This window comes from Megalobrama amblycephala, linkage group LG12 (genome assembly GCF_018812025.1).
Source record: "Megalobrama amblycephala isolate DHTTF-2021 linkage group LG12, ASM1881202v1, whole genome shotgun sequence".
Taxonomy (NCBI): domain Eukaryota; kingdom Metazoa; phylum Chordata; class Actinopteri; order Cypriniformes; family Xenocyprididae; genus Megalobrama; species Megalobrama amblycephala.
Genome location: NC_063055.1, coordinates 29,124,959 through 29,197,047, shown reverse-complemented (window position 1 = coordinate 29,197,047; position 72,089 = coordinate 29,124,959).

Below are 72,089 nucleotides of genomic sequence, written 5' to 3'. Positions count from 1 at the left end.
TCTTTTCTTCTCTGATGATGCATTTACTGGCGTGAGGGCGGACCTATATTTTTTATTGTTTGAAAAGCAGTTTAATTTGGTAATACAGTATGTCACAATAAGGGGAGAAAAGATTATCACAACTTCAGTTTCATGCCGACTTAAGGACAGAAAATGCAATAGCATTTTTAGCTATATTTTAGCAAATTTTATATTTATTTATATTAGAAAATGAAAACAAAGAACTCTAATAATCTGAAAATCTTCAGTACTCCAATAGCAACATTAGGTCTTATGGATAAAATGAACCATAATCTTACATGTGTAAAGATGCCGCTGCCCTCCGCTGATGTTAATTTCTACTGTGATTTTACTGTAATTAAGTAAATTACACTATTCAGTGAGAGCAAATGATTTTACTTTTTAAACTTAATTTATAAGTACATTATAACTCTATGGTTTTACTGAAAATATCCCAATCGGCTCTGAATGTTCTGGTCAAGTTTTAGTAATCACACATAACAGAATGAAACTATTAAATTGTCAAAATGAATACATTTGTTAACTGTGTTAACAAAAGTATTACACATAATTAATTGCATGCTCTATTTTTTATTTTATTTTTAGCTAAATTTCTGTAACACGGAAACACTACAAATCTCACAGAGTAATGGGCTTAATTCACTGCAAACATCACAAAAACACATAAGATAAACACAAACAAACACACATAGACAGCTATTGGCAAGACTAGAGCCTAAAAAGGGCCAAAAACCAAACCGAAGCATGACGGATGTCCGTCTGCCTGAGCAAAACATCAGCCCCAGAGTGCAGTCGTGCATAAAATTAAACAAAAGCCATGAGAAACGGAATAATCAACACGTACACAATCGGAAGAAAAACCAACAGCGCTCAAATACAAAAGCCTGTTACGTGCCACATTTACACATGGTAAACTAAAACATACAAACACTTTCTCTCTCTTCCACAAGCTGATAAGCCAATCAGAAGCGAGTATTCCTGGTTGTGAGCTTTGATGGATGGCCATTAGTAACATGCCAGGACCATCACAGGGGGAAACTGCTCTGATTAATGTTCAGGGAGTTCAGAGCACACACACAAACAAGCATGAAAACATAAATGCACTAACAAATACTTTCTAATTCAAATGTGTACACAAAAACATAAATATTAAAAAAGGTCCTCAAACAATTCACACACAGAACCATACCAGAAAACACATATGAACAAATATGCACGTATTTGAAAGGCATCACATTATCACGTTAGTGCAATGTCTGACCAGGGGAAGGGAAGTCTTCCCTTCAGTGATATTTATAGAGGGACCAGTTCCCCAGAGAGAGTGTGCAAACACACAGACTCTACACACCAGGAAAATACAGTCATATGCATGACCACATGGGTATTTGTTGAAGACACGTTGACAAAACAGGAAAGCACACAACATATTGCTATTTGTGCAGTGACTCATCGAAACAGTCACCCAGCGAAATGCATTGAGGAATGCTAATGTTTGCCGTCCACTAATTATTACTCTCTCGAAATCAGTGTCTTCATACACATGAACATACGCACGTATGCTTGTAATAATGGATGACAAATTTCATCAGAAACAGAGGGCTATACCAAGAATGGGGTCGACACACCTGAGGCAAAGCCATGTTGTAATGTAATGATTTTATGATCCAACCATACATCAGGTTTTCTAACCTGGCTTCATCAAACTTTCAGGTCGCTGAATAAAACACAAGCCAAATGTGATTTTTTTTGTGGGGGTCACGCTTGGGTCCATGAATTAAAGGGATAGTTCACCCAAAAATGAAAATTTGATGTTTATCTGCTTACCCCCAGCGCATCCAAGATGTAGGTGACTTTGTTTCTTCAGTAGAACACAAATGATGATTTTGAACTCCAACCGTTGCCGTCTGTCAGTCAAATAATGGGAGTGAATGGGAACTTGGATCAATAAGAGTCGAAAAACCTTGCATAGACAAATCCAAATTAAACCCTGCGGCTCGTAATGACACATTGATGTCCTAAGACACGAAACGATCGGTTTGTGCGAGAAACGGAACAGTATTTATATCATTTTTTACCTCTAAAACACCACTGTGTCCAACTGCGTTCAGCACTCGCTTAGTGAGGTCTGATCGCGCTCTGACAGCGGCAGTGATGTCTAGCACTCATTGAAGTATATGCGCGAGACATCACTTCCGTTGTCAGAGCGCGATCAGACCTCACTAAGCGAGTGCTGAACGCAGTTGGACATAGTGGTGTTTTAGAGGTAAAAAATGATATAAATACTCTTCCATTTCTTGCACAAACCGATCGTTTCGTGTCGCAGGGTTTAATTTGGATTTGTCTATGCAAGGTTTTTTGACTCTTATTGAACCAAGTTCCCATTCACTCCCATTATTTGACTGACAGACGGCAACGGTTGGAGTTCAAAATCATTATTTGTGTTCTACTGAAGAAACAAAGTCACCTACATCTTGGATGCGCTGGGGGTAAGCAGATAAACATCAAATTTTCATTTTTGGGTGAACTATCCCTTTAACACATGCCAGGTGCCAAAAAAGTGCAGAACTCGCCAGATGGTTGGGAGCAGCTACATAATATATGGTTTAAATCAAATTATATAACGATAGTCAGACCCCCGCTGATGGAAGTGACAAGAGTGACTCAAATCAAAAACACACGAAACATCCATTAAAGAAAATGTCACAACTTGCACTTTAAGAACTTTAAGCTTTTTAGTGGGATATTAACTGTTTTTTTTCCTCATATACTTAGATGGCAGTTATGATATTCACAGACACTAGTTCATGTCGTGATTTGATTAGGCATCCAGCCCTACTTTTGCTGTATTCATCCAAATTTTGCCAAATTCCGTGCCATTCTGCATTATACAGTGAGTTCCATTTTTATGGCTGCATTCCATGATTTTGACCTCTTTTCTGCATTATATAAATCATAGGGGCCTTGAAATATTCCTAACATTAAGAAACTGAAAAATTAAATGTATTAAAATGTTAATTCTAAAATAATTCTATTAACATATAGAAGCCATATACCAACCATGTACTTTGTTCTTTGATAAAAGAATATTTATAAAAACTGGGGGAAAATGCAGTTTTTATGGCTAGTAAGGAATGAGGCTTGTAAATTAATGTGCCATTGGCAACTTTTTTCCAATAAATAAATAAAAAACTGTTTTATGACCGTCTGGACTGTTAATAGAAAATGAGTGTGTGAAGTTGTTATGGATCCTCCCTATCCAGCAGCTCTCTCATTTTTCAGTTTAGTCTGAAATGACAGCAATCATTTCAGTAGCAGTGGTTCAGCATTACCATGTCTTGCCCTGATGAATAATATCTTGTAAATGAATAATGTGTATGAAATGCCTTCATACATCACATTGTCTTGTCAGTGTCAAATGCCATGTTTAACTCCTAAAGGCAATCATTAATGAACTGTGAAATAAAAAGCCGAACTTTACTCTCTCCAGAAAAGTCGCTGTGTTAATATCATTCACATAAAGAGATATATTGTGTTAGAGATGTTCAGAGATGCTCATTCAGCTTGTATAGTACATTGTCATTCTGTCTTTATACTGAACATGTCATTTATACATTCTACTAACTAACTTTGCAACTACGTCAGCTACAAGTCATTTGAATATTAGTAGACTGTCTGCTTATCTGCTAACTAGAGGTGGGTGATATACTGGTAGACGCTAACTGGTAGAAATTTGTCTGCCGCTAGAGATTTTGGACTATCGTCTCTATCGTGGTTACGCTCACGTGACATTGCTGTGCTGCGTCGTCATGAAAGCTTATCACTTGAATGCATTTTTAAGCATTGCTGTTTAAAAAAAAGTTTCTATTTTAAACCATTGAACCATTGAATGCGTGCGCTAGCTTATAGTTTCTGAGATCTGTCTGAGAGAGACGCGCACATAAAGCCGCTGCTCATAAAACATGCGAGTACTGAACTGGGTTCTTTTTGCCGCCTTACCTCAAGCAAGATGGCGTTGCGGATGGCCGCCTCGATTTGTAGCATCTTGGTACGTATGTCATTTTTGTTTGTTTGTCCTGTTTTGAATAACTTTTTTCTGATCAGCTTTACTAGGGACGAACTCCTAGATATCAGAAATAACACACCAAATAACTTTTTGCCGACTTTTGAACATTCAGACGCTTTACTGGACATTCTAGTTGGAGGAGTTGAGATCATATACAAGCGCTCCAAGCAACGCAAAAGAAGGAAGCACGCGTTCGTGAAATTCTGACAACGTGGGTTTAGGACTCCGATGCCGAGTATTCATCTAGTGAATCTCTGCTCCCTAGCAAAGAAGACAGACGAGCTACTTCTCCTCACCTGCACAAACAAAGACTTTTCAAACTTTGCTGCACTTTGCTTCACGGACACCTGGCTGAACGGAGCCATCTCATACAGCGCGCTTCATCTGCCGGGCTTCCAGCTGTTCAGAGCGGATTGCGTCACCAAATCGTCGGGGGACAACGAGAGGTGGTGGATTATGTTTTTATATCAATGAAGGCTGGTGTACAGACGTGACAGTGTTAAAGGAGAATATGTCTTCATTAACTTTAAGCCTTTTTATTCACCGCAGGAGTTTCCCTCGTTTATTCTGGTGAGTGTTTACATTCCTCCTGATGCGTGTGTGAGCGTGGTGCTAGAACAGCTGGCTGATCAGATAGCACATCACATGCCCCAGGGACAGGGACAGGAACACACTGGACCATTGCTACACTGCTTTAAAGGATGCATACCACTCTGTCCCCAGAGCGGCTTTGGGACTCTCTGATCACTGTTTGGTTCATCTTCTACCAGCCTACAAGCAGAAACTTAAAGGTGCCCTAGAATTAAAAATTGAATTTATCTTGGCATAGTTAAATAACAAGAGTTCAGTACATGGAAATGACATACAGTGAGTCTCAAACTCCATTGTTTCCTCCTTCTTATGTAAATCTCATTTGTTTAAAAGACCTCCAAAGAACAGGCGAATCTCAACATAACACCGACTGTTACGTAACAGTTGGGATCATTGATATGTACGCCCCCAATATTTGCATATGCCAGCCCATGATCAAGGCATTAGACAAGCCAGTATTAACATCTGGATCTGTGCACAGCTGAATCATCAGACTAGGTAAGCAAGCAAGAACAACAGCGAAAAATGGCAGATGGAGCAATAATAATTGACATGATCCATGATATCATGTTATTTTTAGTGATATTTGTAAATTGTCTTTCTAAATGTTTCGTTAGCATGTTGCTAATGTACTGTTAAATGTGGTTAAAGTTACCATTGTTTATTACTATATTCACGGAGACAAGAGCCGTTGCTATTTTCATTTTTAAACAATTGCAGTCTGTATAATTCATAAACACAACTTCATTCTTTATAAATCTCTCCAACAGTGTGTAATGTTAGCTTTAGCCACGGAGCTCTATCAAACTCGTTCAGAATGAAATGTAAACATCCAATATACCATAGATACCATACTTACGCGATTAGACATGTTGCATGACGAACACTTTGTAAAGATCCATTTTGAGGGTTATATTAGCTGGGTGAACTTTATGCTGTTTATGCTGTTTAAGGCAAGCGCGAGGTCCGTGGGCAGGGAGCGTGAGGAATTAAAGGGGCCGCAGCATGAATCGGTGCATAGTTAATAATGCCCCAAAATAGGCAGTTAAAAAAAATTTATCAAAAAAATCTATGGGGTATTTTGAGCTAAAACTTCACAGACACATTCAGGGGACACCTTAGACTTATATTACATCTTGTAAAAAAACGTTCGATGGCACCTTTAAATCTGCTAAGCCTGTGGTAAGAACTGTAAAGAAATGGACCAGCGAAACAGAGCGGGCTCTACAAGCCTGTTTCGAATGCTCTGATTGGAGTGATTTTGAGGCTGCAGGCACTGATCTGGATGAGCTCACTGACATTGTGACATCCTACATCAGTTTCTGTGAGGACATGTGTGTTCCCACCAGGACTTACTTAATCTCAAACCTTGGTTTACTGCAAAACTCAGACAGCTTTGTCAGGCCAAATATGTTGCCTACAGGAGGGGGGACAAAGCCTTGTACAAACAGTGTAGCAAAGAGAAGCTATGCTAAGAACACCAGTTTTCAGCTACTGACCCAGCATCAGTGTGGAAGGGCCTGAAAACCATCACCAGCTACAAGACCCTATCCCCAGCACTGTGGAGAACCAACATTTGGCCAACGATCTGAATACATTTTACTGCAGGTTTGAAAGGCCTGATCTCTCACCCCACACCCACTCTGACCGGCTCACCACACAGCCATCAACACTGTCTCAAAATAGCACAGTTGAGTACACTTAGATGTTCTTAAGATGATCTTAATAAGTACTAAAGAAGAAGTTTTAATATATTAAGTACAAAATGAGTGCACAAAAATAGAGCACTTTAAGTATATTATAGAAATGTACTTTTTTTTCACCTGGGTGGTGCTGGCCTACCTGAAGGACATCACTGGACCCCTGCTGGACTCCCTGCAGTTTGCTTATCGAGCAAACAGGTCTGTGGATGATGCAGTTAATATGGGTCTGCATTATATCCTACAACATCTAGACAAACCATGGACTTATGCAAGGATCCTGTTTGTGGACTTCAGCTCGGCTTTCAACGCCATAATCCTGGATACCCTCCTGAATAAACCGACCCAGCTCTCTGTACCAACTCCATCTGTCAGTGGATCACCAGCTTCCTGACAGACAGGCAACAGCTAGTGAGGCTAGGAAAACTCACATCCAGGACCCTCACCATCAGCACTGGAGCTCCTTAGGGTTGTGTGCTCTCCCCACTGCTCTTCTCCCTCTACACCAACAACTGCACCTCTAATGACCCACCACTAATGACCCTCTAATGAGCTCCTGAAGTTCGCAGACAACAGCACAGTCATCGGCCTCATCCGGGACAGAGACGAGTCTGCTTACAGACTGGTGGTTGAACAGCTGGCTGTCTGGTGCAGTCACAACAACCTGGAGCTGAACACACTCAAAACAGTGGAGATGATAGTGGACTTCAGGAGAAACCTCCCTGCACTCCCCCCATTCAGCATCATGAACAGCACTGTGGAGGGGAGGCAGTGGAGGCATTCAGGTTCCTGGGCACCACCATCTCTCAGGACCTGAAGTGGGACAATCACATTGACTCCAGTGTGAAAAAGGCTCAGCAGAGACTGTTCTTCTTTCGCCAGCTGAGGAAGTTCAACCTGCCACAGGTGCTGCTGACACAGTTTTACTCTGCTGTTATTGAGTCGGTTCTGTGCACTTCTATACTGGTTTGGGTCAGCTAGCAAATCAGATATAAAAGGTTGCAAAGGATAATTGGTGTGCATCTGCCCAACCTTCAGGACTTGTTCAACTCTAGAGTGAAGAAACATCACAGACAGACTCCTCTCACCCAAGACACAACCTGTTTGCACTTCTGCCCTCAGGCAGAAGTTACAGATCGCTGTGCACTAAGATCTGGTCAAGGTGCAGGTCCTTGGTCTCACCTGGATACGGCCTGGATCCGGTTGATCCGGTTGACTGTAGCAAGGAACAAGGATTAAGGAGAATACGTTGAGAAGTCTTTAATAACAAAACAGGCAGGATCACACTAAACATAGCAACATTAACGAGAACGGACAAGGAGTGGAGGAAAACACAGGGTATATATACACGTAACAAACAGAGAGAACTTAACAAGGTAATTAACTAGACACCGGTGAAAGCAATGACTAATTAAACAGAATGGGGAAAACTAGGTCAAATTAAAGGAATATAACAGTGAACATGTAACATATCGCCCCCAGGATATAACACGAGGGACGCTGGAGAAACAGGCGCTGGAGAAACAGGAGACTCTGGAGATACAGGGGGCACTGGAGATACTGGGTAGTTGGGAAACACCTCTCCAAAAAAAGTCTATTAGAACAGCCTCAAACAAACCCTTCAATTCTTCTAAAGAATGGCCTGAGCTCAACAAACTCACATCTACAACGGTGGTGGTGTGGGCGGGGCTTTCCTCCCAGCCCTCGAGCTCCACAATCACTCCCTCAGCGATGGCTGGTGTTGCCGGCTCGCGCACCTGATCAGACACTGTCAGTGGTCTGGGCTCCAAGGCGATGAAAGGCTCAGTCCTTATCCTCGGTACCGGCTCGTCTCACACAGGTGGCCAGTCTCCACAGTCTGCGGTGGGCTCTAACAACATCTCCGTTGCGTCGCTCGCTGGTGGTGGTTGGTTGGTCTCTGGCAGTGGAGTGGGGCTGGTGGCGAAGTCCTCCTCTGCAGGGCCGATGGTGAATAGCGAGTTGTTATTCACCAGCACCCACTCCACGAATGCGGCGAAATCCTTGCGAGGACCGCTCCCTGGGAGGCGTGCCCGAGACCACTCTCTTAGGCTGGAATGGTAAAACACGCAGAGCAAGCGGTCGGGAAAGTGTGTTTGGCACGCCAACTGCAAAAAATCCCTTGTGTGTGCTTCCAGGGAGCGGTCCCTCTGCTCCAGGCATAGGAGGTTTACTGCTGGGTCCATAGTGACAGGAAAGGAAAACAAAAAACAAAAAGAAAAGAAAACGCCACAAAACTGTATTGGTCTGTTCTCCTGTTATGTTATGCCAGTGTAGCAAGGAACAAGGACGAGGAGAATATGTTGAGAAGTCTTTAATGACAAAACAGGCAGGATCACACTAAACACAGCAAATTTAACGAGAACAGACAAGGAGTGGAGGAAAACACAGGGTATATATACACGTGACAAACAAAGAGAATTAACAAGGTAATTAACTAGACACAGGTGAAAGCAATGACTAATTAAACAGAATGGGGAAAACTAGGTCAAACTAAAGGAAGATAGCAGTGAACATGTAACAATATATATGTAATGTATATATTATTCATCCTGCTGTAGATGTATACCACATACATGCTATTCCAGATGTATACCACATTATTATTACTATTTATTTTATTTTACTTATTTATTATTATTTTCTTAGTTTTACTTATTCAAATGTTCTTTCTATTCTCATGTCATATGTATGTGTATATGTATGTACCAAGAGCTCCTGAAGAAAACCACAACAAATTCCTTGTGTGTTTGTGCAAACCTGGCAAAAAAAAGCTCATTCAGATTCTGATTCTTATTGGCCTTGAACAGTTAAATTCACACACTTATTTGCCGCCATTGCAAGTATCCTCATAAACACAGTCATTTATGTCTTAAATGAGCGTACACAGTTGAGAAAGAAAATGCATGTATAACTGTAGGGCCTACATTGGATCTGTGCATTCACTCTTAAAGTGACAGCAGCCTACTGACTGTCTGTCATTAATGTTATTCAAACAACAAAAGTGAGAAAATCTCTCAATCTTCTGGAATCACTTTTGTGACTTAAATAAGAATAAATGTATTTTTAATTTACATAAAGACTATGCAAGGTTTTAAAATTATGATTACTTTATAAAATTTATGTAGTATTTCTTATTTCTAGTGCTTGAAGTTTTTCAGGTAGGTCTATTTCATTTGTGTATTTGTTCTATTGTAGTTTGTTGTCCTATTGCTTGTAATACATTTCTTTTCTTTTCTCTAGTATTAGTTTTTGTGATATTGAAATTGGTGATAAGAATTATAAAATTTAAATGGTATCAAAAACTGTTATATCAGTACCTTATTCAAAGTAAATAAACTGTATTGTGATATATATTATTATCGTGAAATAAAATAACTCATATTGTGATATAAGATTTTGGTCATATTGCCCACCCCTATTTCAAATAAATGTTGTTATTCTGAACTTTCTATTAAGAACTAAATATTTCCACAAAAATATTAAGCTGCTTACAACACTGATAATAAGGAATGTTTCTTGAGCAGCAAATCAGCATATTAGATTGATTTCTGAAGGATCATGTGACACTGAAGACTGGAGTAATGATGCTGAAAAAAAGCAGCTTTGCTATCACAGGAATAAATTAGATTTAAAAATACATAAAAAAAAATAAATAAAAAAAATTTGCAATGACCATAAACTTTTGAAAGAAACGCATATTCTCAAATAAATAAATAATTGAACAAACAAGTCAATCAATCAATCAATCAACAAATCAATAAATAAAAACTTTTCATCATACACATTTGTAAATTTAATTTGGTCTATAGATGCAAAAATCAATATCAGTTTTATCCACAATCTCAAAACTCTAACTGTTTTTTTTTTTTCGTTCTGCAGATCAGAACGCACAAGGGACAAAAAGTTTAAATAAACTGTCTACAATAATGCTTTTAGCTTGCACTTAACAGAAGAACTGACATACACCCTGACTCTACTGTGCCATTTCAACATGAATATATAACGCAACTGGTTAACACATACACTACTTTTATTCTTTTCTATAGGCAAATTACCAGGAGATTCAACAAAATACAGATGACTGAGAGAGTCTCATATATGTGTGTAAAATTCCCAGAAGTACTCTGTGTTGATGCAATCATATCTCCACAACTGGAAACCAATTTACTGGACAACAAGAAAGAGAGAGAGGGAGAGGAAGAAAGAAGGGGTAAGAGTGCTGATAGATTTATAGTCAAAAAGAGGCAGAGAATTAAACAGAGGAAGTCACTTGGAAAAAGCAGCACTAATTCCAGAAGTGGCTCTCTGGGATACAGAACATGACATGAGAAAAAAAAGGGAGAGCATGACATACAAAAAAAAAAAATAAAAAAAATTAAATAATCTACTAAAAGATGCATTTAGATATGGTGGTATGAAGCTAGCAAGGAACCACTTAAGAGGCACGTTTCTAATTTTCACAAAAAGAAATGAACAAACACTCAGAGAGGCTCTTCACCATGTGTTATAATGAGTAGTGCATTAGAAACAGTGTGCCCAGGGACGAAACAAAATCAAGCTCTAGGGAAGCTATATCGTCAGAGGAAGTGTGTCAGTACTGCTTATTATAAAAGTGATCCATTTTTTTATTATTATTATTATTATTAACACAAATAATTCAAATCCTTCTGTAATTGTAGTGTTAACACTAAAGCAATGTGGAAAGAAGGGTGGGGCCGAGATCCATGGGAACGGAGCGAGGTCAGTGTGCACGACTGCTAATGAGCATCACCTGCATTCCACATTGGTTTCAAGTCTTACAGAGGGAGCTCCAGAAGGAAAAAAGGAGAAGTGATGGCAGTGCGAGACGCGAGAGGACTAGGCCTGGACTTTATGTTGTGTTTTATTATATTTATATGCACCAGTCATCCGTGAGGACATTTACTCACGTAACCATGGATCCCTAAGATAATGGGAATGAGCCGACTGATGACCTGCGGGAGCATGGTTATAGGAGAAAAGGCATAAAGGTGCCAACATGGCCATTTCAGAGCCAGTGTATCCATGTCCTTAATAAGAGAAATAAATTTGGAAGTGGGATTTCTCTTTCGTTGCAAAGAGGTCCACATTCCATCTGACCGAAGGTCACACAGGGAAGGTCTACCACGTGACAGCATGTCCGTTCCAACGTTTAAGGAGCCTGGCACATGAACCACCCTCACTGAGCAGAGGTTCCTCTGTGCCCACTGGAGAAGACAGCTCGCCAGTCTGTATAGAGGGCGAGACCTGAGACCTCCTTCATGGTTTATGAAGGCAACCACCATCCTGTTGTCCTACAGGACATGATGATCTCTGAGTTCCAGCTGGAACTCCTTGAAGGCCAGAATTAACATCATTTCCAGGTGGTTGATGTGCCAATTTGACATAGGAGTCGTCCATGAGCTGAAGGCTATCTTGCTGTTGCTCAGGGCGCCCCAGCTTATCTTGAAGGCATCTGTCATGACTACTTTCCTACTGGCAACTGAACCTAGCAGCACCCCGTTTTGGTAAAAGTGGGGCAATTTCCAAGGGACCAGGGCACTGACACAGCTCCTAATTCTTTTCTATACAGAGGAGTAATATTTATTCAGGATTTATTGTCATCACTATGAGCACTGGATACTGTGTTTTCAATTCATACTTGCAGCCGGAGGGCGCTCTGTGCACCTTTAGTCCACAAATGCCTGCTAAAGAAGAATAGGCAATCCAGGAACTAACCGAACTAACAGAGGCCAGAGATCGCTAACTATGGCTATTCAAAACACTTTTCAAGACAATAAATACACGATTGTGACGATGTATGCATGTATTGACTCAGAATTTGCCTCAGAATAGCGCTGGCTCCGCGGGTGTGTCCGCATTAGTGGATAATGAGCTGAATCACGGACTTCTGACATGGCTCTCTTTTCATACAGATTACATAAACAGAGAATATTTGTTTTCGATTTAACTTGACACGATTTAAAACCTGACATTTCAAAGTTTTTTTAGACATAAGTCTATTTTTTTTTTTTGTGATTAGTATTCACTAAGTTACAGTTCATTTTCTGAGAACTATCAGATTGGAGTTCGTTCAGAGGGAGATGTCAGATCACGCATCATGTTAGTTTTCTTTATTTTGCAAAAAGCACAACATTTTGTTTTTACTCTCAGTGTACACAAATAAAAGAAGATATTCCACAGATTAAAATGGTGTATAACTCGTAATTGTATGTGCAACATTGACAGAGTATTTTGAGTCTCTTTCACACTGGTAAGAAAAAAACCGCGGTGGTATCGTCGGCGATACCTCAGACCTCAGAGTGTTAATTTGGGCTGAGTCGAAGACTGCTTCCAGGAATGGAATCTGTTGGCTGGGAAGCAGCAAGCTCTTGCCAGCGTTAACCTTGAAACCCAAGTCTTGCTGGTGACTGAGGAACAGGGATCTGTGGGTGCATAGCTCCTCTTCTGATTGGGCTATAATCCAATCATCAAGATAAATGAGGATGCAGATTCCTGTCTGCCTCAGAGGGGAAAGAGCTGTGTCTATGCACTTCGTGAAAGTACGTGGAGCAAGAAAGAGTCAGAAAAGAAGGACTGTATATTGTTAAGCCACCCCCTTGAATGCGAATCTCAAGAATGGTCTGTGATGGGGTGCTGTCTGTGAAATTAGCCATCTTTCAGATCCACCAATATAAATCAATACCCAGGGTGAAATTGCGTGAGGATTTGTTTGATAGTCAGCATTCTGAATAAGCCTGACGGGGAATCAAGGAAGGAATCAAGAAAGGACGTCCTGTCAGCGTCCTTTGACTCAGTGAGCTTGAGCCGTAAGTGGGCACCACTTGGCAGGAAATGGCAGGGCCAATGGCTTCAGCAGTGGCTTTAGTGGCACGTAGGGCCAAATCCGTTGTCTCTTTAAACAAAGCTAGTTCAGATCCAGACTTGCCTATATGGTGGAGAAGTTTGGCCTGGTATACTTGAAGAACCCACCATGGTGTGCTGTGCTGAGGTGGCCTGTCCATCGGCGGCGAATGCTCTAAAGGAGAGAGCTGACATGGTCCAGCAGAGCGTAGAAGGATGTGCAGCTTTAGTCTGCCAGCCGATAGCCATGGGCGGGCAGAGATGTGCAGCGACAGCTTCTTCCACTGGTGGGAGCTTTGTGTAGCCCTTTTCTTTGGTGTCATAAACCGTGGAGATAGCGGCTGAAGAAGAAGAGTGGACGTGTACAGAGTACGGGATGCACCACATCTTAGTGAGTTCCTGATGGACATCTTGGAAGAAAGGGGCTGCAGGAACCACTCATCGAGTAGGCTGCGGGCAGGCTCTTCTGGGGCCGACCAGTCCAAGCCGAGCTCTATGACAGCTTTAGTGAGGACTTGCATCATTTCAGAGTCCAAACGATGTTGCGCTTCAGCCTGCTTAGGCGGCAGAGGGGCGGAGTCATTGCGTGGAATTCGCACTGTTCACAATCAGAAGCGGCAAGTGACAGTGTCTAGTTCCTCCTCAGATCCGCCGAATGAGATCATGACTTTGAGGCTCACGGGCACTGGGCCGACATGAGCTTGCGTCCACCTCGCTGCTCAGCTGGGCAGCTTAGTTTCTTCTTTCACCTTGGCTCAAGAGAGTGATCTGGGTGCGTGGTGTGGTGAGTTTCAGCTTTTCACAGTGCAAGCAGAAGAACTGCCTCAGTGTGGGTGTGACCTAGGCAAGAGGCACACTCAGAGTGCTTATCCAAATCAGGTAAGTGAGCCCTGCACGAGCCGTATTCATGGCGTGACATTTGCAACAACGTTGCTGAAATTGCTCTAAATTTGCTCTTTTATGTATCGCCGGAAGGCCGCAGGGAAAACGCTCAGTCAGCTTGCTTACAGAGCACTGTTTTAGTCTGCTTGCTTGCAGAGCGCTGTCAGCTTGTCTGCAGAGCGCTGCTGAGTCAGCTTGCTTGCAAAGTGTCCAACCCCACCCATTTTGGCGGGCTGAAATGCCATTTGTCTGTGAAACTTACAGACATGAACCAATAAGGCTTCAGGATTTGAAGAAAACAGTTTTCCCCATAAGCGTCAGCTTAAAAGCAGACACAGTGCGACCATATCAAAAGGGAACATTCTACATTGTCAAAAATAAAAAGTTTTTAATTTTTTATTATTTTTTTATTTTAATTTATTTTTTCTCAAATGAGGACATCCTCAAAAGAAGGATTTGTCAGATTTAGCTCATTTCTGAAAGAAAAAAAAAATGTCCCCAAAATATGGTTTAAGTGTGTAGTAGGTAGACTCACATACTTAAAGGAAGGGTAGGTGACTTGGTTCAAAAACATTTTTTTCTTATGCTGGTTAAAAGTCGCTTCACATCCTGATAGCAATCATTAAAGGGGTCATATCATGTGCTATAATCGTGTCTCTGGTGCATCTACTAGCACAGAAAATGTGACAAAGGACAACCCAGTAACTTTGTTTTGGTGAGCCTTTTTCTACAAGCTTTTTTTTTTTTTCTAAAAAATCGAGCAGTTCTGATTTCACTCCCCTTGTGACGTAGGAAGGGAATCTTACTGCCCCCTGAATCTGTATGTTTCCACCCACGGTGCTGCCATTGTTTTCACAAGCGATAATGAGTAACACTGGTCCTGGAGTGCAGCAGCAGCTGTCCCGCAGTTTAGCTACAACCCTGATCAAAAACACTTGAATGTCTACAGAATTACTAAAGCTACGTGAAGGAAGGTAAGCTGTCCAAAACTCTGCAGGACAGCAGCACTGAAAAATGACCGTCCATGAACTTGTGATATGTCTCAGCTATGTAAACATTATCGCTGATCTGTTAATGGCTATAATAGCAAACATAAGAGTCTCCATAAACTCCCTGGCATCTGAGCCACTAAGGATGCAGTGGTGTAATTTTATTTATGAAGGAAACATGTCCAGATAAATTCATATACCAGTATGTGTAAGTCATTAACACTATAATGCTTCACACGATCGTCAGTAAAACACAGGATTTTCACAGAAATTGATTCTCAAAGATTTCATATATATTTATTTCATGATTTTTGCAAATTGTCTTCCTGAATGTGTTTAGTTAGCATGTTGCTAATGTATTGTTAAATGTGGCTAGTTTCCATTGTTTCTTACTGTATTCACGGCCGTGAATACTGTATTCAGAGACCAGAATCATTTTGTTATTTTAATTTTTAACCCAAAAATGCATGTAGTCTGTATAATTCATAAACGCATCTTCATTCTTATTGAGTCTCTCCAACAGTGTGTGGCTTTAGCCACGTGTCTACATGTATTTATATGTACTTTATATCGTTAGCCTCATAGCATAATTGCCTAAGTCATTTTTTGGCCAAATTGTGATATCTGCCTTTGAAATATGATCTGGGCAATTATGCTATGAGGCTAACGATATGTACTAATATACTGTACACATATTGTCTGTGGAAGCTGTAGGATCATAAAATGTTCGAGGGCACCCTCTTTAAGTTGTTTATGTTCATTATTATTGTAATGTTATGTGCTTTGAGACATGAGGTAGTTTAACGCCATCTCCTGTGATGCTTTTGTTTGCTCCCTGCTGTGTGCGTTCATGTGTTTTGGAGGAGGCATGGCTTTGGAGACGTTCTGAAGGGAGGGTGGGATCTTATGCTTTCAAAGCTAGCTCACTATTGCTAGATTTTCTGAAAATTACCTACCCTACCTTTAAAATTTATTTCAATGTGAAACTCTCTTAATATTTTTATTCATTTACTGCATTTAGATCAACTCATATTCGCAGAATGACAACAATATAATCAAAGTGCAAAATACAAAAACCCAATTTTTACTCTCCAATTGGTGCTTGTTTAAATTTTCCTAATAACCCGTCCATAATCCTCCATTTCCTGATTCCTGTTTTTCTCCTCAACACTAATATTTTTACAAGCCAGCCATGATCCTCTTGCCTAGGATGTAGAGCTGGTCCCCTGAGGCATGGTCAACGTTAGCTTTTGCGCTTCAAATTCTGCCCAGAACTCTTTATCTTGGTCTTTCTGAGAGCAAAACATTTTTACACATCTAGATCAGCCACTCTCACACCTCCCACCAAACTGCAGACATGCTTTTTAAGATGGTACTTTTTAAAGTGACGTTTTTTTCCCACCACTCAATACAGGTCAGTTTCTACAGAACCCTTGACATTAGTTGTCTTTAACCAACTCCAGCCACAGTCAGCTCTTTCAGCCTGCCTTTGCTCTCTAAATGCTTCTTTTATTGATCCTTCCATGTTTGCCACCAAACACTTTTACACATTTTTCTAGCATTTTCACCATGCATTTTATCTCAGACTAACATAATGCCCCATTTTTGCAGAATGTCTTCATTTTTTACACCTTCCTATTCACATCTAAATCAAAAATCACATTTGTATTAGACTACAAATTTATGTTATTATCCAGAAAGTATGCTGGCTTCTTGAAAAATGTTAGAAGCAAATATGCCTGTGGCAAGCAGGACGAAGCCAAGGGCCGTGAGAACGGGTCAAGGCCAGTGGAACGAGTGTTAATGAGCGTCACCTGTGCACTGTACCAGTCTTGAGTTTCTCACAGGAGGAGCTTTGGGAACATAAAAGGAGGAGCGACATGAAGGAGGAGAGAGGACCTAGGCCTTGACTCAATGGGTGCTTCTCAATTCTTATTTGTGCATCCTCGTTTCCTTTCTTTGCTTCCTTTCCTCGCGTCTTAGCTCCACCCCTCCAGGATGCGAGGGAAAGACGCAAGGAAAAGACGAGAGGACGGAGGAATTGAATCAAGTGAAATGATAAATCCTCGCTCCCTTTAGCGTCACTTCAAAGCGTCATCAGCTGCGCTCGAGAGATCTACCCACATGTTGGTTATTTAAAAAAATATAATAAATATTAATAAAGCAAGATGCCTAGTTGAAATATATGAGATATAAAGTTTATTTAATCTGTAAAAGTAAAGCATACATTTAAATTATTGTGACAGATAAGAAGGGGGAGGAGAATTTATGTGTGCGTCACGTTTCTCAATGAGAAAGACTTCCGCAAAGGATGCACCTGTGTATCCTTGCTCATAACTCCTCAGGAAGCCTCCTCACTCCTCGTTCCTCACCTCCTCGCGGTGCAATTAGAGAATTGAGATGTCCTTCAAAATGGCTGAGCTCGATTGTTTTCCGGGTCATAGGATGGAGGACAGAGGAGCGAGGAGACGAGGAGGGATATTGAGAAGCACCCTTTATGTTATGTTTTGTTTATGTGTGTGCGGCAGTCATCCATGAGGGGCTGCCGCTTTACTTTTGTTTTATATGATTATTAAAGCGTTTGAAATGTTTCCCGCCTCCTTCTGCCCTGATCTACATACCTCTTTACAATGCTCTTGTTGGAAGCTGAATAAATATATTAAGAGAATGGTCCTTTTTAAACAATATGTCACTTTAAAAAAACAGGTTTACATTTTTACAAGCTTTAAAATTACAAGAAAAATATGTTATCCCTCATGTTGTTCTAAACCTGCATATATACATATATATATATATATATATATATATATATTTCACAATATTACTGTTTTCACTGTATTTTTAATGAAATAAATTGGTGAGCACAAGAAACTTCTTTCAAAAACATTAAAAAATCATAATGTTTCCAAACATTTGACAGGTACTATATGTTCTGCCGAAGAAAGAAATTTAGGAATGACATGAGGGTCCATGTTTATAGAACATATTCATTGCAAATGATCAGTTAAGTCAAATGAACAAGTTTCAGCTGTATGATTTTAAACTTGTAGGGTTATGGCGATAATTGAGCTATGACCCATATTCAATTAAACCTCAATCAGATCCACAAACCCCACGGTTTCTACACAATTACACTCTAAGACAGTGACAGCTGCAATTTGGTATTGTTTTGTGGGTAAGGGCTTTTAAACTCGCATCTCATTGTCTTCTTATTGATTAGAGCCTCTGACTCTAATTGCCACATCCATAGTCTTTTATGTTCGCAAGACCAAAAATCTTTTTCTCAAGAATCTTTTTCTCAAGAGTTTTTCTCAAAAATATATCGCAAAACATATAATCACAAAAAATAAATATATACATACAAACACACACACACAGACACATATATTATATATAAATATGTTACTGTCTGCCACATTCTCTGCCGTAGTTAGATGGCAGCATGACAGCGTGCCACACAGAATCTTCCAATTGACACGGCTGGAATTCATTGCACTGCAACATTGGTGTTAATACCAGCAACTGCCAAGGCTCTCCTATACAGAGGTCAATCTGAATTTCAGTATCTTCCTCATCAGCTCTCTCAGCAGTAAACATGTCTGCACAATTTTTCTAGAGGGCTTTTCATCTTTCTTACTTTGGAGACCGTGTCCAATTTATTTCATTTTCAAATATGCCTATAAATCTGGTATGCAGAAACACATATAGAGACAGACAAATAAAGGCAGAATTTCATTTCCATAGAACACATTAGGTAAAGATGCAGTAACTGTCAAATACTGAGGTGACAACTGCATATAAACTGGAGGTTAATAAGGTAGTCACATGGACACCCTCAAGGATCACTGCAGTCTGTTTACAAAAATGACAAACGCCAGGGGGGTATTCCAGAAAGCAGGTTATGCAGATGCATGTTATATAATTAATATAGTTATAAATTTGTTACAGTTAGTTATATATTATACAATATTCTACTATATATATATATATATATATATATATATATATATATATATATATATATATATATATATATATATATCTAAAGCACTACTATAACAAGGTAATATTTAAATGTTTATTAAATTCTAATATATTTATCATTTAATTTATCTTATTGTCATCTCACACATGAATCTGCATTCAATTTTTTTTGTTGTTTTTTTTGGTTTTTCCTTTTTGTAACGGGACGTTTTCTGTGCTATAATGTATTTCTATAATAAAATACATATGTGATATCTTATTAAATAATTAGCATCAAGCAAACAATATAATTCTTATTCTCAGTGAATAAAAATTATTAAACAAAATGATGAAAAAATGATTGCACAACCACCAAATTGGTGGCGATGTAAGTAGGTTATGTAAATCGCCATTAAACAAAAAAAGAAGGAGAAAGTAGAATGGCACGCTTTTTCTTAACGTCTGTTTCCATGGCGAATCATCGATTCATCGTTCTGTTGAGAATGTCTTGTGTGTTAACTGTGATTACAAAACAGTTAGTTCCTGTCCTTGATTCTGATTGGTCAATAGCTGTGTTTTCTTCACAATAAAACATGGCTATGACTGCTTCACCCAGCGGTTCTGTGTATCACTACACAACACCCTTTGCAACGTAAACTTATGTTTGTTCTCACTGATATTGTTCATTGAAGCTGTATTATGTAGAAGAGTATTGTGAGAAAGTGATCGAGTGAGCGAGTTTATTACCTGCATTCAGATTTAGCATTTTCCTTCAGGTCTTCCATGTTCATAATAAAAAATCTGTTTAAATGTCCGATGTATTATCTTGTCCTTTTAACAGTTAAGGGGTTTTCCCGTGACTGACAGCGCTAGTCAAAGCATTTGTCAGTTGCGTCTTGTTCCATGTTCACAACAATTGAGTCTTTTCAATATAAAAGTCTTCGCTACTGACTGACACACTCATAAAGACAGTCTTTGCTGCCATCTAATGCCGTAATAATGTAACTTCTGTTGCTGTTCACAGTCAGGGACTATTTTTTTCTTTCGGAAGGAAGGCTTTTAGTGAAAGTTTACTTCATGACAGTTGCATTGATACATATTTTTGGCTTTAATATTTGTATTGTGTGGTAACCCTTTTTATAAAAGCAATAAGGTACTCAAGGCTAGTGCTGTATTGTGAATAAGTCACGGCTGAAGGGGTTAACAACGCCCTTCAGCCGTAACTTATTTACGATACAGCACAGCCTCTTGTACCTTATTGCTTACACATACTCTGGGTTGGCTGAACTTACTCCCGACACGTTTTTGGAACCAGCAAACCTCGAGTAATTTTTTTTTTTCTCAACAATATATGGATATTAAAGTTGAATAAAATGCCAACAGTAAAAATCACTAGCTTAGCTGATTACCTTAAAAGTCCACAGATATCGGCATCAGTTCATACAGCTGTAAACATTTTCTCGAACTAGTGGATATGGTGAGACCAGTTTCCCTGTTTGTTCATGTGACTTTCAACATAAAGCCTATAACTGGGTCTCTTTCAATTCACAAATGTGAATTTGAACTGAAGTGGCCGCAAACCACTGAATGTTAAATTGGAATATAAACTGGAATGACCAGAGGAGGAATTCACCAAACTGAATTTCCATTCACTGTCATATAACAAAATAATTTCATTAGTCTACATTTATGCATAAACTTAAGTAATTACATCATTATTTTTCAACTAATTATGGCTATTTATTCCCTGAGACATATTATCTAAACCAAGTTCAATCTGGTCAAAAGGATTAGCATATTCATTTTGACTAATTATGTCTATTTATCTTTTCTAACATAATACAATTTTTCTTGATTATTTCTCTATTATTTCTAATTATGTGAAATTATATTCAATTGTCATTAAAATAAACATTGACATCAGAATTTGAATATTGATTATTTATTGATGTTTTGCGCCATTTTGAAGAATTTGAGATCATTTATAGAATTCTTGGAAATAACTCTTGTCCATCATGGCTTATTTAATTCCAATTTAATAGAAATTCCATTTTAATTTTTATAATAATGATTTTGGATTATGCAGTCTACACAGTTAATGTTACAAGTTATTTGATTAATTTTTTGGTGTCAGCTATTTCAGATAAACCTAGATACAGTCTGGCTACACAAGACTATTAGACAACTTCTTTTCAGTTTCCTTGTCAAAATACAATGAAAAGTTTTTATGCAAGCCAAAACATTTCTGGTTGAGCCTGTCTCTCTCTCTCTCTGACAGATAGTGAACAGTAATAAGGTGTAAATTTAGTTCAAAAAACAAAAGCACATTTTGGAAAAGTTGCATGAAAATGTTGCTCAGCCATGTGACATGGCGTATAATGAAGATGCTGACAGAGGACAGAAAGATCTGCGTCTGTGGTCAAAAATACATTACTCTCGTCTCCAACTTTCAAATGAATCTGCCTGGACAGTTATCCATCAGTAACATTTATGCATGTAGCAGATGCCTTTGTCCAAAGCGACTTACAAAAGTAACAGCAGCACTCCATAATTTTGTGTAAAACTTGTGTTCTCCAGCATGAGATGATCCAAAGAGCATCCGTACAAAGGACTTATAGGTTTTATTTTTCATTATTTTTCACATACTATTGCAGCACCTCTTTTTTCAGTCTGTATGAAACGCTCTGATTGAGTTTCAGCATCCAAGGCTTCTAAAGGAATTGTAAACACAAACAGTTAATAATGTCATCTGCTTTGCCGTATCAGTTCGAGCCCGAGAGAGATTCTGAAAATGCTGATGATCAAGCAGAACCAACATTGGACACTACAATTCACTGAAGCCTCACCTTATTTCTTCACGTATGCTTTTGGGCAGGCAATATGCTAATATTTTAAATTGTGATAGATGTTTGCAGAATTAATATCTGGACTTCCATCGAGGTGTTTTAGGCAGGTCTGAAACAGTGTTCTATGTTAAACAGAATAAATCCCTTTTGTAGCAGACTATGAGCGTTTGTAACTTTGCAGATCTTATACATGCACAAACAGATACTTTATACACACTAAAGGAAAGTGAAAACATTAAAAAGCATTATGCGCTCTTTAAAATGAATAAAAAAAATTCCAGATTTTTAATGTTGTCTCACATTTTTGGACCTTACAGGATATGCACTCCTGTCCACCCACCCGCACATGCACAAACTTCTACATGATTGCACAGAAAGGGTGCAGTGGTAATCAGTAGCCGTCTCCAGGTTGTTGTCCTCCTGACAGGCTTAATGGCAGAAGTGTGACCTGCTGATAATGCAGCAAAACAATGAAGATCTCTGTATGCCATTGTGCCTCAGAGTTAGGCCATCACTTCAGGTTTTTTGGGTTTGCGCATGAATTTGTTAGTATGTGCACTGTGCAAAACAAGATCACCCCTCCTGACACCCAAAAGTCAGCCAGCAGCACAATACTTAAATAGACTTAGAGATACAAAGACTCATATTATTGTCTGCATGCTTGCGTCCGTGTGCATAAATAACTATCAATCAGAGGCCCACATGACGGGATTCATGCATCTGGGCAGATTGGTGATATAGGAATCCACAATGGTGCTGGTGTGTGAGTATTAGCAGGTAATGGTGGCATAGTCACCATAAAAAATTTAATTTTTATTTTTTATTTTATTTTTTATTTTTTATTCTTTTTTTTGTGTGTTATAAGGTCACATTAAAACTGTCTTGGAAACTTTCTACCATGCCTGAAATGTCTTTTGAATATAGCCTAAATGTTATTGTTTTGTGCTAGTCCTGGATATGTATATTATAAAATGTATATGAAGACTTCAGATGCAAAAGCCTCTGAGTGCCATCTGAAATGTTCTTATGTTTTCTTATATTCAGTTATTTCACTTTAATGGCAATGAAAAGGAACTATTAATTGCCATTAAAGTGAAATAACTGAACCTAAACATACGAGCTTGATAAAAATGCTCATTTTAGTAGAAAATTTCAGATGGCACTTAAAGGCTTTTGCATCTGATATATATATATATATATATATATATATATATATATATATATATATATATATATATATATATATATATATATGAATTATTACATGTATGATGATATAAACATAAATAACACAAACAAAAAATAAACCATTAATGTTTTATTCAATATTTTTTTGTGTGATATTTCTATTTAATATATTTATATATTATTAAATATATTTTTTTCAAAACATGACTGTCCTTTTTTCACTAATTGTGCATCATTTCCAATCAGGCTGTAATTTTTTCAAAAAATGTGAAATAATATTTGTGTGTATATTTAGGACACATAAAATGCTAGCTATAAAATTAGCCTAAGCAAGACAAAGGAGTAAGCCATTTTATTTCAAAAATGTTTAAAATGTCAGTTCCATCACTGTCATTTTCATCACAGAAATCAAAAATCATCATTTGAGATGTAGTGGAAATGATCATGACTTTCAGAAAAAGTGACAAAATTTACAGAATTCTTCATGTTTATTGCTGAACTTTGTTAATGGTTGAATTAAAAAAAAAAAAACTATGAGAGTGTGAAATGTATGCTTTCAGAAAGTTTATTTTCATAAAGTTCACAAGGCCAGAAGTGTCCACTGTTGAAGAAACACCCATATATTATGATACCCATAGCCCAAATTGTAAAGCATCACTACAGGAATGTCAACATCATGAAAAAATGAATACCTGTCACAGAAGAAAATGTCTGCCAAATGCATAAATGTGATTTGCAGTCATTTTCTGCATCACCTAAATATTAGCAACAGTCCCTTTTTGTCTTTCCCAGCATCCTGGCTGTCTCGCTTACATGTTAATTTCCCGTTTTTCCAGTTTTTTTTCTGTTGCTATGAGAGCTTTGTAGCATAGCAACAAAATGACTCATTCATGATGTCACCACTATAAAAACAAATGAATTTCAGCAGCCCTTCTGAACGATCAAAAACATGCAAAGTATAAAAGTTGATCTCAGGCCTTAGTTTATCACTAAAAGAACACAGTTTTTGAGGATGACATTGGTAGCAGTAAAGTCACATATAATTACATTTGAAAAGTTAGCATTGAGTCAAACATTCTGTTGTCTATGATCTTTTTAATAAATGTCTGACTGCTCAAAGTCAAAATAGTACCAAAGTCAAACAAATCAAAGCTAATGACACATTGTCAGTGACTCCTCCCTCAACATGAACAATGGGGTCCAAACACGGTGCTGGTTCTCTAGGGCTCAGTCTACGTCCTCTGAAGAACAGGGCACATTAAAGGATTGATGATTTAAGCATGCTGGGCACTTTATTCCTGTCACTAGAATTTTACCCTTTGATGTGAAATGTTTGCTTTCTCCTCAAAGCAGAAAGACACATCAGGCTTAAAAATGTAGCATAGCCTACAGGTTCTCCAACGAAATCACGCACTCATGCACTCACATTGCTAGGGCCAAACTTAGGAGACATGTGGCCCCTCTGGTTTTTGAGCAAAATAGTGAGCAAAAATGTTTAAAAAAAAAAAAAAAAAATCAATTTTCCGAAACGACTTTTTTGTCATCATGTCTTGTCTGACTTTGTCTCTCACAAAATTGGTGCAAGATGTCTCTGGTTTGGACTCTGTATTTTCCACAACACCTTTTGGAAAGTCATGTTATAGCTCCATCCAACTGCTATCTATTCATCTCGTCCATCTAGTCCCGTTTATATTCCAGGCAGCATGTCCACAATCAGGAGTAATGGAAGCTAACCATTAGGGAGAGCGCTTGTGTGTTCTGTAGTCTGCCGACTCACAGCTCATTTATCTGCATCCAGGAAATGCTTCAGTATTTGCTCTGACTTTGTCAAAAACATCCGCCTGGACATCTGACAACTTATAAAACACATTAATTTATCCACATAGACCAAACTGCCAGTCAGGCAAACTTTAATCTTATTACACATGCTTGAGGAGTGAAAAGTAAAGCCTTAAGGAAAAATTTGTTGTCAGTTTTTGTTCAAAATCCATAAAACAAATTATAGCTGGGGTAAAGACGGGAGCGGTATGGGGGGCTGTCCATCTGCAACAAGACCGAGGAACAAGAATAGTGTAGACTGGGACTAATTTATAATTGTGAATATTACTCAGGGTGGAGTTATTTTTGAAACTTAATTACTATACAGGCACATACTTTTAATACTTGACTAAAAAAAAAAATTCCATCTGTCACATTTTAGTTTGTTTGGACTTTCTGTTTGTATTTCAGTTAGCTCCTTTGTTCAGTTTCCTGCCATTCCTTTACTCCTATGGTTACCATCATTATTAGTTTTGTCCCAGCTGTGTCTGATTAATTATCTTGTTAGCTTCCCTGTTTGCTTGAGTATTTAAACCCTGTATTTTATTTTGTTCAGTTGTCTGTCATTATCGTTGCTTTTTGCCTGGTTGTTCTGTTCCTGTGTTCTAAAGAGTCCTGAGTATTTCTGTTCTTTTGAGTTTATTGTCAATAAAGACTGCTGCAGTTGAATCCAGTATCATCTCTACTGCAATCAGAGCTGTGACAGAACAACAGACCCGACAAAATGGATTTAACAGCAATAAGTCTGGACTTGGCTGGCCGTGATCTGACTGACTACCTCATTAAGATCCTGACAGATAGAGGCTTCAGCTTCACCATCAGTGTAGTGATGGCTTCAGCCCCTGACCAGAGTCCAGTGCAGGCTCCAGCTCCTGAGTCCGCTCCAGTGTCGGCTCCAGTCCCTGAGTCTGCTCCAGTCCCTGAGTCCGCTCCAGCCCCTGAGTCCGCTCCAGTGTCGGCTCCAGCCCCTGAGTCCGCTCCAGTGTCGGCTCCAGCCCCTGAGTCCGCTCCAGTGTCGGCTCAAGTCCCTGAGTCGGCTCCAGTCCCTGAGTAGGCTCCAGCCCCTGAGTCCGCTCCAGTGTCGGCTCCAGCCCCTGAGTCCGCTCCAGTGTCGGCTCCAGTCCCTGAGTCGGCTCCAGTCCCTGAGTCGGCTCCAGTCCCTGAGTCGGCTCCAGTCCCTGAGTCGGCTCCAGTCCCTGAGTCGGCTCCAGTCCCTGAGTCCGCTCCAGAGTCCGCTCCAGTCCCTGAGTCGGCTCCAGTCCCTGAGTCGGCTCCAGTCCCTGAGTCGGCTCCAGTCCCTGAGTCGGCTCCAGTCCCTGAGTCGGCTCCAGTCCCTGAGTCGGCTCCAGTCCCTGAGTCGGCTCCAGTCCCTGAGTCGGCTCCAGTCCCTGAGTCGGCTCCAGTCCCTGAGTCGGCTCCAGAGTCCGCTCCAGTCCCTGAGTCGGCTCCAGGCCCTGAGTCGGCTCCAGTCCCTGAGTAGGCTCCAGTCCCTGAGTAGGCTCCAGTCTCTGAGTCCGCTCCAGTCCCTGAGTCCGCTCCAGTGTCGGCTCCAGTCCCTGAGTCTGCTCCAGTCCCTGAGTCGGCTCCAGTGTCGGCTCCAGTCCCTGAGTCGGCTCCAGTCCCTGAGTCGGCTCCAGTCCCTGAGTCCGCTCCAGTCCCTGAGTCCGCTCCAGCCCCTGAGTCCGCTCCAGTGTCGGCTCCAGCCCCTGAGTCCGCTCCAGTGTCGGCTCCAGCCCCTGAGTCTGCTCCACCTTGTAACCTCATAGCTCCTCCCAAGAAAATGTTTTGGTCTCGGCCATAGTGGCTCCAGGCTCAAGGGCACTGAGGCCGATCCTCTCTGGTCCCCTGAACTGCCAGCTTCGCCCTGGTCCCCTGAACTGTCTGCGCCACCCTAGATCCCTTTACTATGGGTACTATAGCCTGCCTCCAGGGCTCCCACCCCACTTGACCATTTTCGGGGCGATGACACGCCTTCCGGGAAGGAGAGGTAATGTCACGTTTCAGTTTGTGTTTGGACTTCCTGTTTGTATTTCAATCAGTTCCTTTGTTCGGTTTCCCGCCACCCCTTTGTTTCTATGGTTACCAGCATTATTAGATCATTTGTCCCAGTTGTGTCTGATTAATTATCTTGTTAGCTTCCCTGTTTGCTTGAGTATTTAAACCCTGTGTTTTGTCATGTTCAGTTGTCTGTCTTTATCGTTGGTTTTTGCCTGGTTGTTCTGTTCCTGTGTTCTCAAGATTCCTGAGTTCTGAAGATTCCTGAGTATTTCTGTTCTTTTGAGTTTGTCAAAGACTGCTGCACTTGAATCCAGTATTGTTTCTACTGCAACCAGAGCTGTGACACCATCATTATTCTCCAAGAAAAGCAAATTCCATGTAAGTTGTTACAATGGGAGGCATATTATTAGCTTCAAAGAGGACCTATTATGCTTTTATACACTTTAGATTTTATTTAGTGTGTAATGTTGCTGTATGAGCACAAAAAAGGTCTGCAAACTTACAAAGCACAAAGTCATTCCGAAGGGAGTTGGTCCCTATACCAGTAAGCACTGTTTTTTAACTCCCTGAAACACCTTGGTTGTAAGCTTCTTCTTTTTTTCTACTGGGAACTTACATGTCACAATATAAAAAAGGGTTGAGGCCTGCTTGAGTTGCGTTAATAAAGTGCAACAGTGCCTGAGGAGCCCATTCAGTTAATCAACTCAATTAATAATAAGAGGTACGGTGTGTGTGTGTGTGTGTCTGTGTGTGTGTGTATATATAATATACATACACAGAGCAGACTTACCTCTGTTTGTTGACAGTTTATCAGCATCCCTCTTCCACCCTATCTCCTCACTTCTAGTCCTAAATAATCTTATCACAACCGGGGGGAGTACTCTGGGTTCAAGCCAAATTTCCAAGCACGCCAAATATGCATAACCTTTACTCTAATTATATGTAAGTGTGAACTCTTGAATTTTCTGTACAGCATCATCTTGGGTAATGTAGTTTTTCCACCAGGAATTCTGTTGTTAAACACGATTATTTTATAACTAAGTTAAAATAATGCAGGCTAACAGCTTCAACAGAAGCAAACACTATCAATTTACAACCTTCGTAGCTCACAGTAAAGCTGTCTTTAAAGGTTTATAAGTTATCATTAAAAATCAATTTCCCTATAGAGAAAATGAGTGAAGTTTTTACTAGAGTACTGGAGTTCACCCAATAATGAAAATTCTGTCATTTATTACTCGCCCTCATGCTGTTCCACACCTGTAAGACCTTCTTGTAGGCTTCACTGATTTCAACAAAAATATCTTAATTTGCGTTCCGAAGATTAACGAAGGTCTTACGGGTGTGGAACGGCATGAGGGTGAGTAATAAATGACATTATTTTCATTTTTGGGTGAACTAATCCTTTAAGAGGCATGTTGTTTCTGAAACATGTTCAAAGCAGTTGACCAATCACAGCACACTGGTCCTGCCAACTAATCAGAGTACATTGCGCTTTACGAAAGGAGGGGCTTCAGATAGAGTCAGGAATTAAACAGAGCGCCACTGACAGACTGGGAAGAGAGGTGCTGGAATATTGTAAAATATGTGAAAAACAATGTGTTTTTGAACATTCAAACATGAAAACCTATTCTAGTAAACCCGAAAAACTAAATCAAGGCTTTGTAAAAGGATATAATAACTTTATTTTGCAACACGAAAGTAAGCAATTTTCTGTGAATATGAGACTTCTGTTTCATTAGCCGCTATAGGTAAATAACTAGAAAAATAACAAGTGCAGCAAACTGTAAAACTATCTACACTACAAACCAGTGCATTTAAAATTATGACGATACATTAAAATAATATGATAAGAAATTCCATTTAGCAATATCAAACAGCATAGCGGACTGTTTTTGTACAGATAAAAATAAGGTGGATAAGCTTGCATTGTACAGACTGATCAAATTAAACAGTGGATAATTATAATATCCGTGCATACACTGCATACTTCTAATTTTATATCTCACTCAAAATTGCATCTCGTGGCTATTTTATACTCTTGCTAGTTGATAAGCATATCAGATGGTGGCACTGAGACTATGCCACAACTCAAGCTGTTAGAAAGTACTTAAGCACTAGTTTGCTGAACAGGAAATACATTTCATTTTATTGTAGATGCTTGCATACACATCATACAATCAGTTTTCAATTTATCAGCTCAATTGTCTCTTTGAATTACTCTCTTTGTCCATCTCTACAGTTTAAAAGGATAGTTCACCCAAAATTGAAAATATCATCATTAAAAATTCTGTCATTTACTCACCCTCATGTCATTCCAAGCCACATGACTTTTTCTTCTGAATTCTTTTTAAAAGAATGTCCTTGCTGTGCATTTTAATATAATGAAAGTGAGTGATGAATTTAATTATGTGCAAAGATAAATCATTTATAATAATTACTGCAATATAAAATATTAGTACTGTCAATTTTGATTACATGGTGACTTTAAGCAGGACCTATGGTGTGATTTATGTATAACTATTCATCAATGTCTTGCTCTAGAGGCTGTAATATGCCAGTGTGACATCACAGATCCCACAATATCCAAATGAGCTTGATTACATGAATACATTTTATTTATTTATTTATTTACTTTTTAGCTATGAAACTTGAAGGAAGTTTTAATGGATAGTTGATAAGCATGTCAGATGGTGGCACTGAGACTATGCCACCACTCAAGACGTTAGGAAGTACTTATGCACTACAGTTTGCTGAACAGGAAATACATTTCATTTTATTGCAGAATCTTACATACACATCATACAATCTAACAAACACAACATACACTCTGTTTCTCATAAACTCAACTGTCTCTTTGTCTCACTTTGTCCCTCTCTACGCGTTAAAGGTATAGTTCACCCAAAATTGAAAATGTCGTCATATGAATTACTGTCACCATTTACTCACCCCCATGTCATTCCAAGTAGCATTACTTTTCCTTCTGTAAAAGAAGAATAAAAGGATACTTTTTAAAAGAATGTCTGTATGTATTTCCATAACATGAAAGTGAATGACAATAAGTGATGTTGGCACTTCAAAAAAGCACCATACAAGTAGTTTATATGATTTGTGTGATATATCCCAAATCTTCTGAAATCTTATACAGCAGCAGTGCGTGAATATACAAACCCGATTCCAAAAAAGTTGGGACACTGTACAAATTGTGAATAAAAACAGAATGCAATGATGTGGAAGAATACAACATAGATATATGATATATCAAATGTTTAAACTGAGAAAATGTATCATTTTAAGGGAAAAATAAGTTGATTTTAAATTTCATGGCATCAACACATCTCAAAAAAGTTGGGACAAGGCCATGTTTACCATTGTGTGACATCCCCTCTTCTTTTTATAACAGTCTGCAAACATCTGGGGACTGAGGAGACAAGTTGCTCAAGTTTAGGAATAGGAATGTTGTCCCATTCTTGTCTAATACAGGCTTCTAGTTGCTCAACTGTCTTAGGTCTTCTTTGTCGCATCTTCCTCTTTATGATGCGCCAAATGTTTTCTAGGGGTGAAAGATCTGGACTGCAGGCTGGCCATTTCAGTTCTTGGGTCCTTCTCCTACGCAGCCATGATGTTGTAATTGATGCAGTATGTGGTCTGGCATTGTCATGTTGGAAAATGCAAGGTCTTCCCTGAAAGAGACGACGTCTGGATGGGAGCATATGTTGTTCTAGAACTTGGATATACCTTTCAGCATTGATGGTGCCTTTCCAGATGTGTAAGCTGCCCATGCAACCCCATACCATCAGAGATGCAGGCTTCTGAACTGAGCGCTGATAACAACTTGGGTTGTCCTTGTCCTCTTTAGTCTGGATGACATGGCGTCCCAGTTTTCCAAAAAGAACTTCAAATTTTGATTTGTCTGACACAGAACAGTTTTCCACTTTGTCACAATCCATTTTAAATGAGCCTTGGCCCAGAGAAAACATCTGTGCTTCTGGATCATGTTTAGATATGGCTTCTTTTTTGACCTATAGAGTTTTAGCCGGCAACGGCGAATGGCACGGTGGATTGTGTTCACCGACAATGTTTTCTGGAAGTATTCCTGAGCCAATGTTGTGATTTCCATTACAGTATCATTCCTGTATGTGATGCAGTGCCGTCTAAGGGCGCGAAGATCACGGGCATCCAGTATGGCTTTCCGGCCTTGACCCTTACGCACAGAGATTGTTCCAGATTCTCTGAATCTCTGGATGATATTATGCACTGTAGATGATGATAACTTCAAACTCTTTGCAATTTTTCTCTGAGAAACTCCTTTCTGATATTGCTCCACTATTTTTCGCCGCATCATTGGGGGAATTGGTGATCCTCTGCCCATCTTCACTTCTGAGAGACACTGCCACTCTGAGAGACTCTTTTTATACCCAATCATGTTGCCAATTGACCTTATAAGTTGCAAATTGGTCCTCCAGCTGTTCCTTATATGTACATTTAACTTTTCCAGCCTCTTATTGCTACCTGTCCCAACTTTTTTGGAATGTGTAGCTCTCATGAAATCCAAAATGAGCCAATATTTGGCATGACATTTCAAAATGTCTCACTTTCAACATTTGATATGTTATCTATATTCTATTGTGAAAAAATTAGTTTATGAGTTTATGAGATTTGTAAATTATTGCATTCATTTTTTTTATTCACAATTTGTACAGTGTCCCAACTTTTTTGGAATCGGGTTTGCACATCTGAATTAGTTTTGCTGTAGCTGTCCATTTAAATATAGTGCAAATATACGATATGTTGAAAAATGTCACCATTTGTGAAGTAAAATAATCATAATGATTCAAACGGTGAGTATACTGATGACGATATTTATTTTGGAGTGAACTACCCTTTTATAGAACTACTTGTTATACAGTTCTACACTTTAGTTTTCAAATATAGACTTCTGTTACTGCTGGTCAGAAAGGGTCAAATACTGTGCTTTTATACAGTATGAATAATTGGCAGTTTTTAGACTTTTTATTGTAATTCTGCTGATCTGGGACACTTATTTGCAGCTGAACATTTGAGAAAGAATAAAATATGATAATAATAATTCTGTATCTTTTCATTCACTGTCTGTTTTGGATGTTTTATTGTATGATTGACACAAAAAATAAATCTAGAAAATGATTCCAGTTTAGAATTCCATTAAAGGAACAGCTGACTCTAGAGCAAGACATAAATTTAAAATTTAAAAAAGTATTCTGGCCACTACTTTTATAGTAGTAAATATCTTTGTGATTAACATATATGTGATTATTCTTATTCATTAAACAAAATCTTGACATCAGTCCTATACGTATCGTTGGTGGAGTCACGAGAGAATTCTCGTTACTTTCATACTTTTTTTTTTTTTTTTTTTTTTTTGAGGCATTTTCTTTTTCTCACTGGTAGTTTTCTGATAATTTTGTGCCCTTTTTAAAACCTGAGTAAATGATGACATAATGTCCTTTTTTTAATGAACTAATCTCTTAATTTTACCACATTTCCTCCAAATAACCTTTTCAGTTTTCAGTGACTGAATAGTTATCAGTGCTTCATACTGTAGATCAAATTTCTCATTCTCCGCATCCCTCAAGTGGTGGAGAGTTACGACCTCCATGAACGCTGTTCAAGTACTCACTGACTTCACCGAAATGCTCCATCACTTCTTTGCCATTTTGACATTTCACTTTCACCATCTTCTATAACTGGATGGCTTCTCTACAGCAAAAAAACCCTATTCGTTCAAATAGAAATCGGTGAATCATGGCGCAGTCTGGAGTGTTCGTGACTGGATGCCATGGCCCATGTGTCTCACACAAAGAGGTAAATGGTATCTTTGTGATCAGCTTGGTTGTTTGCAGCAGTGAATTGGTGCCATATGTGTGGGTAAGCAAGTTTATAAATGTAGCTAGGTGGAAATCTGAAAGTCTGAAGTAAGTAAGCTAGCAGTGGCTTAATGTGTGTGTGTGTGTGTGTGTGTGTGTGTGTGTGTGTGTGTGTGTGTGTGTGTGTGTGTGTGTGTGTGTGTGTGTAGGTGTGTAGGTGTGTGTGTGTGTGTGTGTGTGTGTGTGTGTAGACTCTGGAAAACTAATAAATGTTAAAGGGTTAGTTCACCCAAAAAATGAAATTTCTGTCATTAATTACTCACCCTCATGTCACCTTCGTTCATCTTCAGAACACAAATTAAGATATTTTTGATGAAATCCGAGAGGTTTTTTATCTCCCATAGAAAGCAATGAAATTACCGTCATTCAAGATCCAGAGAAGTAGTAAAGACATTAAAATAGTCAATGTGACTACAGTGGTTCAACCTTAAAGGGTTAGTTCACCCAAAAATGAAAATTCTGTCATTTATTACTTACCCTCATGCCGTTCCATTCCCGTAAGACCTTCGTTAATCTTCAGAACACAAATTAAGATATTTTAGTTGAAATCCGAACAGCTGATTCGACACACTAATCCATCTGTGCTCCGATGCTTCCTGAAGCATTGTTTTGAAATCGGCCATCACTATATGAGTCGTTATTTTGTTTTTTTGGTGCTCCAAAAATATTCTCGTCATTTTATAATATTAATATTGAACCACTGTACTCACATGAACCAATTTAAATATGTTTTTAGTACCTTTATGGGTCTTGAGAGAGGATTGAGCCAAAAACCTAGGACTAGTTCCCCAAAGTTGGCTTTTGAAATAATCTCCAATATTTAATTAATCTCGTGTTTTTCACACATGAAAAACACGAAGGCGCCTTCCGGTGGGATTTCTTTCGAATTTCTCTTCCTCTAGGGTATCAAACAGAACCAGCGAGTTTCATTCCGATCGGCCTCCGTTAACTGTCTGAAAGCTGCTCAAACTTCAACAGCAGACATGTTTTTCGAGATGCATCAATGTCCTCATAGACAGTTATGGACCTTCGGGCGAAGACAGTGCACAACAATTTTCAAGTTGATCGGACAAACGGTGAAGTACTTATAGCCATTTTCGTGTTTTTTTCCCTTTTATAGCACCACTAAGTGGCCAGTCACCTCGTCCTTTTTCACACGGCCACAAAATGAGCTCTTATATAGCTGTGGTGAGTTTGGTGAAAATATCTCATTCCGTTCATGAGTTATAGCCATTTTAGTAAAAGTGGCTCCACCCACTTCGAACATTTTGGCGGCCCTTAGGGACAATCAGAATCCAGAGAATCTCACTGCACTGGTTTGATTCCCATCAGGTCGAAAACCTAGGACTAGTTCGCTAGTTTTGCGCACAAAAAGTATTCTCGTCGCTTCATAAAATTAAGGTTGAACCACTGTAGTCACCTTGACGATTTTAAGAATGTCTTTACTACTTCTCTGGACCTTGAATGTGGTAATTTCATTGCTGAAGATGAACGAAGGTCTTGCGGTTTTGGAACGACATGAGGGTGAGCAATTAAAGGATTAGTCCACTTTTAAATACACTTTTCCTGATAAATTTACTCACCCCCATGTCATCCAAGATGTTCATGTCTTTCTTACGTCAGTCGAAAAGAAATGAAGGTTTTTGAGGAAAACATTCCAGGATTATTCTCCTTACAGTGGATTTCAATGGCTACCAACAGGTTGAAGGTCAAAATTACAGTTTCAGTGCAGCTTCAAGGGCTTTAAAAGATACCAGATGAGTAATAAGGGTCTTATCTAGCGAATCGATTGTTCATTTTCGAAAAAAATACCACCGTTTATGCTTTATAAAAAAAATATCGCCTTGAACGTATTTTCCATTTCCGCATTCTTCATAACGCTTACGCTGAATGTCCTATGCCTTCCCTATTCAAGTTATGGAAAAAAACAAAACTGGCGCCGCGTTCGTTCCGTAAGTAGAATAGGGAAGGCGTAGAACATTCAGCGTAATTGTTATGAAGAATGCGGAAGCGGAAAGTACGTTCAAGGCGATATTTTTTTTATAAAGCATAAACGGTGGTATTTTTTTCGAAAATGAACAATCGATTTGCTAGATAAGACCCTTATTACTCATCTGGTATCGTTTAAAGCCCTTGAAGCTGCACTGAAACTGTAATTTTGACCTTCAATCTGTTGGTAGCCATTGAAATCCACTGTAAGGAGAAAAATCCTGGAATGTTTTCCTCAAAAACCTTCATTTCTTTTCGACTGACGAAAGAAAGACATGAACATCTTGGATGACATGGGGGTGAGTAAATTTATCAGGAAAAGTGTATTTAAAAGTGGACTAATCCTTTAATGATAGAAATTTCATTTTTGGGTGAACTAACCCTTTAACGTTAAGGTTCTTTACTCTAACTTTAATTTTTAGCATTGCTATGTTGCTATTCAGTGATATTTCTAACAATAATATCGAACTTACATTTTAGAGACAATATAGATACTTTGTGTAATTTTACTCCACTAATGAAAATAGTCTGAAGTCAAAGTTTTTTAGCGATTTGGTTTAATAAATGATTTGATTCATACAAAAACATTGCTTCATTCATGAAGATATTGTTTGTCTCTACCTGGCATATAATATATGTAATGACAATTTGTGTGTGTGTGTGTATTATGCCAGTGTTTGAATAGGCAATTGGAATAGTTGTTTATTAGGCAGGTTAATAGGTGACTGCTAATTGTTAAAAGAACACCCAAAACCTAGTATTCCATACATGGATTGTGGAAGCTAGTCCCAACCTTATTTCTCAACTCAACATTTGGCCTGTACAATGCATACTGGTGCCTTTAAGAGAAGTGATATGTTGCAGTGGAAGAATGGAGGGCAGAAAGAATTGAGTTGTATTACACTGATTCCAGCTGAATCTGTAGCTTTTGCACCTGAAGCCTAACCTGTGTAGCTTTCATCTGTGTATACTGGTCATGCCCACTTGTGATAATTCTTTTGCCACTACATCATCTGAAAAGTTTGTAGCAAGGTGCCTCAGACTTGGTGGAGGTCAGCATTTTCAGACCTTAAGGTGTCCACTGGTCCATGACCATCCAATATCAGGGCTATAGCAGCCCTGAAATTCAGCAAATTATTGATCAGTTGATAAAACTAGAAGGCACAAACTTTACACTCTTAGCGAGAGAGAAATCCCTCGGCTTAATGAGCTTAAGCAAGGATCAAATTAGCAGTGGAAGGCACACTGTGGTCAACAATGATTCTGTAAAATAAATTTTTCTGTAAAAAAAAAAAAAAAGCTGTTGGAAAAGAAACAGCTTGTTAGTGTAACCCTCAAAATAAATATATAAAGAGCATGTGAGCAACTGAATAATATTACGGCATGCAAATGATGTTTAAAGGGATAGTTCACCCAAAAAAGAAAATTCTGTCAATAATTACTCATCCTCATGTCGTTCCAAACCCGGAAGACTTTTGTTCATCTTTGGAAGACAAATGAAGATCTTTTTGATGATTTGAGAGCTTTCTGTCCCTCCGTTGACAGCTACGCAATTGAAATTTTGACACTTCAAAAGTCCTAATTTTCTGAAGAGACTCAATCACTTTATATGATGAACGGATTTAATTTAGGCTTTTATTCACATAAAATCAATGATCAGCAAACATAAACAGAAGCTCAACCGAACCTTCTTGACGCGCAAGTACAAACTTCTTGCAGAGTTTTACGATCTCTATGAACTTTTTAAAGCATCATATGGAGAGACAAGATCTTCATTTGTGTTCCGAAGATGAACAGAAGTCTTATGAGTTTGGAACGACATGAGGGTGAATAATTCATGACATAATTTTTATATTTGGGTGAACTATCCATTTAAATGTGCAAAACCATTTATTCTATAGACAGTAACTATTTTTCAGAATATGTTTTAATCATTGTGCTTCAACTCCTCCATGTCAATCCCTGCAAGCTGGTTTGTCCACTGAAGATGATTCATTCTGTGAATGACATTCCTGATGGAGGAAAGAACCTGAAAATGAACATCCAGTTATTAAAGTTTGGTGGCTTCTTTGAATAATAAAAAAAATCAACAACAATATAAATGCACACTATAAGTAGTAGAAATATATACAGTTTTTTCTATAAGAATTTGAATGAAAAATGTCCCTATGAGTAAACGAATTTCACGCAGTGAAGTGGAAGTGAACTCCAGTGAGTGAAAGAGAATTTCACTCACTGACAGAGAACTAGAATAGAAACTGCTTATAGCTGTAATAACTCAATTTACATTTAAATAACAGGGGAAAATAGGATATTAACACAACTGCATCCCCAATAAATCTTATTACATGGAGCTTATAATGATTCAGATTGGGATTTGACCCTTGTACTGGAGGCTGAAGCAGTAATCAGAATGAGGAATACAACAAGCAAGCATTGTCACTGCTTACTCTTGTCTTATATGTTTGTTTTCCTGCATTCTGTCATGTCACCTTGCATGGTTTTAAAATGCTCTAGTTACTCTAGTTGTTTCAGGTCCTGTATGTCCTGAGTGTTCACATCTGTGCTTTGTTTTCCCTTGTGTCTTGTGTAATTATGATTTTGTAAGGTTGTGTTGGCTAGTCATGGAATTATTGTAAATTTGAGGAGAGTTGCTACTTTGTATGTTTTCCTATAGTAACAAATGGTGGTATCTATTAATATTTACTTTAATTATTTGCATGCAGTATGCCTTTAATGAACATGAAATCCAAATTGACTTTGCACATTCCTACTTATTGTGAACTACACCTTGGCAGAGGCAAGACTACATAACAATCACTGCTTTGTAATGTCACATTTGTATTACTGCCAAGCAAGCTGAAGTAAACAACCACACTCTTGGGTTTCTTGTACTGTATGTAGTGCTGGTAAGTCTGATCCATAGTGAATCGGTTCTTCTCTTTCTTTCAAATTTAGCTTTGAAAAGCTCAATTCATTCTGAATTGTTTCATCCTAAACGGATTTTGTTCGCTCTCTCTCTCTCTCTCTCTCTCTCTCTCTCTCTTTCTCTCATTTGTAGTGTTAGATAGTCTGATTCATAATATAGTGAATTCCATTCTAAACACTGCTCACTCTCTCATAGCAATACTACTGGTAGAAAAGTCCAGTTTATTCTAACAAATCAGTTTGTCCTAAACAGACTAGAAGTTGACCGATATGGGTTTTTATCTGGCCAATGCTGGTATTTAGAAATCAGGGCAGCCGATGGGAGATATATGATGTCAATTTATTGGCCGATATTTTTGGCCGATTTACCCCCACGTACAATTACGCTTTCAAAACAATCTGCTTCCCCCTGCCATCGTTAGCTGAAGCTGTGTGTGAACGAGGCACGGCTGCAGAGTGTGAGTTGCTCAGTCTCACACGCAGCCTCAGAAGGAGAGAAATTCTCCAGTAACGTACAAAAACAGAATTGATAACATCAGAGTTTATCTATATAATGCAGGCTAGTATAATAATTTAGCTGATGGGCTCGTTACCAGGTTTTGGTACCCGTGCCTACCTGTAGACTAAACTACAGCTGGTTTTAACCCCGTCTGCGTGAAGGACGATCCACGCCAATGCCAATTAATTAAAAAATGCCGAAAATCAGCCGATATATTGGCCGGCCGATCAATCGGTCGACCTCTAAAACAGAACATGGACAGGCCATGTCTCCATGGAATCCATAGCAGCTTTCATTCACCAAGGACCATCCAAGAGGTCGTCTAACTTACATAAATCAATCGATCACAGTTCATTTTGTTCAGTGTCATGATAGGGGCATGAAAATGTAAAGTCGGTGTCTCTTTAATAACAGACTGGCGTGCAACCAATAAATCATTCATTGAAGAACATTTTGCAAATTTATTGCAACAGTGGTGTATCAGTCTGCAAAATTTGTCATAGTTGTAAACACGGCGGCTTTCTTTTTTCCATGAGGGGGTTTGGCATCACAACAGCTTTGTTTCCAGGTTGACCATTATAGAATGTGTCACAGACATTTCCCGGAATTCCTGTAGAATTCAGATGCCGAATTTGAAACTCCCAAATTTTTCCTATTTTGTGTGTCTTAAGGATCAGATGTTTAGCTAATGGTCCGCATTCTGGTGAATTGATTTGTTCAGACAGTTCTTGTAAATGATCAGATTTCAATAAGATTCAGCATATTGAAGTGGCATTTCATGTCTTTTTGTTTCAGCATGTTCAACTCAGTTATATAAATTGCTTTATTTTTTTTATTTTTTTATTGGTAGTATTAATCCTCTCAAGTTTGATGTTGTCAGCCTTATTTAGATTTCATTCAAACATGCATGAATATAATTATAAATACACAGAATAGAGCTCCACCCTATAATAAAACATCCAACAGCCTGGAGATTTCTGGCCTTGTCACTGTCTTTTGTCCATATTATCCCAAGTAATGTTTATCAAATCGTATGTTGTACCAGTTCTGAATTGCCTTTTCTTTTATGCTAACATCATGAATCCGCAGATTCTACCTGATGCTCACCAGTCAGCAATGAAGGACCACCCACTCACCTAATTAAACCTAGTCAAACACCTAATTAGCTAAAACCTCTCTAAGGCCCTGTTTACACCTGTTATTAAGATGCGTTTTGGTCAATTGGATCACAAGTAGACGAGGCAGATACATACCTGTTTACATCTGGTGTTTTAATCATACAGTTTTTTCCACTTTCAACCACTTCTGTCCTGATTTCTTCGAGGGGAGGGTCTATGGGTGGGTAAATGTTTGAGTTTTTTCAGATCTAATGGACACAATTTACATATGAACAAACAAAGAGACAAAGGAAAATATACGGAGAGCATCAGCTTTAGTTTCTGCCATGATAGCCGAAAGACCAGGTCGAACACTGTGAGTACTTGTTAGAAATCAGGAATGGTGAGAGAACGTCGTGCTTGGTGTGTTTTTTTGTCTTAAAACCAATCTTGTGTCTTCAGCTGACAAAGTCTAAATCCCTTCTGGCTAGCACGCTTTCCATAATGTTTACACATTAGGTCAGTAGGTGGAGAGTAGCTGGTGTTTTGTGGCTGTTCAAACACATTCAACCACATGAGCATTTACACTACAAAAGCAATCTGGCCTAATGCATTTTCGACTACCTCTGGAAGTGGTCGAAAGTGGACAAGCTCAAAACGTTTTAGACCCTGTTTACACCTGTATTTAGTGTCATCCACTTGTGATCCAATCGACCAAAATGCATCTTAATACCAGGTGTAAACAGGGCCTAAAAGAAAAAAGCTAATTCAGTAAATTCCAGATGGATTAAATCAAGACTTTAGGGCAACAAAATGTACTTTTAATTTCTAGCTTGGATTTATCAGGTAGGCTGCATGTGTGAACACTGAACTCTTTCTTAAATCCTAATTCATGAGCACAAATAGGATTAGTATCCACAGCAGTATGAACACAATTTTTCCCTTCACTAGCTTTTACTTCATTAAGCTGTCATTACTATAGTGCAGAATATTAGTGCAGGAGAAGAAGCATAATTTGTGTCAAAATTACTAATATGAATTATTCCTACATGAGAAAGAGGACAAAAAGACATTCATTTCTTTTCATAATCGTTGTCTGATGTGATAAAATTATTCAGAATTTCCACAGTGTTCCTTGATCGACTGTGACACTCTTGATTTATAAGATGTGATTACAGCCAATTAAATGCCAATGAAAGTTCACCACCCCTGTCATTCAGAAGAGCAGGTTAATGTCATTGTTCATTTTCCACGGAGTGACTCCACTAGCAACGCTGGACCTTGTATGAGTCAAGGTCAATTAAAAATGTCAAGGTTAAGAGAACAAAGTATCACATTGGAATTTTGCTAACATTCCAACATGGCGGAAAAGCAGTGGGAGGAAAAGTAGCGCTGTAAGTCGATTCTGACAAATTTGTTCTGACACTGATGTTTCAGAAATCAGACGATCACACTGTCCTATGTGATATGTGGATGTTAGTTGGAGTAATAATGTACTTCGCATTAGAGGATGATGTAGATTTACGAGATCATTTCTGATAGAGGTATGGATCTGCAGTTTAATGAGCTGGACTGCTACAGATTATTGATCGTGAAGCTGGTCAAACACTTGCTGCTAGCTAGCTGCTATGAATTGCCACTTGATCTTTTGAGGCTTTACAATGAGAGGTTTGAAGGGTTGAATGGACAAAAAAATATAGTTATGATCCTCATTCTTTCAAAGTCAAAGATTCGTTTTTATGGTTGTTAAAAAAAGACTGATGGTAATGAATAGCAGTTAAACCTAAAGTGAAATTTTAACACATCCTTCCACCTTACTAATAACTACTTTTAAGTGGTTGTGTGTGAAAGAAATTAATATTTTATTCATCAAGGATGCAATAAATGTATCAAAATTGACAGTAAAGACTTGTATATTATTACTTTACTCTATTCATCAAAAGAATCCTGGAAAAAATGTATCACAGTTTCCACAAACATTTTTAACATTGATAATAATATGTATTGTTTCTTGAGCACCAAATCAGCATATTATTGATATTATTAATGACTGAATTATTATTTGCCATCAGATGAATAAATTACATTTTCCATATATATATATATATATTCCACATACACATACACACAGGTGCATCTCAATAAATTAGAATATCATGAAAAAGTTTTTTTTTTTTTCCTGTAATTTAATTCAAAAGTAAAACTTAAATATATTCTAGATTTATTAGACATAAAGTAAAATATTTCCATTTTTTTTTTTTTTTGATAAACACAGCTTGCTGATCATCAAAATCAAAAAATCAGTATCTCAAATTATTAGAATATTTAATTTCAAGTTCTATTAAATTACCATTCTCAGGTTATAAATACTGGGTTTAGGTCAGTAATCCCAACAGCAGTCATGGGGAAGTCTGCTGACTTGACAGTTGTCCAGAAGACAATCATCAAGACCCTCTACAATGAGGGTAAGCCACAGAGGGTCATTGCTGAAAGAGTTGGCTGTTTGCAGAGTGCTGTGCCAAAGCATATTCATGGAAAGTTGACTGGAAGGAAAAAGTGTAGTAGGAAAAGATGTACAAGTGAAAGGAATGACCACAGGCTTGAGAAGATTGTCAGGCAAAGCCGATTTAAGAACTTAGGAGAGATTCAAAAGGAGTGGAATGAAGCTGGAGTCAGTACATCAAAAGCCACCACACACAGACATCTTCAGGAAATGGGCTCCAACTGTCACATTCCACGTACCAAGCCATTTCTGAACCAAAGACAAGGTCAGAAGCGTCTTACCTGGGCTAAGGAGAAAAAGAACTGGACTGTTGCTTAGAGGTCCAAAGTCCTCTTTTCAGATGAAAGTAAATGTTGCATTTCATTTGGAAATCAAGGTCCCAGAGTCTGGAGGAAAAGTGGAGAGGCACAGAAACCATGTTGCTTGAAGTCCAGAGTGAAGTTTCCACAGTCAGTGATGATTTGGGCTGCCATCATGTCATCTGCTGGTGTTTTCTGAAGTCCTCAGTCAACGCAGCCATCTACCAGGACATTTTAGAGCACTTCATGCTTCCTTCTGCTGAAAAGCTTTATGGAGATGCTGATTTTATTTTCCAGCAGGATTTGGCACCTGCCCACACTGCCAAAGGTACCAAAAGCTGGTTCAATGACCACTGTATTACTGTGCCTGATTAGCCAGCAAACTTGCCTGACCTGAACCCCATAGAGAATTGATGGGGTATTGTCAAGCGGAAGATGAGAGACACCAGACCCAACAATGCAGATGACCTGAAGGCCGCTATCAAAGCAACCTGGGCTTCCATTACACCTGAGCAGTGCCACAGACTGATTGCCTCAATGCCACGCTGCATTGATGCAGTGATTCATGCAACAGGAGGCCCAAACAAGTATTGAGTGCATAAAAATGAACATACTTTTCAGAAGCCTGACATTTCTGTTAAAATATCCTTTTTTATTGATCTTATGAAGTATTCTAATTCATTGAGATAGTGAATTGGTGGGTTTTGTTACATGTGAGCCAAAATCATCACAATTAAAAGAACCAAAGACTTAAAGTACTTCAGCCTGTTTGCATTGAATTTATTTAATACACAAGTTTGAGATGACACAATTTGAGTTGAATTACTGAAATAAATGAACTTTTCCACGACATTCTAAGTTATTGAGATACATATATATAAATCTTATAGATCTGAAACAGAAAAAAAGTCTCTGAATTAATAAATGTAAATGTGGCAACTAATACATAATCCTACTACTGTATCTGTACCTAGAATCCTAGTACTACATTCTGCAATATTACTTGAAAGAATGTTCCATTTTGACCAACATGTTACCATCAGTATGTTTAAAAAACAAACAAACAAACAAACTACAGTGTATTTTCTACTTAGACACTGATGTATGTTCTCTCAAATAGGAGATTTTTAACTCGTCTCAGACTTTTAGCTGTTTCGTGCTATAAATGAACATTGGCACATTTTCTTGCCTGTGCTTTGATTTAGCTGTGTTTCTGTCTTTATTTTGTCATTTGTCCTTATTTTTCCCCACATCTGTCTGCTGAATCACAGGTCTTCATGAGTAAAGAAAAAGTGAGAAAGATGGAATTCTGTGCTGTGGAAAAATGTGTGTGACAATAAAAGCAAGGCAGAGGAAAGAAGCAAGAAAGAAGGTCTGTTTGGTCAGATACAGCTAATCCGCTCACAGCTTGACAGAACAGCAGCCCAGAACTTTCTCCTCCAAGCCTAAAAGCCTTCAAACTTAAAGCTTTTCTTCTTGTCAACATTCTTTTAAATGATCTTTTTGGATGGGACATGGAAAATGTTATTGCTATTTCAAAGCTCAGGAGACTTATAGGACATGTGAGACATGTTTCATTTAACTATCAACTTTACAAGTTGCCTATGCTTTGCCTTCAGGTGCCTACTATTAATTCAATTACATTTTAATTAGATTATTAAATAACTATTAAATGAATATAAATAGTATAGCTGAGATCATTTGTTCTTGAAAGAATTTCATAAGGAATATTTGAGTACATATTGAAATGTTTGGCTTTTGATGGCAGACTTTGGTGTCTTAACTAAGACCAGGGGCCGGTTGCATAAACCACTTAGACTAGTCTTAAAAGTTAAGACACTAATGTTTTTTCTTGAAGAGTGGTCCTAATTTTTAAAAATCTGTTATATAAAAAGGTAGACTGGTGTAATTTGAATTAGAAAAATAACATTGATTACCCCTTGGTTAACTGCAAGTTGGTCAAACTAGTTCTTAAGACACAGTCTTAATATAGTGACTAAGTTTATGCAACTGGCCCCAGGAGACTTGGATGTATCTTCAGCAGGATTCTTTATGGAGAATGCGCTGTTTAGTCACTGCAGTCATCAAGTCCAACTAAGGCCCTGTTTACACCTGGTATTAAGATGCATTTTGGTGAATTGGATCACAAGTGGATGAAGCTAAATACAGGTGTAAATGGAGTGTAAAGCCTGGAAAACACCAAGCCGATGCAGACTAACTAGTGGCGACGAAAGCAGACTGTGGGGCTGGGTCAAGTCGGCAGCGTCTGGGTCCAAAGCTGCCCTGACACACCAAACCGACACTCCACACCAGACGGCCAAGTAGCACGTCTGTTCTGCACCTGCGTAAGAAATGCATTTCCGTACCAGCAGGTGGCAGTAGCTGAACAGCCAATCAGAATGATCAGATTGCCCGACTGACCAACGACCTCCAACGCCGATTCAACATGTCAAATCAGCCGAAAAAAAGCTGACGAGGACCAACTTCAGCCGACGGTGCGAAACACACTGAGAAAACTTTGTCAGCTGACCATCGGCTTGGTGTGTTCCTGGCTTAAAACATTTTGATCTTGTCCACTTTTGACGACTGCCAGTGGTAGTCAAAAACACTGTTTCCACCTGGCATTAAGATGTGATTTGGTCGACTGGATCACAAGTGGATGAGGAAGACCTGTTTACACCTGGTATTTTAATCTCTTTTGTCCACTTTCAACCATTTCTGTCCTATTTTTTCTAGGGGAGGGTCTATGAGCGGATAAATGTGTTTTTTTGTTTGTTTGCTTTTTCAGATCTTTCGATTTAATGGACAAAATTAGTTTGCACAATTTACATATGAATGTGAGGAGTTAATATGTCCATATGTTCGGAAAAACATATGGAGAGCATCAGCTTTCGTTTCTACTCTGAAAGCTGCCAAACACTGTGAGTGTGTTAGAAATTGGGAATGGTGAGAGAACATTGTGCTTGGTACATTTTTTTTGTCTTCAATCCAAACCAAAGCGTCTAAAGACAATACAGGAAATTACCCCCAACTACTGTGAAGATAACAGTACCCCTAAATCGTATAAACAGCACTTGGTCACGAGAGCTAAGACTTTGTCAACATTCACACATGGCTCTCAGTAGGAAGATCAGAGACTGGCAGAACCCCTTTACTGGAAACTCAATTTAATATAATCAGTAAACTGATGCCATCATGTTCAATATCTGTGAAGAAGGAGAAAGGTTTAAGTCAAATCTCTCTTAATTAGATTTCCATTTAATCTCACACTGTCTAAGAGAAACAGTAAAGGTATTAAAGAGATCTCATTTGTGATTTTACTTTCCTATAAGCACACAAACAAACATCAACATTGAGACACTAAGCAGATAAATACAGCCCTGATAATTCAGAGAAAATTAAGTTCCTGTCTATTGCAGCTTATCAGTCAACTTTAAAACAACACTAATGATAAAGTGCAATGTCACTATCTAAATAACATAATACAAATATTCTGCTCTGCAGCTTGAAGTTATATACTGCATTTAGCTTTCCATTTATTGACCTGCATATATCAGGACTGAGGATCATGGCTGATAAAACTCAGCAGAAGAATTATTAATAAACACCTAAAGCACATTTGTATCTCATTTCTCCGCTGAAACACAAATCTAACAGCCTGTCAATTGGCAAATTATGATTTTTGTGCACTTTCCAACTTTGCCTTCCAGCTGTGTCCTAAGCAAGTAAAAGTATCTGTGAGCCAGAAAGCAATAAAATATTAATTTTCTGCAAAACTGTGAAATGATGAACTGTATGAATTCAAAAGCCAAATGTACAGCTATTTAACGCTTGAGTTCTTTGGTTCATTATCAGTATCACTGCAAAATATTACACATTAACACACAACCACTGATGTGCTTCATTCTAGATTATGATCACTGCAACTATTGTTGTTATTTTATTAGCATCGCTGACACGATAATGAAGGATACTTATTTAGCAGCTATCAGATGGGACCGTGACAGCTGCGCTTCTCATTTCGGCTTCTCTTCGAATGGTAATGCAAATGCCTCTCATCAACTGCCACAAGACAGATGACTTTTCTCTACTAATAGTCCCAGTTTCCTTTGTTAAATTGCCAGACTCAGAAGCGAGAACTTTGAGGCCTTATTTAATTAGCCCCACATGAGCTATGCTTGTTTTTCTGTGTGATTACAAAAGAGATGGCAGGTGCAGCAGGGAGATCACTAAGTGCTTTTGGCCACCATGCACTTTCTTTGACTTTTTCGGTTCTTTGCAGTGGGCTTAGTGCTCAGACATTCCCCGCTGATACACAATGTTAAGCCTAGAAAGCCAAGTGAGAGGAGTATGTCATGTAAATTTGAATCACATCAGCACAACAACACAAAGAGCAGAGAGTCCTGCCTATGGAGGGGAAGATGGAGGAAATACATCCCCCTCCCCCCACGCCCCACCTTTTATTTTTATCTTGACCATAAATGTCACTAAACGTAAGCGTATTTATTACAGTAAATAAATGCTTTTCTTTGTTTTGACATTTGAAATCTGAACATCAACCTTTAGAAAATAAATACGACCCCCTCAGAAATTATTATTATTATTTAATAATTCAGTTATAAACATATTTATCAGTCATAATAATTTATGATTGAGTAGAACAATTAAGTCTGAATTATTAGTCATTTGCTGCCTTCACTCTTTGAACTATCATAAATTACCATAAAATTGTTGAATTGACTTTTTGATGATTAAATAATTGGAAATGGTTTTTAATTGCGGCACTGTTTTCTTCATTCGCAGGATGATGCGCTTTATTTGACTTTTAAATGACAGCGTAAAGCCCAAAGTAGGCTACACTCTTTAATAAATTAAAAATAAATAAATAATAAAGATTCCAAAAGGGCTTTTTTGCATTAAGAAGCAGTTTTGGCTCCCCAAAGAACCTTTCAGTGATAAGTTCTTAAAATAACATTTTATTAATCTAAAGAAACTTTTTCCATTATAAAGAATCTTTTGTGGAATGGAAAGCTTCCATGGATGTTAAAATTTCTTCATCAACGAAAATAAAGAACCATTATTTTTAAGAGATTATGCTTTGGTTTTACTCATATGCTAGGGTACTTGTGCATAGTACACGCGCACTGTACATATGCAGCCTGATTTATGTAAATTAAATGAACTGAAATGTAGAGTTGGTATATGAGAACGTTAACTGTGACAAGATGATTGACATGCCAGTTTACAGTGACAGAATGGATGTATAACTAATCAACAGCACAATCCGTTAAAGTTTTGCCTCTTTGTCGCCATCTCTGTTTGAAACCGGGAATTGCAGTTTTGCGGAATTATCATCTTTATGTGGGTTGTGCCTCGGCATGACTCCTCAGCGCGGATGAATCTAATGTTTGCTGTCAGTCACCGCACCGGTGTGGATACTGTACTTCGAAATCACAGATTGTAGCCTTGAAGTATGACCAAAGTAAGAATTTTCACCAGAAAATGTCATCTGAACAAGTAAGTACAATGTCTGCCACTTCTGTTCTGACCAACTGAGGAAAAAAGCATTACAATATATTGCGCTGCAAATGGTGATTAAATCAAATGATCACTTAGCTCTGATCACGTCAAACCATGCAAATTATTATTATTGTTATACTTTGTTCTCAAATTTTTAATGTTAACAACATCAGCATTGCGTGACTACCGGTATGTATATTTAGTGTCTATTAGCATTACCTGTATATTTAATTTTCTCACTAACGTTAATTTGTCATACCATACAATCCACCATCCGATAAGATTAATTATTGCAGCTGCTGTGAGAAAAGGCTATAAATTATCCGCCTCACATGCGATATAGTTAGCTGGGACTCGTTCTTTATGTAAACAGACATGACGCAATGACACAAAGACAAACGGCGACACCCTTGAATTTCCCGCGAAATCCCAGCAGTCCCACCTGAACTTCTAAAACATTATAATGAATCAGGCTAAGGTAAGGAGATAGTTTTAAACACTGGCTGGTTATGTACTTGCTCAATATCATTGCTCATATGATCATTTTTAACAAAAAATTTACAGACAGCAGCTTTAAAAATTTTATTTATGGGTTTCAAGACACTCAAGTACACCTTACAAATAATAAAATACATAAGCAATAAACAAAGAAACAATATACAATAACATACAAAAGTTACATCAAACAGAATAAGCTATTAAAAAAAAATAAACTATTGAACTATTATATATAGCTTGAGGCAAGGTTTTCCAAAGACTTGGAGGAGTACAACTAAAAGCTTTACATTTCATGGTAGTCAAACTTACAGAAGGTGTAACAAGAGTTATACAAGCACAAGACCTGAGAGATTGGGTAAGTGAATACACATGAAGAAGATCACAAAGATATGAAGGTGCTAGATTATGAAGAGCCTTAGTGAAAAGTTAATCTTAAGAAATTTGCATGTAAACCATGATTTCTTTTCAGATAAACAAGCCAAAAGAGAGGAAGGTGGTAGTGTTGAATTAGGCTTTGAAGATAGAGCTCGGTGTCATCAGCATAACAATGAAAATTTATAGCAAATTTACAGAAAATGTAACCTAAAGGAAAAAGATATATAAATAGAAGAGGGCCTAAAACTGAGCCCTGAGGCATACCACTAGCCAGATGGAATTATGTCCAAAAACTTGCCTACTCTTCTGCTGCACACTCAAAAGTATGAACTTTATCTTCACAAAAAGAGTATGTACTATACTTTTAGGACATAGTATAATTGGGATGCAGCATTATTCTTTTCTTTCTGATGTATTTTATTTAAATTAATTCTGTTTATTTATTTTTTGATTACATTTTAGCGATAATTGATCAGATAATTACCGAATATTACATTTAGTATTTTAAATTAATGATATTTTAATGACTATAAATTAATTTTAAAAAAGGGCAAAAACTAAACATGTTGCATTTGCACACTTAATGGGCATTGCTTTTGTTTTGGGGCATCTTGGGGTTCAACTTTGGCTTTTCACAGACACAGAGTTCCACTCAATCAAGTGCACACTGTTTCTCCTTTGCAGAAATATGCACAAAAGCCCTTTTCTAAAGTTGTCAGAGTGCTGCATTATCATAAATCACAAATAAGTCCATGCTACACACACATGCACACCCATGTGAGCTGACTCAGCATATGCATATTTCTGTACCACTGCTTTAGTATGCTGTCCAGATGCCCCCCTACAGTCACACAGGCCAACACTTTACACATATCTCAGCACATTTCTTCATAACACTCATCATCCTACTACTGCTAGTAGAGATCAATTCAACAAATCCCAAAAAATAATAGCTTGCACTTCCACTATCTGTAATAAAAGAATTTCCAATATAGCGAGCAATGAACAGCACTTTGATTCATGAAACTGTGTTCCACTCAATAATGATCTAATGAAGAGGCAGAAAAAAAGCAGCATTGATTCGAGGATTCACCAAATGAGCAGCAGTACTACAGCTGTGAAGGTGAACAAGTAAATAAAACAGATGCTCAATGTGCACATTAAACCACTTTCATATATATATTAATATAAAATACTTTATAATGTAAAATGATTATCTGTCTATTAAATATATTTATAAAATATTTTTTTCTAAATGTGTCAAAGAAAGAAAAGTTTGCAATTAATACAATAACAAACCACATCAAACCATGTATGACCTCAGAACACATCCTCAAACATTAAATATAATTTGCGCTTTTTTGCCATTCACATGTGAATTCAAATTTTGGAGATGCCAGTTGAGTGGGAAGCCCATAAAGAGATGCTAAGGATGACTCATAACAGCAATTCCAGTGGCACCAGTGAAACGACAATATCACAGCCCCTTAACACCTATTAAAGAGAAGAATGTCAGCATCATTTAGTAACCTTCCAATAAAGGACTTTCAGTTTGCATAGCCATGGAGAACATTAGTGGCTCAAAAAAAATGGCAGTACTTTTCATTGTTCTCTTTTGGTTTGTTTCTTTCATTTTGTCAGTCTGTCATTTTTGCTTCCCATACCTTATCTTTTCCCCATATGGAAAGCCTTTGTCTGAGTGCACCCAGTAAACTATATAGTTCTCTGCATGACTTCTGCTCATGCTGAACACCTCAGTGGCGACTCTCAGTTTCCATGGTTTCCACTGTTCAAATATTATGTCCACAATGTCCGTCATGTTTGACTGGTATGGTAGACCACTGCTGGGCAGCATTCCTTGGCTGTACACCTCCAAAGGTCACGTAAATAAAAGGGGAAATAATCAATGAAGTTGTGTTCACAGTAAATGGTGAACTTTAAGTTCTTAAACAGAAAGTATAGACATACAGCAGGGTATGGAAACTTTATTATTCATTTGAAACAAAGAAAAGATTTGACAAGATTAATAAGAAATATTCCAGATTCTGCACTATTTCTAGATAGGACTCTTGGTACAGGTGAACAAATGTTCTAGTTTCATTGAAGCTCAAGATGCTCTTTGAATAATATAAGAGTCATACTGGAGAACAAACTTGTCACAGAACACAGACTCAGGAGAACGGTGAGTACAACAGTTTATTATCCAACAGGATGAAATTATAAAGTGAATTATTCTGGCTTTTATGGAGAGTTGATAAGGATGATGGCAGACAGGCATGTGATTGGGAAGTGCGTACAGGTGATTATCAGGGAGGATTGTGGGAAATGTAGTGCACAACAGGAAACAGGCATGGTGACTTGTGATCCTGACAGTACTCCCCCCTCCCAGTAGGTGCGTCCTTGTGCCGTAGATGAAACAACCTGGGAGGAGGGGCATCCTGGAGCCTTGACAGGAGGGTGACTGGCAGTGCAGGCATGTAGGAGGCAGCCAGGGCAGTGCCAGCAACTCAGGGGATCCATGTTTTCATAGCACCAGAGACTGGAGAACAGGGGATTCCGTTGGTCATTCTGACCATGGCGAGGAGGCTAGTGACTGTCATTCTAATTGCAAAATAGGAGCAGGGAGGAAAGGACGTCTGGCTAGCCTTTGTAGCCAAAACGGGTCAGGAGAAGACAATGGAGCGGAACCATCACTGGATGCTGGTCAGGGGCTGGAGCCAGTCACTGGACGCTGGTCAGGGGCTGGCAGAGACACTGGAGTGAACTCAGGGGCTGGAGTCATATCTGGGCCCCCAAGACATTCCCTCATATTCCACCAATACCCCTAGGGGCACATGCGTGGCTGCTCTTCCACAGCCTCATCCCAAGATGGCAGCCAAGGCAGAATGAAACAAAGGATGTGGAAACCTGAGAGGGGGAAGATTTCTTCAGGGCCTTCTTGATGGAAATAACTGCAGGATCTGCCATTTCCACTCCCAGGTCAGCTCTAGGGAAGACTGGAGACTTAGATTTGGAAACTTTATGGTTAGGATTGGACTTTGGGAATGGAGTAGGCTTGATGGAATAAACTGCTGGTACTAGGAGGGCTGGAGTGGGTTAGGGTGCTGGGGTCTTCAACCTCACCAACAGTGAAGAACGAGCCACTCAACCACAGCACATGATCTATGTATTGTGACAGAGAACCCAGGGTAGCACATGGAGAAGCAGCTGGTCATCCAGACCACTCCAGAAGACAGTTTTCATTGTTCCGTCATTCCAAGGTACCTGGTGGGCGAGCTGAAGGAACTCAGCATAGAACTCAATCGGGTGGCCATCTTGGGTTAGGGAGAGAAGGAGAGTGGCAGGATCAAATGAAATGGAGCTCATGGTTGTTGTGCATTGTTCAGGTCTGGGCTTCTGTCACGAAACACAGACTCAGGAGAACGGCGAGTACAAAGATGAAACAGTTTGTTATTGAACAGGGTGAAATTATAAAGCAAATTATGCAAATCACAATAACCAAAGTGGATGAGGATAGAAACAGTCCAGACAGGCAAGGGCACCACACACACCTGATGATGATCATGTCTCTTATCTTTGCAGGAGTTGAGCAGACAATAATGGAGGCTAGGGGAATCCAGAAAAGCAGGAACAGATGAATGGAGTACAGGGAGAGAATACCAGTAGGTCAATCCAGGTGAGTGGCAAGCAACAATATACATAGTCCAAGTTAATAAGGACAAGAACAGACAAAGCCTGTGTGTGTGGTGCTGGCTTTTATGGAGAGTTGATGAGGATGATGGCAGACAGGTGTGTGATTGGGAACTGCATGCAGGTGATTATCAGGGAGGAATGTGGGAAATGTAGTGCACAAGAGGAAACAGGCATGGTGACTGGTGATCCTAACAAAGCTCAGCTTGTTTTACATAAAGGTTTTTATCATGTTTTGCTCACAGGATTTGCTTTAATTAGCAAATTTGGGTTAGTTCACCCAAAAATGAAAATTGTGTCATTTATTACTCACCCTCATGTCGTTCTGCACCCATAAGACCTTCACTCATCTTCAGAGCACAAAGATATTTTTGATAAAATCCGATGGCTCAGTGAAGCCTGCATTGCCAGCAAGATAATCTCCTTTTTCAATGCCCAGACAGCTACTAAAGACATATTTAAAACAGTTCATGTGACTACAGTGGTTCAACCTTAATATTATAAAGCAACGAGAATATATATATATATATATATATATATATATATATATATATATTTTTTTTTTTTTTTTTTTTTTTTGGTGCACAAAAAGTAGAGACTTTATTCAACAATGTCTAGTGATGGGCGATTTCAAAACACTGCTTCGTGAAGCTTCGAAGTTTTATGAATCTTTTTTTTTTAATCAGTAGTTCAGGGCGCGTATCAAACTGCCAAAGTCACGTGAACTATTGAAATTTTGAAACACTTATGACGTAACAAAGCCTCATTTACTGAAATCACGTGATTTTGGCGCTCCGAACCACTGATTCGAAACAAAAGATTTGTAAAGCTTCGAAGCTTCATGAAACAGTCGTAGTTCATGAAATCGCCCATCGGATTTTATCAAAAATACCTTAATTTGTGTTCTGAAGATGAACAAAGGTCTTACAGGTGTGGAACAACATGAGGGTGAGTAATTAATGACTGAATTTTCATTTTTGGGTGAACTAACCCTTTAAAGGGGACATCGGATGCAAAATTCACTTTTATATGGTGTTTGGACATAAATGTGTGTTGGCAGTGTGTCTACACAACTATCCTATAATGATAAAAAAACAACCAGTGCTTTTTTTTAATCCCACAAATCATAAGCACTTTGTCAGATGAAGCCATTCACAGATTCTTAGCAAAGTGACGTAAATTTGCACAGGCCCCTCCCACGACTCTTGACGGACACTGCCGTTTTAGCATAGACCCGCCCTGAGTGAGCTGTAAATAGTCTGCCGTTGTTTCGACACCACGCAGGTGTAGAAGAGAATGTCTCCAAAGCAACTGAGGCGTTTTGTTATTGGATATAAGAATGAACATAGCAATCGTCCTTTACTCTTGACATCTGAGCCGCTGAAAACGCAGTGGATTAATTTTGTTTTTGAAGGGAATGCGCCCCCAGATCTACTTATATGTGTTTATGTCTGTGCTAAAAAGTTTATGTTTTGCTAAAAAGTTCTTGAAGGATGGATCAGTACCTCCAGAAGATGTGAGAAACGTTAATAGTTTTTAATGAATCTTTGCAAATCGCCTTTGCTAATAATGTGCTAGTTAGCAAGTTCCACGACAAATGCGGCTAAAGTTAAAAGTTCACACCGCATAGATAAACGCCAACAAACACATCTGTTGAAGTTTGTTGGATCAGGACGCATCCTCCGAAATGAGACGCAGCTAGTGTGATACCGAAGTCGGCATCTGTTGCCGTTGGTCGGAGTTTGTTTTCACCCGACTGAACATGTTTAATCAGCGTTTGTTGGGTCGGGGAATGTCTGAGCAGTGTGGTATGATTTTCCAACAAATGACAACAAACTCTGACTTAATCTGACCAGAGGGCTGTTTCATAAAACAAGATTAGAATACAAGCCAGTCTTATTTTAGTTAGTCAGACTTATTGTCAGAGAATTCTGTTTCATAAAGCAAACTTAAATGAGTTCAAAGTTACTCTGGCAAATTATGCTGGGAAACTAACCTGGTCCAGGGCAGGCTAACTGTTAGGCTAAACTGAGCTCCTCTAACACTGACCAATAAGAATGCAATTATATTACAGCTGACTCTCTCTTATATATATAAAACCACTGAGAGTGGTTAATAATATTATATATATGTGTGTGTGTGTATATATATATATATATATATATATATATATATACACACACACACACACACACACGCACATTTACTAAATAGAGCTAAATAAATAAAAAAGAAAAATTGGTGTAAGTTTAAGGCAATTGTTTTATTAAAAGGTAAGTATGATGAACCAAAATATTTAAAGAGAAGTCATTTCTTAAAAATTAAGTGTTATATAGCCCACTGAAACATTCTCAGACTTAATGCTGACAAAAATGGAACCACTTGGGAGAGAACTGTCAGAACTGCCCCTGAAATAATCAGGCCTTCATTTTAAGCTTTCATTAAGTGATGAGGGATTTTTTACTAGACAAAGAGCAGGAGAAATACCAAGCAAGTGTTTCAGAGCCAGCAAAAGCAATGAAAAGAGTGACAGAGTAATATGCAGCCTGCAGAAGTGACATGCATGGTTGTGAACTACCCACTGTAGTCAAAGCACAATAAAGTCAGCTAGCCTTTTCCAAGGCCCACTAAAATATAGACCTCTGGGAATCTATACTCTGGTCTCATATACATACATATATTATATATATAAAGTGGTCAAATAACACAAAGTGTCTGAATAATTTTTGGTTTTAAATTTTTATCAGTTTTACTGGTAGTCCACTGTATGGAGAATTTTTGGGTATAATATGTCACAATTTACTTTATTTTGCTATCTTCACTTACATAAATTAACTATAGTGTCCTGCACCCACTAGTAAAAGTGTCTGAATAATTTATAAATAAAACCCACCATGGGGTAAACAGTAGCTCATTATCATTTAAAGGGACATGAACCGAAACGGCTCGCTGTGAACAGAGCTGTTTTTGACAAGGTAAAAAGGTTTTTTTACATAACCATTAAGAAATTTTAATCAAAGTATGTTATAGACTTTTCATGAAGACTCTAAAGAATCATACTAACTTGTGGAAAATTGGCATCCGATGTCTCCTTTAAAACAAAAGAATGACAAAACAAATACTAAAACAGTTTGAGATTCATGTTAATTTTTAAATTCAACTCTAATTGTTATGTGATCTTATAATTTGAATGAAAAGGCTGATGTCAGAGTCCATAAGTTGCACTTCAGCTGACCCGAGTTCATATCCCGTTCAAATTCCACTTCATTACCTATCGTATTAGCAAAAATACATTTATAAAAAAGAAAAGTACATTTTTATTAATATATATTTATATTAATCTACATTAATATAATTAATTTACTTTAATTTGTATTATGTTTTTTTTTTTTGTTGTTTTTTTTGCTATTTTATTATTATTTATTATATTGCTATTTTATTATTATTTGTGGTCTCAGATGTTTGGGCCACACTGTATGTAATAAAGTAGGACTAAATCTTACAGGGGAGCTTGTGATCAGAATCACAAGCACAATAAAAAATAATTTAAAAAAAGCAGTTCTTGGGCAGCAGATGATCAGACTGTTTGCATTTGAATTTCTCCAAGTATTCTCTGCAAACTTAATGGAAAAAGTAGATACCATGTAAATTGGGTCCTTTAGGTTTTTAAATGGATTTATTTATGTTGAAATGTATTAGTATATAAGAAAGTCATCAAACAGCTGACTTTGCACTGGCAAGTATTTGCACAGCAATACATTTTCCATTGTCTTGCTTAAAGTCTCAGTTCAGTGATGCATTAGGTTTTCATAGTTGCACAAAAGCAAGAAAATGTTGAGGTTATAATATAACGCATACTTGATTGACTATGGTAATTACTTTGCATGGTTGTCTAAAATCCCAAAAGCATTTACAGAAGAACAGCAGGTAAATCCAATTGATTTGGTGATGCCAAGTGTAACATTCATGAATCAAAGGTGGGACAATCCCTCTTTATCATGCTGTGGCTTAATGATAATTATCTGTCACAGTAATTTCATACTCATTACACAAGAAAATAATAATAACACTAATATAAATATGTTTAGCATATCAGTAGCCTAATAAAAGCTGATTCATTTGACATGGATTGCCATGGGGGTTGCCATGTTGAGATCACATGATCATCTGAATACTATCTCGGCAACCCCCTATTATCTGACACTTTTGGTCATGGAATAATTTAATCATGGCTGACCGCTAATAAACCATTTTTGCAGTGCTTTTGAATTATGTTACATCCACACCACTAGGTGTCAGTAGGCACTGTGGTGAAAATTATGTTTTTAATGTTGTTTATATGTCAGTGTGGTGTTTTTAATATGCTTTAAGACAAACCATTTGTAAATTCATAGGTCAATCCCATTGCTGAGTATTTTCTGCGGTTCTCGCGGTTTGAAATCGCTGGTGTTTCTGACGTCACAAACTACCTTCATGTGAAAGTGCCGGCGGTCTTTAGCATATCATTAATCATGACCTCTCTGAAGCAGTCTCTACAAAATATATCCCGGAATATTTTTCTGTTGAAATAAAAAATCGGTAGATTTGGCAATATAGCGGGTGTATGATGTATAATGTTATGATGAACTATATGCTTTTCTCCACTGACGTTAAGGTGTTCAAAACGTTTCTAAGGATACTGATTGTTAGAAGACAGCTGTCTGACTCACAAACGGGAACATGGTTTGTGTAACACATTATTAGCTGTTTAATAATGTAGTCAAGCAAAAGGCTAATCTGCCGCTGTAAAAAGCAATACCATTTTGCTGCGTTTACCTTAGTAAGTTCGCCGAGTGGATCTCTTGAGCTTGAGTGAGTGAGTAGAGGAACATTCAAGCTATTTTAAGGCATGTTTTTTTATCACAGGAAAAACAAAATTTAAATGTGTCATTTTGGTGATCAAAGATGAGCCTTCAGGGGAACTTTAAAAAAAAAAAATACTGAGTGATTTTTTTTTTTATATTACATTATTAATCAGTAGTATTTTATATACTTTCATTGTATTTTAATATTATCAACTTTTTACTCTTGTGCAAAAAGGTCTAATTAAGTATTACATTCATTCTGGGCCAATAACACAGCAATTAGCCATTCCTGTCCACCTCCACATGAGTTGTTGGGCAGGAACATTGTCTTACTTGTATCACTTGGATGCCTCTGCATGCACACACTCATTACTTACCGTACCATCACTGAGGGAAATGTGGTAATTTGCAAACCTTTCATTTGGGTTCTTGGTAATTATGCACTATCTTCTGACTGCAGTGTGGACATTTAATGATGTGTGAATCACCATATGGTTTCACCAAGTGTTAAGTCATCATAACAGATGCTGAACACGTTGTCATCCGTCCTTCAGGATTGGAACTGTGATATTTGTTTGTGTTGTCACTTAATGTAGCGCCTCCATCACCCATCTTGTGGAACCAGCTTCGTTCTGGCCTCTTGCAGATGTCTCAGTAAAACTTGTGAAAGAAAAGTCAGTTCTTGGCTGGTCTGTGTTTGTGAATGTATTAGACTATGATTAATTAGGGCTGCTGTCATTCATGTCTTTAGCCTGGTTGCTGGGAAAGAGATAGAAGCAGGAAGTACTCTACAAAAAAAAAAAAAAGGCTTTGGTTTACAAAGGCAAGTAGCTCACAGGCTAGGATGCTGCTGGTTGAAGACTGTGGATCTCTCGAAAGAAATTCTACACTGCAGTCGTCATTCTTCATACATGGAGGACTTCAATTGACCCTCACCATACAAACAAATCAACCCTTGCCATGTTTTGATCAACTTTGTCATCTTCACAGTTGCAACCTGGATTCTGACAGCTGCAGTGGGATGTTTTCTTGTCTTTTTCTTTAAAATGGCTAAACTGCAGTTCTTCACCATATAGAACAAACATACATTTACAGAGTGAGGTATATTTTAACTATACTTTGATTAAAGTTTGGAATACACTATACAACTTTTTCCCTGATTTACAGTCCGGAGAAGTTGACACTAGTTGATGAAAGGCAGAGCCAGTCTGCCGATTTTAGGCAGAGTTGACAGTTTTCACATAAAATAGCATATGATTGGCACAGACTCTGATTTTTTAGCTTTAGACTTTGATTCCATCCAGTTGGAGGATGTCAAACATGTATGACATTTTAAGGCTATTTTAGAACAAATTCTGTATTCATTTGTCATGTGTCTCCTAGAAACAAGACACTAGTTTCTGCATGAGTTTGCATAACTATTTACAAGGTTGGCAAGCGCATGATGCCTTTAAAAATAAAGGTCCTTTACTGGCATTTATGGTTCCATGAAGAACCTTAAACATCCATAGAACCTTTCCATTGGACAAAAGGTTCTTAAATGTCCTCTATGGGACTAATTGTGAAATCACAGCTAGAAAAACATTATATTTTACATACATTGAAGACTAAAATCATTTCGCAAAATTAGTTTTCAACATTTGAACTTTGACCTTTTTAGGGTGCCGTCATTTATAACTGACTTTGTCCCATTAGGGTAAATTATTTTTGGCAAATTTGGCAAACTTCACACACATTAAAATGCATTTTTACTATCTGAAAAGGAGTGAAAAGGTCCTAGTGTTTCAAAAAAAAACAAAAAAAAAAAAAACATTAAAAAGCTTTATTAACATTCCATTTCATCTTGTGCTACTATATTTAATTTGGAATGTCAAAAACTTGACACAAATTCAGATGTATCTTCACTGCCTGGAAAGTAGTGAAACCACATCCAAGGCTGGTGGAAGCACTGGGCAAACTGGGCAATTGCCCAGAGCGCCAGACCACTAGAGGGTGACGCACCATGACGAGCACGATCGACAATGTCTTTGCCGGGAGTTTGATTGACAAGTGATCTAACCAATCATAATACCAAATCTGCCGCTATGTCCAACAAAGCAGTCAGGGGAGTTAGTAGATTAACGTCGGCGGACTTGAATTTGAAAAATGGTGTGTCACTTTACTGATGTCTTTCTGCACTTAAAATAACATTCCTTCTGATGCTATAAATTAACTAGTTTGAAGAGATGATCAGTTCACAAACCGCTTGAACTGAGGCACTACAGCGATCTGTCACAACACATTAAACAGACACAAATCGGTATTTATTGTTTAAATTTCTTTCAAAATCACAAAATTTGAGACTTTGTTTCATATCAAAATTAACCTGCACTGTCTTGTCTGTTCATGCGTTGTCAGTGTCCTCTTTGCTTCGCAATGTATTTTTCACTCTGTGTCCTCTGTGTTCACACCGTGTCCTAACTACACACGCTGCGGTGTGCAATAAAATTTACAAACAAAATTTCCATGTTAATCTGAGTTTTTGTCCTAACCGCGACGGCGACACGCAATGATTCTATTTTAGAAACGGTTTCTATTTTTCTGTGACGTCACGCCTGGAACAACAACACAAAGTATGATAATGATAATCTCAGGTGCTTTATGTGCTTGATTTAACCCTTAAATGCATACCTCGGGTCTTTAGTGACCCGGGACGTCATTCACTACCCTCCTCCTCATTCATTTTTTAAAGTTAGACATCAACCTTCTTGGTATTCCTCAATCAATTCATTATAAAGAATATAACAAGAAAAAAAATCATAAAATGATAAAAGAATGCCTATTTTTGTATTCATTTTTTGTAAAAATTGTATAGGGTCACTAATGACCCGAGGTGTGTATGAGTGTAGGTATATTTTTTCTTCACAACAATAATTGAATCTTAGATGACGGAATAATTGCAATTTACCTTTATTCCACAAGGTGGCAATGTCTGATACACAATGCTGAAATGACGACTCATTCAGACAGAAAATGAAATAATAAGAGAAACATGAAATGGCTCAGTGATTTACTGCAGAACAAGTACTGAACGCAATCAAATATGACTGTAACTATTATTGGATGGATCTGGTGAAGCTGTTAGCGATCGAAATATTGATTTTGAAGATGTTGAAAATGATATAGTTTTGAGAATACGTTTGAGATCGCGAATGGGCTCATATTTGCGACCTCAAACATAAAACTAGCCTATTATTTGCTGAATTTACTGGGAAATGAGCTCTGACGAGGACAGTGGTGATGTCATAAAACATCTGCTCAAACGGACATGGTGTGTGAGAACATGATGTTTTTCATGAGAGAGGCATGGCTTGTCGGACATAGCAACAGTAACTAAAGGGGCAGGTCTTTGCGAACGGTCAAATCTGCACCAAAACTTGGTTTACTCCAAGATAATTGAAGAGTTTGCAGCAGCCAAAGCAAGAAAGGTCCTCTTTTAAATGGTGATTCAACAACTGTATTAATTCATTACACCTGTCTTAATTTAACAGTAGGGGTCAATATGATAAATTGGCATTTTATTCTTTTAAAAATTTGAGCGTAGGGGGCGGCATATTCCTATTTTGCCCAGAGCGCTGGATCGTCTTCCCCTGGCCCTGACTATATCTTGGGGTTTCAAAAAGCATTAAAACATTGTTTCTTTCTTGGAATTACAAATCAGTTATTGTAACACATATAAAAAGACTTCTTTTTCTGTGTACCCCACACTTTCCACATGTAACTCGATTTTGACCTGTTTAGTCATCATTTTTGGAGCATCTCTGCTTGTCAGTGTAGTGAGGCCAATAGGCAGTAGCATCTTTCCTGACCTCTGGTTGTAGTATGGATCACATCTTCCAAACTGGCACAGGATAATGTACCAAAATGCCTGACATCCACAACATGACTTATATTCTTCATCTGCTTCTGCTACTGCTTCTATCCTCCTTGATCCTCAACTTCTTCCTTTCTTACTACGACCTCAATTTCTGATGTGTTACCATCCCTATCATCAATACTTTCTGGAAAAGGTACAGATTTTCCTCACTGTCTTCTATAAAACTTACTAACATCAACTTAAATGATGTTTGCCCTTGAATGAAAAATTTAATTTATCTTGGCATATTTAAATAACAAGAGTTCAGTACATGGAAAAGACATACAGTGAGTCTCAAACTCCATTGTTTCCTCCTTCTTATATAAATCTCATTTGTTTAAAAGACCTCCGAAGAACAGGTGAATCTCAACATAACACCGTTACGTAACAGTCGGGGTGTACGCCCCCAATATTTTCATATGCCAGCCCATGTTCCCAACATTATGAAAGGCATTAGTCAAGGGCAGGCATTAATGTCTGGAGCTGCACAGCCGAATCATCAGACTAGGTAAGCAAGCAAGAACAATAGCGAAAAATGGCAGATGGAGCGATAATAACTGACATGATCCATGATATCATGATATTTTTAGTGATATTTGTAAATTGTCTTTCTAAATGTTTCGTTAGCATGTTGCTAATGTACTGTTAAATGTGGTTAAAGTTACCATTGTTTCTTACTGTATTCACGGAGACAAGAGCCGTCGCTATTTTCATTTTGAAACACTTGCAGTCTGTGTAATTTATAAACACAACTTCATTCTTTATAAATCTCTCCAACAGTGTAGCATTAGCCGTTAGCCACGGAGCACAGCCTCAAACTCATTCAGAATCAAATGTAAACAATATAACAGTATACAATACTCACATAATCCGACGCATGCATGCCTGATGCATGCATGACAAACACTTTCTAAAGATCCATTTGAGGGTTATATTAGCTGTGTAAACTTTGTTTAGACACTGTTTAAGGCAAGCGCAAGCTCCGTGGGCGGAGAACACGAGATTTAAAGGGGCCGCACAGCATAAATCGGCTCATATTTAATGATGCCCCAAAATAGGCAGTTAAAAAAATTTATTTAAAAAAATCTATGGGGTATTTTGAGCTGAAACTTCACAGACACATTCAGGGGACACCTTAGACTTATATTACATCTTGTAAAAAAAAGTTCGATGGCACCTTTAAAACACAGGCAAAAAGGCTATTTTACTGCCTGCCAGTATTGAACAATAGTGCCAGCTACACAGAAAATATGCATCCCTTAAAAGGACTTTGTCTTTTATGCATGATGCACAGATTTTTTGGTCTTTGAGTTATTGTTTTTGCAAAATGTATATTAAAAATGACCAAAAACCTAGAAAATACATTTAGATGTACAATTATATTTTTTAAAAATGGAATTTATATATATTCAAGTCTAAAATGAACGGAGCCTTGATAGCATGTGACTTGTCTCCTTCACTTGCTTGTTTCCAAAAAATGTCAAGCACATGGCAGACAAATTGATTTTAATTTTATTGGCAGAAGGGGATGTCATGATATTACTAAAACATATTATTATTATTATTATTATTATTATTATTATTATTATTATGGTTTGGTTGAACATCATTGCAATTTTCTTAGAGTCATTTTATGTCCCATAAAGTCATGTACTACATTCCAACCTTATGTCTGACATGCAAATAAAGTTACTGAGAAATTACTGTACTTAAAAGGCTAGTTCACCCAAAAATGAAAATTCTTTCCAAATCCATAAGACTTTTGTTGATCTTCGGAACACAAATGAGGATATTCTTAAGCATTTCTGTTTCTCCATTGAAAGTCTATTCACCCAAACTTCTGACGGTTCAAAACATTCATAAAGGGATCTTAAAATAAATCCATATGAATCGAGTTGTTTAATGCAAGACTTCTGAAGAGACACGATGTCTTTATATGACGAATAGTTTTATTTTAGGATTTTATTCACATTCAGTGAACAGTGTTGTCCAGTCCAATATTATGTAACAGTGACAAATTCACATGATTTGTATTTACTCAAAGAAATGTTTGCACCTATACTTGAATTTCTTTTGTTCATACAACTAAATTGTTATTTGTAAAAATTACTCAATTTAGTTGCGTGGAACTACTTGACACTGCTTTTTTTAAGTAAATCCAACAATTCCGTTTTTTGAGTGTTCAGTTGGGTACCTCGTATTGTGTAGATGTGTCGTCTTACAAAGTGTAACAAGAAATCAACTGTGTTGTTTACTTAAATGTTTTAGGTAAACAGTACACTTAAAAAGCATAGCTTTATTCAGTACTACAGTGGTTCCCAAACTTGCCCTGGAGGACCCCAGCCCTGCACATTTTGTATGCCTCCCACATCTATCACACCTGATTCAACTCATGAGCTCAATAGTAGAGACTGCAAGACCTGAAATTGGTGTATCAGAAATAGGGAGAAATACAAAATGTGCAGGGATGGGGGTCCTCCAGGACAGTTTTAGGAACAGTACTACATTGCTTAAGTAAAATGTACAAACAAAGAGTGAATGAAATGTACTTGAAACAGTATTGCAAAGTAAACTTCAAATGAGTAAGTAGTAATTACTAGTAGTAGTTACATTTATTAACAAAATTATTAACAAAATGTAAAACTAACAAGATTCTCTTTGTTAATTTTACATAACTTAGTTAAGTAGATTTTACTTATTTATTATTTATTTATGAGTGCAAAAATTAGCAAAAGAAAAATTAAGCAAATTTTACTTATTGTTTTTTTTTTTTCAGTTTATATGGTACATTTCAATGGAGGAACACATCTTCATTTGTGTTCTGAAGATTATGTGTTTGGAATGACATGGGAGTGATAACTGATTTTCAATTTGGTTTAACTATCCCTTTAATAAATAATGTTTGAATCAAGAACTATTGAAGCTTTCCATATACTTTGTCCTTATTGCTTTCATTCATCTGCACATTTTTGAGTTTTCTGTCCACTCAGATCAGGCTGTCTGCACTTTGCCAGGAAAATCTTCCATCTATACAGATTAATCATCCTAATAGACAGAGGACATCTCATACACATAATCAATTTAAAGACTTTTACATCCATCAGTACAGTCAGATGCATTTGATGTGCAATTTGTTGTCCTGTTGCTTTTTAAAAAAGCATGAGAGGCACAAATCCCATGTTTTTTTTTTTTTTTTTTTTTTTTAAATAAAACATAATCATAAAACATAAAATGAACCTAGCTAGTTTAACCACAGACCCAATATTTCTATCCACCCCATATAATTAATTTGATCAGTATTTAATTTTTATTTAATGCTTACTGAGGTTTTGAATTTTCCCATAATTTGGTAGAAATGTTGAAAAAAATTGCAAACATCATATAGGTGTCACGGCTACACAACTGGCACCTTCAGACACGGACACTTACGCCACGCCCACTCGTTCACAATCACCGGAATACTGAACACCTGTGCATCATCACCAGAGCCACATATAAGCACACCAGTTCCATTCACTCATTGTCTGGTCTTGCACCGATCCCTACATGTCACTCGACCTCGTCTAACCTGAACATTGTACCTACTGTTGTCTTCATCGTCTTCATCTCCAGTCCTGAGTCCTCCGTCTTCATCTGTGTCACCTTCGTCATCTGCCAAGGAAAGTTATCACTGTTATACCTATTGTCAGTTCCACGTGTCAAGATTCTCTACCTGTGTCATCACCTGTGTCTGAAACCTCTGTTAATAAACACTGTTACACTTTACCTCCTCTGTGTCCTCGTCTGTGTCTGACAATAGGATTATTAGACAATAAATATTCAAATAATGTTATATATTATTCAGCTTGATCTACTGTGGTTGATAATTTCCTAATGATTCAGGAACTTATCATTTTGAAAAAGTGAAAAAAAAAAAATAAAACATTAATTGAAAGTTTCAGTACCCAAATCTATACCTACTTGTGGAGAATGTAGTGTACATTATATATAATTGCGCTATGAACAATTTCCTGATCCTTCTCACTGCCATTACATTTCATTTCCCCTCTGTTCCGAGCTTTCTGCTTCCAGCTTCCTGTCTATCTCTTATCCTTCATCCCAGTTTTTGTTTCTCATCTCTCTCTGTCAAGCCTCTCATCTCTCCAGATGTCTCTTTCGTCTTAACTCACACGCTTGCCCAAAATTTCCTCATCCAACCTTTCTGATTAAGACACACACTTTCCAGATCCACCCTCCCTGCTGCTGTTGTTCACAATGGCGACAGCCATTTTGGAATTATATAAGTATATGGCACATCTACACAGCATAAATATTCATGGGTGACTCTTCTTGTTTGAGTGCATGGGAGAATCAGGCTTCTGGTAAATTATGTTCACAGCAATCTGTGCTGCTTTGGCTCTAGTTCAGGCCCTCCAAGCTACTGTTCCAGCTTTCCAGACTCACTGCTAAAAATGTAAACACGGAAATGCTGAAAATTTTGATGTTTTGCCAACAGTTTTTGCTTGTAACAGCCAACAGTTTACTTCCAAAGAATTCAAATATGACAATCAGTCACACCACTCTAAGCTGTGTTGCAAATATGCTCGGCAATTAATGCATAGCAATTTATTCACTACCCTGGGGTGCGTTTCCCGTACAACGAAGTAGCTCGCTGCTTCACTACCACAGTACAATGCGTCGCTGAACAATTCAACTATAGCTAGCCACGACTGTTTCCCAAACCGTATTGTTGCAAACCTGTCGTTCAACTACGTTGGTGAATGATGTCATGCAGGTGGTGGAGTAATAATCCGTTTGAGATCGAATTAATGATTTTTTGCTATATATTATGGACATTGCAGAAGACTAATTCTCATTTTCCTCAGTTATTTTGCTTTGTTTCCAGATTCAATCATAGGCTCGTTCTTGCGTACCAGAGCAGATACGCACATGGTGCTTAAAATCTCTTGACAAACTAAAATATGTAAATGACATTTCTGTATATATTCAAAATGAAAGATAAAGATTTTACTTAATGTCAGCTTGCTTATTTTTCTCAAGATAACAACTTAAGTCCACGTCATAAAAACAAGAAACTATGGGCCCAATCACCCGACGCAAGTGTTATTTTGCTAGTTTCAGCCTGACGCAGTTATAATTTTCTCGTCCTGCACCACGTTGTTTAAATAGCAAATGCACTTGCGCCCATTTGTGCGCCCATGGGCGTGCTAATCTGAAAACGAGATGTGTTCAGGTGCACTGTTGGCGCATTGCTATTTTGAGACAACTGAAATAGACTGCACCATTGATCAACTGAAACCTGGTCTAAAGTCAATGGCGCAATATTTTTTTGTTATTTAACCCTTAAATGCATGACTGTTTCGCCAATCATTCTTACAATATCTAACACGGAAGATCTCTCCCTGTCGCAATAATATAAAACTCCTCTGATATTAGAGTAACAATTACAGAAGAATAAAATAAAGCATATTTTGTTACCTTTTGGAGCTCGAAAGGGCTCAGTTTGAGCAGATGTTTATTGCCATCATCACTGTCCTCGTCAGAGCTCATTTCCCAGTAAATTCAGCAAATAATGGGCTAGTTTTATGTTTGAGGTCGCAAATATGAGCCCATTTGCGATCTCAAACATATTCTCAAAACTATATAATTTTCAACATCTTCAAAATCAATATTTTTGATCGCTAAGAGCTTCACCAGATCCATCCAGTAACAGTTACAGTCATATTTGATTGCATTCAGTACTTGCTCTGCAGTAAATCGCTGAGCCATTTCATGTTTTTCTTATTATTTCGTTTTCTATCTGAATGAGTCGTCACTTCAGCATTGTGTATCAGACATTGCCACCTTGTGGAATAAAGGTGAATTGCACTTATTCCGTCATCTAAGATTCAGTTGTTGTGCAGAAAAAATATACGTACACTCATACACACCTCGGGTCGTTTGCGACCCTATACAATTTTTACAAAAAATGATTACAAAAATAGGGATTCTTTTATAAATGTATTATTTTTTTCTTGTTATATTCTTTATTATGAATGGATTGAGGAAGGTTGATGTCTAACTTTAAAATGAACGAGGAGGAGGGTAGTGAATGACTCACTAAAGACCCGAGGTATGCATTTAAGGGTTAAAGTGCGCGTTAGTAATATGTGCCTATAGGCGTGCATACACTCTGCTTATTACACACACACACACAAAGGGATGTGCAGCAGCGCATAAACATGCCAAATATTAAAAATAAAAGGATTACAATGTAAAATATTATTATTGTGTGAATAAAGATAAAAATGCTTTGGTGGAATCCAGCTTTTCCTGTAGATGGTCTGTTCGTGCACTTTAACCTTGTGCACGAGCAGATCCGTTACCTCGCTTAAAGAAGCGTTTAGTTTTTCCGCTTGCAAATCCGCCATGGCGTGAGCGCAACTGGCTTTTAAAGGGAATGGGAGATGAGACTCTGATTGGTTTATTGCACTTTACGCCCAAAATACACCCATTACTCATTAAGAGAATAGGGACCAGGTGCACCGACCATTTTTCTCGTGGTTAAACTAGCAAAAGTGGATTCGGACACGCCCTAAGTGCACCTGCGACGTGTGCTTAGATCGTTAAAATAGGGCCCTTTGCTTCTAACCACAACTCGAGAGCTGTCATTACAACCACGCAAGTTTGCGAATGTTCGTTTGAACTATGGTTTCGGTAAACACCAAATCATTGAACTATGTTAGTAACGATGGAACTTGGGATTTTAGTTGGCTAACAATGCTTTTTGGGAAACACACCCCTGGCTGTTTTGTCTTACCATGATAATTGCTGTCAGTGGCTTGTGGGTCAATTAAAATGGGACTGTTCTCAATCTTAGTTGTTTCTACTATATAGTATTGTTTTAGAATTATTGGCACCCTTGGTAAATAGGATCAAAGATGGCTGTGAAAAAAATCTGCATTGTTTATCATTTAAATGAACTTTCATTTAAATGAAATGTTGGGAATGTTGAAATTCACATTATAAAATAAATGTTTTTTTCTCCAAAAATCTCTGGCCACATTTATTGGCACCCCATACTGCTGGATGTTTGAAATTGTGGGCCTATTTTTCTGCTGGAGGTCCTGGATATCTTGTTCAAATCTATCAAATACCAACAGATAAAAAATAAAAACCTGACTTTCCCTGCTAAAAAATCTTATAATGGGCCGTGGGTGGATTATCTATCAGGACAGTGATCCAAAACAAACATGAAAATCAACACAAAAATGGGTCACTGAGCATAAAATGAAGCTTCTGCCATCCCAGTCCCCTGACTTGAACCCTACAGAAAATGAGTGGGGTCAACTGAAGATAAAAACATGGAGCTGGGAATCTGAAGGATCTGGAGAGATTCTATATAAAGGAATGATCTCTGATATTTTGTCAGGTGTTTTTCAAATTCATCAGGTGAAGACTCAGAGTTGTACCACGTGACATTTTACAACCTGAACTAACCTTTAAATATCATAAAAATGTTATCTGATATTTTAAAAAACTTATTATTGACCTTGACACAGTCATGAGGGTCTGCATGGGTCTTCGATGTCATTTCCTGTTTTATTTTTTTATTTTTCATGTTTCGGCATATTCCACATGACTGATTTTGTGAAATAAAATATAAATAAACAGTGAAGCAATTATGTTAAAATAATGTTTTTTGAAAAAAAATAAACAAATGTCAAACCACATAGTAATTTTTATATTGAACCATTTAATTTTTTTTAATCAGTTTCTTCTTCATTATCATATCAGTACAATTCACACTGATTTTTTGATTTTATGCAACCAGAAAAAAAATATATATATATCAAAATTATTTATGTATTTTTGAATAAACAAATAAAAATATGCCATTGTGCTTGATCTCCTCCTCAATTAATTGATGCTTATGATTATTTATACTAAACTTTTTTGACATCCCGTCAATACAGGAACTCCATATAGCCTTACAGAATTATTCAGATCGTCTGTTCTTTAATCTGTCCTCATTTCACCTTATTTTTAAAAGTACATTTAATTGAAAAGACAATCACTAGTAAATCTTGTCATTTCAGTAGTAGCAAAGGCACTACTGAGGCTGAGTGCTGTCCTAAAAGAGCTATTCTCAGTGGATTATGATACAGTTGTTAGACATGATGATATGTGGTACGTGATGAGGCTGTGACTGAGCACACTTTGTATTTCCTGTTTGATTGTCTATGCCAAAAAACAACCCCCCACCCCCCCACCATCCATTCCCAGCCATGGTCCGGCTAATCCATTTTCAAATGTAATAGTTTGCTCGCCCAAACACACGAACATAGAATTTTCATGGATGAGAATTTGGGTCAGGCTGGAGGAGAAAGGATATACTGCACTGCTGTCATATCAGAATGAAGACATCTTTTTAACAAAATGGTCAAACTGTGAAATGTTAAATGGATTATCTCTTGTTTAAAGAATCACACTGTCATTTAAAAGACAACCCTATATATAGGTTTTATTATTTATGTGTGCGTAGGTGCATTTAATGTTGTTGTTTTTTTGAATGGCATGATTTAAGATTAGTACAGTGGAAAGTCAGTTACAGAGAGGGTAATAAGGGACTTCCTAAGAGGAAGTTTAACTTGTTGAACTTCTTGAACTTGTCTTCTCAACTTCGTCAGTGTTATCATATGAAGGGCATGAATTGATAATCTTAACAATGTTGCTGCTTAACATAAAAAAATGCCTCATTAAAGTTACAATAAAAACACCATCAAAATTGACAGTTCTCAAAATTGACAGTCCTCTATTTCTGCTCAGTGTTGGCTAAGTTAGGCTACTAGGTACTAATTAACAGTGTAATTAGATTACAGTTTACTCTCTCTACTTATTTCTAATTACTTTTCGAAATTCAATATCATTCTCGACCAGTTGAACAATACGAACATGAGAACACTCTTTTAAAGTAACACTCCACTTTTTTTGAAAATAGGCTCATTTTCAACTCTCCTAGAGTTAAACAGTTGAGTTTTACCATTTTTGAATCCATTCAGCCGATCTCTGGGTCTGGCGGTACCACTTTTAGCATAGCTTAGCATAGTTCATTGAATCTGATTAGACCGTTAGCATCTCGTTCAAAAATGACCAAAGAGTTTCGATATTTTTCCTATTTACAACTTGACTCTTCTGTAGTTACATTGTGTACTAAGACCGACGGAAAATGAAAAGTTGCAATTTTCTAGGCCGATATGGCTAGGAACTATACTCTCATTCCAGCGTATTAAGGAACTTTACTGCCGTACCATGAGTGCAGCAGGCGCAATGATATTACATAGCGTCTCTCACAAATGTCTCCATGATTGCAAGGCACGCTCCCTGTGCAAGCAGGGGGTCACAGGTGCTGCGTAATATCATTGCGCCTGCTGCACTCATGGTACGGCAGCAAAGTTCCTTGATTATTAAGCCGGAATGAGAGTATAGTTCCTAGCCATATCGGCCTAGAAAATTGCAACTTTTCATTTTCCGTCGGTCTTAGTACACGATGTAACTATAGAAGAGTCCTATTTTTCCTATTTAAAACTTCCTATTTACAGAAGTTTTAAATAGGAAAAATATCAAAATTCTTTGGCCATTTTTGAGCGAGATGCTAACGGTCTAATCAGATTCAATGAACTATGCTAAGCTATGCTAAAAGTGGTACTGCCAGACTTCTGAATGAAAATTTCCTGATAATTTACTCACCTCCATGTCATCCAATATGTTCATGTCTTTATTTCTTCCGTCGAAAAGAAATTAAGGTTTTTGATGAAAACATTCCAGGATTATTCTCCTTATAGTGGACTTCAATGGACTCCAAACGGTTGAAGGTCAAAATTACAGTTTTAGTGCAGCTTCAAAGGGCTTTAAATGATACCAGACGAGGAATAAGGGTCTTATCTAGCTAAATGAACGGTCATTTTCGAAGAAAAAAAATACAACTTTATATGCTTTATAAAACACAAAATATCACCTTGCAAGTGCTTCCACCATTCCGCTTTCCGTATTCTTCAAAAAGCTTACGCTGTATGTCCTACGCCTTCCCTATTCTACTTATGGAAAAAAACGGAACTGGCGCCGGCCGCATTCGTTCCGTAAGTAGAATAGGGAGGGCGTAGAACATACAGCGTAAGCTTTTTGAAGAATACGGAAAGCGGAAGCACTTGCAAGGTGATCATTTGTGGTTATAAGGCATATTCAGTTGTATTTTTTTCGAAAATTACCAATTGTTTCGCTAGATAAGACCCTTATTCCTCATATGGTATCGTCTTTGAAGCTGCACTAAAACTAATTTTGACCTTCAACCGTTTGGAGTCCATTGAAGTCCATTATAAGGAGAATAATCCTGGAATGTTTTCATCAAAAACCTTAATTTTTCTTTGACTGAACAAAGAAAGACATGAACATCTTGGATGACATGCGGGTGAGTAAATTATCAGGAAAATTGTATTTGAAAGTGAACTAATCCTTTAAATTACACTTGAACTGACCATAGTTATTTAAAGGGGGAAGGTTACATTTAAAACATACATTTTAACATTAGACATTAAATTTTGATTTTAATCCACTATTCTTTTATGTAGAATTGTTCTATAGTCTACAGTATTTAATGCATATATATAAGAAGTGACTGTAATTAAATGACAGAAGAATTAAGAGTAATCCCTTACTTTACTTTTTCAAGGTAAAAGTAATTAAATTACAGTAATTAATTATTTAGTAATGCATTACACCCAACACTATTATAAAGTGTTTGGTATACAACTGTTATAAGATATGACTGAAATAGTAAAAGTAGTATGCAATTTCAAATTCAGTTATTGCTTTTATTAGCAAGTTAATCATTTGCTCAACCGATTTGTTCAAAACACTGATTAATCAAGAAAATGGTTCTGCTGTGACTGCATGTGGAACTATTTTAGTTGGTGGAGCAAAAATAGACAAAGTAGGCTAAATGACAATATTGTGTCTGAAATGACCTGCTGTTGTGCTGTAACTCGAAAAAACAGTTACAGTGGTATTGCTTATTTATAGAGTGCAACAGTGTCAGTACATTTTTTTTTTTTTTTTGTAGCATTGGAAGC